The sequence below is a fragment of the Mobula birostris genome, chromosome 15 (genome assembly GCF_030028105.1).
Source record: "Mobula birostris isolate sMobBir1 chromosome 15, sMobBir1.hap1, whole genome shotgun sequence".
Lineage (NCBI taxonomy): Eukaryota > Metazoa > Chordata > Chondrichthyes > Myliobatiformes > Myliobatidae > Mobula > Mobula birostris.
Genome location: NC_092384.1, coordinates 36,705,959 through 36,778,047, shown reverse-complemented (window position 1 = coordinate 36,778,047; position 72,089 = coordinate 36,705,959). Strand labels below are relative to the sequence as shown.

The window sequence follows — 72,089 nt, the reverse complement described above, 5'->3', positions numbered from 1 at the left end:
GCACTCTGCAATCTAAATGAAAATCCAGAGCCCTGACAGGCTGTCACTGGCATGGTAGCCTAGTGGCTAGCACATCGCTTTACAGAACAGGCAACCGCCGCTGACTGTGATGAACTTGTACGTTCTCCCCATGACCGCGTGGGTTTTCTCCAGGAGCTTCCATTCCCTTCCACAGAGCAAAGACCTACCGGTCGGTAGGTTAATTGGTCATTGTAAATTGTCTTGTGATCAGTCTAGGATTAAATCAGATGGTTGCAACCATCTGATTTATTCTGTGCTATGTCTCATTAAGTAAATTAAAATGTCTGTAGGAGGCCATTTGTCCCCTTTAAAGTGCATACTGGCTCCTGCCAAAACAATCCCAAAAGTCATATCCCAATTTTATTTCCCTGTAGCCTTTTGTCCCTTACAAGCCCACTAACACCTTTTTGATTCTTTTGTTAATTATCTACATAAAGGGGTCTTTTACTGCCATTAATAAAGCCACTAGCATTTCTTTTGAATTTATATACACTGAGCACTGGGGTTCTTGGCTCTAGTCTGAGATCTTGATCATTCTGAGACTACTTACTACTGTAAAATGGACAGTATAAAAATAAAAGAGAAGAAGTATAACATAGCAAAGATGAGTGGGAAGCCGGAGGATTGGGAAACTTTTAAAGAGCAACAGAAGGTAACTAAAAAGGCAATACGCGGAGAAAAAATGAGGTACGAAGGTAAACTAGCCAAGAATATAAAGGAGGATAGTAAAAGCTTCTTTAGGTATGTGAAAAGGAAAAAAATAGTTAAGACCAAAACTGGGCCCTTGAAGACAGAAGCGGGTGAATTTATTATGGGGAACAAGGAAATGGCAGACGAGCTGAACAGGTACTTTGGATTTGTCTTCATTAGGGAAGACACAAATAATCTCCCAGATGTAATAGTGGCCAAGGGACCTAGGGTAATGGATGAATTGAAGGAAATTTATATTAGGCAGGAAGTGGTGTTGGATAGGCTGTTGGGTCTGAAGGCTGATAAGTCCCCGGGACCTGATGGCCTGAATCCCAGAGTACTTAAGGAGGTGGCTTTAGAAATCGTGGACACATTGGTAATCATTTTCCGATGTTCTATAGATTCAGGATCAGTTCCTGTGGATTGGAGAGTGGAAAAAGGAAGGAAGGGAGAAAACAGGGAATTATAGACCGGTTAGCCTGACGTCGGTGGTGGGAAAGATGCTGGAGTCAATTATGAAAGATGAAATTACGACACATCTGGATAGCAGTAACAGGATTGGTCCGAGTCAGCACGGATTTATGAGGGGGAAATCGTGCTTCACTAATCTTCTGGAATTTTTTGAGGATGTAACTATGAAAATGGACAAGGGAGAGCCAGTGGATGTAGTGTACCTGGACTTTCAGAAAGCCTTTGATAAGGTCCCACGTAGGAGATTAGTGGGCAAAATTAGGGCACATGGTATTGGGGGCAGAGTACTGACATGGATTGAAAATTGGCTGGCTGACAGAAAACAAAGAGTAGCGAGTGACGGGTCCCTTTCGGAATGGCAGGCGGTGACCAATGGGGTACCGCAGGGTTCAGTGCTGGGACCGCAGCTGTTTACAATATATATTAATGATTTAGATGAGGGAATTAGAAGTAACATTAGCAAATTTGTCGCTGACACAAAGCTGGGTGGCAGTGTGAAATGTGAGGAGGATGTTATGAGAATGCAGGGTAACTTGGACAGGCTGGATGAGTGGGCAGATGCATGGCAGATGCAGTTTAATGTGGATAAATGTGAGGTTATCCACTTTGGTGGCAAGAATGGGAAGGCAGATTATTATCTAAATGGAGTCAAGTTCGGAAAAGGGGAAGAACAGCGAGATCTAGGTGTTCTTGTACATCAGTCACTGAAAGCAAGCATGCAGGTACAGCAGGCAGTGAAGAAAGCTAATGGCATGCTGGCCTTCATAACAAGGGGAATTAAGTATAACAGCAAAGAGGTCCTTCTGCAGCTGTACAGGGCCCTGGTGAGACCACACCTGGAGTACTGTGTGCAGTTCTGGTCTCCAAATTTGAGGAAGGACATTCTTACTATTGAGGGAGTGCAGCGTAGGTTCACAAGGTTAACTCCCGGGATGGCAGGACTGTCATATGTCAAAAAATTGGAGCGACTGAGCTTGTATACTCTGGAATTTAGAAGGCTGAGAGGGGATCTTATTCAAACATATGCGATTATTAAGGGATTGGACACGCTGGAGGCAGGGAGCATGTTCCCGCTGATGGGTGAGTCCAGAACCAGAGGCTACAGTTTAAGAATAAGGGGTAGGCCATTTAGAACAGAGTTGAGGAAAAACTTTTTCACCCAGAGAGTGGTAGATATATGGAATGCTCTGCCCCAGAAGGCTGTGGAGGCCAAGTCTCTGGATGCTTTCAAGAAAGAGATGGATAGAGCTCTTAAAGATAGCGGTATCAAAGGTTATGGGAATAAGGCAGGAACTGGATACTGATTGTGGATGATCAGCCATGATCACAGTGAATGGTGGTGCTGGCTCGAAGGGCCGAATGGCCTACTCTTGCACCTATTGTCTATTGTCTAAAATAATTTAAAACATTAAAATAAATACCTCATCCTTTTCTGTCTGATTTCCTAGTAGGCAAAATGAGATTCCACAGCTGGGAGAAGCATAATCTTAGATCATATTTTCACTAACTCTCAGCATTCTGCATTGAACTCAGAATTCTGAGACTTACTAAGATTTAAACCTCTTCGTTCCATTTGAAGCTATTACCTTCATTCCGCGAGAGTGACCCTGTAGCTTCCAGCAAAAGTTGGATTCAGAATTTATCTCTTTGTAAGAAAAAAGTTGCAAAGTTTAGATTTAGACAATGTGCAGGATTCTGACAAGGCCTTACAAGATTGTTCATTGTCATTCTTCAGTATATGAGTATAAAGGAGAACAAAGTAATTGGTACTCTGGGTGCAATACAGCAGAGAAGAAGCAGAATTAGCATAGCAACACAATAAATAAAAGCAATCCAATAAATATACAGAATATTAACTTGTATACATAGACTGATTATATACATACAATTTGAGCAGTATCTCAACATAAGGTGACCCTGATGGGAAATAATAAAGTGACCAAGAGACCAATGGCAAGAGGAGCCCTTCTAGGTAGTGGCAAGGCATATCACTCAGGACACTGACTGCGTCAGTGTAGGTATGGGATGTGGAGTGTAGGATAAAATGGCAGTGCATTGGCGGGGGGGTATGAACGGAGCTGAGAGGCTGGGGAGAGCAGTAGCTGATGTGGATGTACTGATGGTGGGGGGTGGTTAATGGGTGGAGTTGTTGATCCGACCAATCTTGAAGTTTCTTGTGCAAAAGAGAAAAATACCACTAAGCCTTTAAGCACTTTTCTTTTTGCACGATGTGTGTGCACAATCCTGACACTAATGCAAACCAGAATGCAACCCCATGCAGCACCACAGTAGCACATTTTCACAGGTGACTGAATTTCTAAGCCTATTACTGAGCTGAATATAGCTTACCAGCTGTGCTCTTCAGTAGCCTGCAGCCAGAAAACCTGAGCCACTGTGTTCAAGATAACAATGTACCTGAAAAATACTAGGAGGTAGAATTTACACTGGAGGCAGACTTTACACTGGAGGCGTTCTGACATCTTTGGCAGACTCTAGAGTAACAAAGCAAGCCACCACTTCCATTGTTTTCTAGAGTTTGGGCGATTTTCTACTGAATTTAGTGTGAGGGTCAATGCCAGAATATTGGTTGCATAAACCCTATTTGAATCCAGCAATGGATCTAACAGAATGGGATTTCTGCTTCCCAGCCTATTGTCCTTACTGATTAAATAACAAATGTAACAGATTTCCAAGAACGTTGAAGGACACTTTTTAAAAAGTTTTTGCCTGTTCTTACTGAGTAATCCAGTTTCTGTTCAAATGTATACTTTGCAAACAGTTTTTCAAGCCTTAAGATGAAAATTATTTCTTAACCGAGGAAGTCTTTTTTTTGATGAAGCTGCCTCTCAGCAGGAAATGCGCTTACAATTAATGATTTCTTTGATAGCTAGATCAGGACTTGGTGCTCCCATCCCCCTCCACTCTACCCTTCTGGTTCATTTCCAGATCAATTGGTCTGGCTCTTTTCCCTCCCATTGGAAGCAGTTATTCTTTTGAAGATGTAGGTAATTAGTGATCATGACCAATTTTGCATGCCTGATTTATTGATAACTGCTTGATCACTATTTACTGATAAAACATCTGTCCCTCTATTTTTGATCTGCAGCTTGGTCAGCAGAGCTCGAAGAATGCTTAGAAACTAATCTATTCAACATGTTCATGCAGGCACACTAACACATCACAGATGATTACTGCATTATTTAATGCAAGAAATAATGTCACATAACGTTTTGTGGAAATGTATTCAAAATTAACCCAGAAGTACTCTCAGATTTGGAACTCCAGGAGGAGGAAACCGAAGGTCCATGAGTCAGTCCTCATTGGGGGATCAGGGATGTGATGTTGCAGGAGAGCAGCATCCATCATCGAGGACTCCCACCGCTCAGGGTATGCTCTCTTCTCACTGCTGCTATCATGAAGAAGGTACAAGAGCCTCAGGACCACATCACCAAGTTCTGGAACAGTTATTACCCCTCTACCATCAGGCTCTCGAACTAGTGGGGATAACTTCACTCAACTTCACTTGTCCCATCACTGAACTTTACCCACAACCTATAGATTCTCTTTCAAGGACTCATGATATTTTGTTCTCGATATTTATTTCTTCTTCTTCCTCTTCTTTTTCTTATTATTATCTTCTTTTGTCTTTGCACAGTTTGTTGTCTTTTGGACATTAGTTGTTTGTCCATCCTTTTGGCTGCATCTTTCATTGATTCTATTGTGTTTTTTGAATTTTCTGAGTATGCCTGAAAGAAAACAAATCTCAGGATTGCATATGGTGATTTATATTGTCACGTGATTGGCAACAATGAATTATGAATTGAGGCAGGTTTTATAAACAAGCATAAACATTTATTAAACTCTGCTCAACAAATAACGAAAAGTATTCAAGCGACTAACTTAACCAGAAGTTAACTGCTATACGGCAACTCTGGAACAGTTCTTAAAAGGGTAAATACGAAAACAATTCATAAAGTGGTAAATTCGAAAGTCCAAGCGATTCAGACAGTCAAGAAGGAGAGACTTCTCTGGAAACGAATTTCTTCAAAGATGTGACATTACTGCTGATTCTTCAAGAGGTTAGTTAATGGAAGAGAAATGTTAACAAAATTCTTACAAAATTTACAGTAATATCCTACCATTCCCAAGAATCTTCTGAGAATTTTTTTTACCAGTTGGAGTAGGTACCTCTAAAATTGCCTGAACAGGAGCCAATTTTCCTTGACCCACAACATAACCAAGGTAGGTCACTGTGGCATGACCAAATTCACTTTTAGCTAAGTTAATAGTTAAGTTAGCTTTTAAAAGTCTTTCAAATAGTTTCTCCACCACAGTAATATGTGCTTTCCAATTATCATTTCTTGTAACTAAATCATCAATATAGACATCTATATCTTTTAACCCATGAATCACAGTATTAATCATCTGCTGGAAAGTACCTGGTGCATTCTTCATCCTAACAGGAAGAACATTATATTCATACAACCCAGACAGGGTTACAAATGCAGAACTCTCCCTACCTCTATCCATCAATGGAACACACCAATAACCTTTTAACAAATCAACCTTTGTAAGGAACTTTGCTTGTCCAACTTTATCCACACAATCATCTACCCTAGGGATTGGATATACATCAGTTTTTGTCACAGCTTTCACCTTCCTGTAATCTGTACAAAACCGAATACTATTGTCTGGCTTAAGCACCATAACACGGTGAACTCCAATTCGAATTAGAAGGTCTAATAATATTATTCTCTAACATATACTTAATTTCTTGGTCAGCAAGTTCACATTTTTCCCTGTTCATCTGATATGGATGCTGTTTTATGGGTTTGGCATCTCCAACATCTACATAATGTGAAGCTATGGTAGTTCTTCTAGGAACGTCTGGAAATAAATCCCTATATTTAAAAATTAACTGTTTCATCTGTTCTCTCTGCTCTGGCTGTAAATGAGCTAATTTCTCATCAATATTTTCCAGAATTGTTGAGTTTGGTAATCTGGCGGAAATAATGTTGGGTTTAAAATGAGTTTTAGATGAATCATCCATTAAGTTTCCAGTGGGATCAGATTCATTATTATTGACCACAACAGTTATAGCAGCAGACTGTTTCTCATAATACAGTTTCATCATATTTATATGACACAGCTGTGTTGGCTTTCTTCGATCTGGGGTTTTTATCACATAATCCACATCATTAACTTTAGATTTAATCTCATAAGGACCATGAAATTTAGCTTGTAATAGGCTCGTCTGCACCGGAGAAAGAACCAAGACCTTATCTCCAGGCTTAAATGACCTCATTCTAGCTTCCATATCATACCAAGTTTTCATTTTCTCCTGAGCTGATTTTAAATTTTCCTTGGCTAAACTACAAGCTTTATGTAATCTTTCTTTAAATTTTAAAACATAATCCTACAAATTAGCATGTACCTCTTTATTAATCCACTGTTCTTTCGACAAGGCCAAAGGTCCTTGAACTCTATGCCCAAACACAAGTCCAAAAGGGCTATAACCTAATGATTCCTGCACTGCCTCCCATACTGCAAAAAGTAGCAAATGTACACTCTTATCCCAGTCATTTTCATTTTCTACACAATACATCCTAATCATAGTTTTGAGGGTAGAATGGAACCTCTCCAAGGCTCCTTGCAATTCTGGACGATATGTAGATGAGGTAATCTGTTTTGCTCCCAGTTTATAAACTATCTGCTGAAACAGTTCAGGCATAAAATTACTACCTTGATCAGATTGTATTTCCTTAGGTAAGCCAAAATAAGTAAAGAATTTTATAAGAGCCTTTATTACAGTTTTAGTCATTATATTCCTGAGTGGTATGGCCTCTGGAAACCTAGACGCTGTGCACATGATAGTCAGCAAATACTGATGTCCAGCTTTAGTTTTTGGCAATGGGTCTACACAATCTACAATAATTTTTGAAAACGGCTCACCAAATGCTGGAATAGGTTGCAGTGGAGCCACTGGGGTAACTTGATTAGGTTTACCTATAATTTGACAAGTATGACATGTTCTGCAAAATGTCACTACATCTTTTCTTAAACTAGGCCAGTAAAAATGTTTAAAAACCTTGTTCATAGTTTTCTTTACACCTTGATGGCCACCCAAAAGGCATACTATGAGCCATAGTTAAAATCTCATTTTGATAAACTTTAGGAACTACTACCTGGTGACTAACTTCCCATTCCTCACTTGCAGGAATTGTAGGTGATCGCCACTTCCTCATTAACACTCCTTTTTCAAAATAATATCCTACTGGCACCTTCTCAATTTCACTATCTAGAAGAGCTTGGTCCTTAAATTTGATATTCTCAGGATCTCTACCCTCCTCTGCTATCATCTCCTTCCGAGATAAAGACAAATCTTCATGGTCAGACTTACTACAATAATCTTGATCAAGTAATGTAGGTAAGAAAGTTTCTGACACATCCTCAAAGTTTGAATCTCGAGTTGAACAGTTATGGGTAACAGACCTATTTTTCCTTTTAAAAGTTCTACCTGGAGAAAATTTACTCTTATGAATTAAAGCATACTCATCAGCTAATTTAGCAGTCTCCTGCAATGTAGCAGTGCCCCTCTCATTTAAGTATGTTCTCACTTCAACAGGAATGCTCCTTTTAAATTCCTCCAGTAAAATCAACTCTTTTAATTTATTATACTCCCCATTCACATTTTTAGAGGAAACCCATCTCTCAAAACACACAGATTTCTCGTAGGCAAATTCCACGTAAGTTTTTTCCACGGATTTCTTCAAATTTCTGAACCTTTCTCTATAAGCTTCTGGAACCAGTTCATACGCTTTCAATATATGCTGCTTCACAATATCATAATCAAGTGCTTGCTCAGCAGTTAAAGCTGTATAAACTTGCTGTGCCTTACCTCTAATTACACTTTGTAACATCACTGGCCATTTATCTTTCGGCCACCCTGAACCCAAAGCAATAGTTTCAAAATGTTGGAAATATTTGTCTACTTCTGTTTCATTAAATGGAGGAGCCAAAATAACTTCTCCACTAGCAACAAAGTATTTCCTAGAACCAGAGGACTGATTTTCCATCCTTAATTTCTCCATCTTTAGCTCAAATTTCCTCTGGTTATCAGCTTCTCTTTCTCTAAATTCCCTTAGTTTATTTGCCTCTCTCTCTTCAAATCCCCTTATTTTATTTTTCTCTCTTTCAGCCATTTCCACTTTAAATTGCTCAAACTTTATCTGTTCAATATCTAACTGCATTTCCAGTTTACTCATTGGAAACCTCCCTAACACCTCATCATCAAACTTTCCCGAACTTGTATAATGCTCCGCAATTTTTCTCTGAATTATCGGCTTTGTTGTAACGTTCGTAATTCCTTTAAGATCCAACCTTCTAGCAATCTCGGATACATCACCCTTTCTCGCCTTCGTCAATACCTCCGGGTCTGGCGATTCCATAAAGTCGTCAACATTCATTGCTGCCGAATGCCACCCACAGTCCAATCAAACAAAAGAATCAGGTATTTCCCTTTTTCAAATCAGATCGATAAATAAACAAGCACTTAAGCTCAAAATTGGAACAATTCTGGATGAGCCCCCAATTTTATGTCACGTGATCGGCAACAATGAAATATGAATTGAGGCAGGTTTTATAAAGATACATAAACATTTATTAAACTCTGCTCAAGAAATAGCGAAAAGTATTCAAGCAACTAACTTAACCGGAAGTTAACTGCTATACGGCAACTCTGGAACAGTTCTAAAAAGGGTAAATGCGAAAACAGTTCTTAAAGTGGTAAATTCGAAAGTCCAAGCGATTCACACAGTCAATAAGGAGAAACTTCTCTGGAAACGAATCGCTTCAAAGATGTGATATTACTGCTGATTCTCCAAAGGATTCACAACGAAGGAAATAAAACGGCTTAAGGGAACTGACCTTTTCCTGGCGAGTAGACACTGCTCAAACTTCCCTGCTCTTGCAGGAGTTATCTCAGATACAGGTCACCATTTCTGAAACGAATCCTCAATAGGTCGATAAAGCCGCCGAACAACTCCAACTTTATTCTGATCCTTCAGGTTTCCGTTCTTTAATTAAGTCTTCACTCTCCGATACTACTGAAACGGGAAAACTATAGATGCAACACACATAAACCTGGCAGAAATTGACGAAACTGCCAGCACCAACCTTTGCACCTTAAAATAGACAGGAAAACTCCGCTTTAAAACGAAACTGTGTCGTGACAGAAACGCAGCATAACGAACAAACACAAAACTAAACTGAGTCACCAGTGTTTCCCTTTATATACCTGTTGAGAACAGGTCATCATGTGACCTCACACTGGCAGGAAAATTACATCATGTGACCTCCACAAGACCATTACATTATGCTCATAAGACAGTCACAGGATACTCACGGTGTATGTAACAATATGTACCTTGATAATAAATTTATGTTGAACTTTGATGTTAAAGAGGTGGGCCTTATGGAAGGTTGTGAAGGAGTAAAAAAATGAAAGAAAGATGGATAGTCTGCAGTAGGGAGTTTTCATTTGTTCAGTTAGGCACTCCCAAGGCACAGTTGTCAGTAGGGGGCCAAAGGGAGAAGAGATTTATCACAGGTTAGGGATGGAAGAAGAGAGTTCTGTATTGTAGGGCTGTATTAAGCTACTCAAATAGTGAAAGATGAGGTCATGAGCACATTAAATAGACAGTGCTGTGCAAAAAATCTAGGGCACACTAGATATTTTACATAAATTTTGTTATAGATGTTTGTTTTTTTGTCTTCTGCATTGGTTTATCAGCAGAAAAGAACACATTTTAGATTTCCAGACATCCATTTTCCAAAAAATTAAATGTTAAAGAGAATTTTTTGTATCTCATTAAAGAAAGTAACATATTAAGTAACAGAACACTTTACAACTAAAAACTTGTTTATTTTATTGGTATATATTGTAGCCCAGTGCATAATTAAACCCAGTTAATAAACAGGTGCTAATGATCAGTGACATAATGAATTAAGAGAACTAAACTGATTAAATGAAACAGAAATGACCGTGGAAGGAATCACACTCTGTAAAGGACGTCCAAACTGAAAGGTGAGGGTATGCCAGATGTGACAGTTTAACCTTCAAAATCATCAATTCTTACACCATGGCAAGAGTGAGCATAGCAACAAGACTCAAGGTGGTCATCCTGCATCTGCAAATTTTATCTGAAGCAGAAATTTCATGGCAGACAGAAGTTTCAAGATGTGCTGTCTAAGCTCTTCTGATGAAGTACAACTGAACAGGCAAGGTTGAGGGCCAGAAACATAGTGGTCAGACATGGAAACTGAGTGCAGCAGATGAGCGATACATCAAACTGATGTCCCTTCTAAATCAGAAGATGTACAGTACCACTGTCTTCTCTGAACTCACAGAAATTACTGGAACCCAAGTACACCCCTCTACAGTCTAGAGAAGTCTTATCACAAGTGACCTTTGTGGAAGAGTTGCTGCCAAAAAGCCATTCCTCCGAAGTGGAAGCAAAGCCAAAAGACTCACTTACCACAAAAACACAAGGACTGGGGTACTGAACAATGACAGCATGCTTTGAACTAATGAGTCAAAATTTGAAATTTTTGCCTCAAACAAGAAGAACTGGAGAATGCTACATGGATGAGTGTCTGCAGCCAACAGTGAAGCACAGCAGAGATTCCCGGCAGGTTTGGGCTGCATTTCTGCAAATGGAGTTGGTGATCTGGTAAACAGATTCTTATCCATCACACAATACCATCAGGGAGGTGTCTGATCTGTCCCTACTTCATTCCGTAGCAAGACAATGGCCCCAAACACATGGCCACGGTCATAAAGAACTACCTTCAACAAAAAGAAGAACAGGGAGTTCTGCAACTGATGGTATGGCCTCCACAGAGCCCTGATTTCAACATCATCAAAGCTGTCTAGGATTACCTGGAGAGGCAGAAGCAAGCGAGATAGCCAAAGTCTGCAGATGAATTGTGGCGAGTTCTCCTAGGTACTACCAGCCAATTGTCTTATAAAGAAGCAATCGAGACAGCCAAAACTAATGTCTCCAGAAGAACTGTGGCAAGTTCTCCAAGATGTTTGAAACAACCTATTAGCCAATTTTCTTATAAAACTGCACAATAGTGTACCTAGGAGAACTGACGCAGTTTTAAAGGCAAACAGCAGTCACACCAAATATCGATTTGATTCAGTTTTTTACTGTTTACTACACTTTTTAATACTTTTTGATATTTAGAAATTTCTCATTTCATTATTTTTGAAAGCAACTTCACTTTACAGATTTTTTTTATACGTGCCCAAAACTTCCACAGTTCATGTATATATTAAAATAGATATCAATGTCCTTACTCTATGATGTTTAAATGCAGGGGATAATGTTAAAGGGAAGGCCAGCTTATCCTTAATGGAATCCAGGTGAGATGGCATGGTCAGGAAGGAAGACTATGTTTGGAGGTGTGTCTGTATTGATCCAAGATAAATGCTGTGGAATTTAAATTATGAAGGATGTAGTGGAGAAAGATGGAATGGTTCCCTATTTCAAATGCTTCTGAGAAGTCACTGGGGGCAAAAAGAATTAATACAGGTTAATTACTGCCACAGAGGATATTGTGCTTGACTACAACTATCTTGGTTGCAAACAACGGAAGCCATAGGACGGATTTTAGTCGAGAGGTTATGTTGAATTATTAGGCACCAAGATCTCAGGACTAAACCTGCAATACTCTGACTTAAACCCAAACACTGCAATAAATTGTCAGGTTAGATTTGAATTGGAAAAGATATGAATAATTAAAATATACAATTGTCATGGCTTTCTGTTATTATTGTTGGAACATTTATGCCTTGTTTGCAAAATTTAATATAATTTTGGGTTCTGGCACTTTAACACTAAACTCAATGCACAGATGGTACTTAACAGATCTAAGTACCACAGAACCCAGAAAGGTATTTCCCTTTTGGATTTCAATGTTCAAAGAAAATATTCATATTGCTTAAATAGCTCGGACTTTTATGTCAGCTGTTTGTCCTGGTGCAATCTCAGGAACTTGGAGGCGAATGCCCTCAAAACCTCGGAGATGTATGTTGACTTCAGGTGAAATATGTCTCCTCTCCAATCACTCATCAATAACTCTACAGCTAGCACCGTTTCAACATTCAGGTTCCTGGGCGCCATTATTTCATAGGGCTTCATGTAGAAGAACCATATCTTCTACATCAGGGGTCCCCTATCTTTTTTGCATTGCGGACCGGTTTAATATTGACAATATTCTTGCGGACCGGCCGACCCGGGGGGTGGGGTTGCCAACGGACAAGAGTAGCAGTCAAATGCGTTATTTCCCCCAAAAGACTACAATGACCATGAAGCCTTGCGCGTGTACCAAGTGCGCATGCGCGTCGTGACCTGCCGATTTCCCCCCCCCCCCCACCAGCAAATCCGTTTTGGCGATTCTGTTCGGGGGGGGGTGTTAATCACTACTAGAATATAGGCGATAAGTGGGTAATACACTCAATGTTGTTTCTAAAAGGGTTTATCTAACGAATTTAATATTAAACACACAGCGTATATTTTCCTCGCATGAATATAGTGATGTCAATTATCAGGGGAGCTTGAAGTAAGTATTGAACAAACTTCCAGTAGAAGTGGTAGAGGCAGGTTTGATATTATCACTTAAAGAAAAATTGGATAGGTATATGGACAGGAAAGGAATGGAGGGTTGTGGGCTGAGTGCAGGTCGGCGGTACTAGGTGAGAGTAGCTTTCGGCACGGACTAGAAGGGCCGAGATCGCCTGTTTCCGTGCTTGCTTTACGGTCACTTATAAGTCAATAGCATCATCACATTTTTAGTAACATTTGGATATTAAACACACAGCACATGTTTTCCCCGTATAAATATATAAAATCATTGCAACACACCAATATCGCTGAATCAGTGGGAGCCCTGGGCTTGTTTCCCTGCAACAACACGGTGCCATCGAGGGGTGATGGGAGACAGCGATACTCGAAGGGGGTTCCTTATGTCCAGTCTATTCCGCAGTTTAGTTTTCGTTGCATTCATTACAGAAAACTCCGCTTCACAGAAAAATGTTGGAAATAAAAGCAATGTTTTCAGTGCTTTCATGGCTACCTCAGGATATTTAGCCTTGACTTTGATCCAGAATGCCGACAGAGATGTTATGTCAAACATACTTTTCAGCCCGTCGTCATTTGCAAGCTGGAGGAGTTGATCTCCTTCCCGCCCTGACACGGATGACGCGCGGGTCATGACCTCGCATGCGTAATGGCTGATCAGTGGCCGTGACAGGGAATGAGGAAAGGTGCAGCCGACTCCTATCGCCACATCATATTGTTTCCTTGCGGCCCGGTAGCGCATGCTCTGCGGCCCGGTGGTTGGGGACCGCTGTAAGGTTCAGCAGGGGATATACTTCTCAAGGCAGATTATAAAATTCCATCTTCCCCGAAACATATTGGTACAATTCTACACTATTATCATGGAGAGCATCGTCATATCAGCTAGTGCTGCTTGGTTTGGTGCAGCATCCTTGCACGATGTATGAAAACGACAGCAAACTGTTCGGTTGGCAGAAAAGGTAATTGGCTGCAGTCTACCATCACATAGTCCTTACACATCTGGAGAAGAGGAATGCTTTTGTGAGAATGCTGTTATTGGACTACAGTTCAGCATTAAACACCATAATTCTCTCTGTTCCCTTTGTGTTGGGCACGTGGCCAAGTGGTTAAGGCGGTCGTCTAGTTATCTCAAGTTCGCTAGTTCGAGCCTCAGCTGTGGCAGTGTGTTTGTGCCCTTGAGCAAGGCACTAAATCACACATTGCTCTAGTCTGTACGAGGAGTGGCGCCCCACACAGACTTCCAATCTGCGTCTTGTAAGGCATGAAAATGCCCGACGCAGGCCCCTCATGGTCTGAGTCAACATTCCCTCCCTCCCCTTCCCTCTAGGCTCCACAAGAAGCTCAGAGACCTTGGCCTTCACCCTGCCTTGTGCAGCTGGATCGCTGGCAGATGGTAAGAAGTTTGGTTTGGGCCCCCAAATCCTAAGAACTTTCTATAGAGGCACAATTGAGAGCATCCTGACTGGCTGCATCACTGCCTGATATGGGAACCGTACTTCCCTTAATCGCAGGACTCTGCAGAGAGTGGTGTAGACAGCCCAGTGCATCTGTAGTTGTGAACTTCCCACTGTTCAGGACATTTACAAAGACAGGTGTGTAAAAAGGGCCCAAAGGATCTTTGGGGACCCGAGTCACCCCAGCCACAAACTGTTCCAGCTGCTGCCATCCAGGAAGCGATACCACAGCATAAAAGCCAGGACCAACAGGCTCCGGGACAGCTTCTTCCACCAGGCCATCAAGCTGATTAACTCATGCTGACACAACTGTATTTCTGTTATATTAACTATTCTGTTGTACATACTATTTATTATAAATTACTATAAATCGCACATTGCACATTTAGACGGCAACGTAATGTAAAGATCTTTACTCCTCATGTATATGAAAGATATAAGTAATAAAGTCAGTACAATTCAATTCACTACAGGACTCATATGTGTTGAGGACAAAGACGAGGGCAGGAATATCATTGTGGACACGACCTACCCATCAAACTGCCTTTTCCAAGAGTTCCCTTCTAGAAAACCTTATAGGGCTATTAAAATTTTTAAAAATCACACCGACTTAAAAGCTTCTTCTCTCAGGCAGTTAATCTGATCAATAATTCTAGTTTGCCACCCCATCCCCTCTATTACCTCAGTCACTGCACTGCACTGTAAACACTTTAAACCACATTTTATAATGCTGTCTACTTTGTAAATACATTCTGGTATGTATGTATTTATGCATATTTTATTCCATATCCATACTTTAACTTCTAAGTTTATTTTATATATAATTCTTTATCCTTATAATTGTTGAACATTGCTGTTCATTGTTTCATGTCGCACCAGCACACCACAGCAAATTCCTAATATATGTGAATGTATATGGTGAATAAAGTTGATCTTTGATCCTTGATGCAATTGTTGGAGCAGGAAAGAAACAAAATATCTCCAGTGGAACTAGCAGCTGCAGATACACATTACTCTCTGAGCATTTAACATTCTCTGGAGAATTATTGGAATACTTTTGACATTTGAATTAATCCTCTAACTGGTTTAGCTGCTCAGATGTTAAAGGTTGCCCCGAATTGTTTTCTGAATTATACTTTGTCAGGGAATGCCATTTACATCTAATTGTAAATGCCCGTTTTCCTAGGAATGGTAGTTAATTTTCAATAACCATCACAGTCAATAATATGTTTTGCTAGTTTGGCATCATGCCAGCTTTGACAATTGAATTTTTAATATCATCACTATCCGTCAATTGTGCATTTTGATGTTGAATCTGTATTTGCACATTAATCTGTCCCCGAAACAATTTAAAACAAATCCATGTGGACCATCTCTCTTCCATAAAAGCATGCTCTGCCCAGGCTACACAAGCTGACTTTGAATGTGAGCAGCTTAAGAATGCACTGAAAAGGACACCTGATCTATCAACCACTGCTAATAGGAACCAGCAATGCCAGGCTATGAGGTGCACAGCACTTCCAGACCGGAAATAATGTTTGTATGAACTCACATGAGGATGGAGGTGGTCCTCTTAAATCTATTTAACCTCTTGAATGAGATTACATATTGAACTGAGTTATGGTACACCTAAGAGACTAATCTTAATATGACCATTGAATCAATCACCAGCAACATAAAGTATATGTAAATAACAATTACATTTAAATGAACTGGTTTGAAAAAAATTGTATTTGACTGAGTTTGAACATTGAAATATTTATTTTTTCTGGATTACTTAGAGCAATGTTTCCTTCATCAGACAGCCAAAACTTACTAGTAAGTGCTTTCCTAACTCCTTCTTAGAAACACGAGATGTAAATGAGAGCATAAATGGGCCATTCAGCACCTCAATTAATACTGTTTCTCAATCTCAATATAATTTCCATACCTTATAACCTCTTCCCGTGATTCTTCTAATATCCAAAAGTCCAGTAATTTAGTGTGCCCAAAGGCTTCAACTTCACCTTCTTCTGAATTGTCCTGTTTTTTTATAATCTAATCTTGATAAGCAATTAAGACATAAGAACAGAATTAAACCATTTGGCCCATTGAGTCTGCTCTGCCATTCCATCATGGCTGATTTATTATTCCGCTCCATCCCATTTTCTTACCGCCTTGTAACTTTTGATGTATTTACTAATCAAGAACCTATCAACTTCTGCTTTAAGTATATCAAATATCATGGTCTCCTCTGCCATCTATGGCAATGAATCCCACAGATTCCCCATCCTCTGGCTAAAGAAATTTCTCTTCATCTCTTTCTAAAGGGATATCCTTATATTCTGAGGCTGTGCACTCTGGTCCTAGACTCCTCCACCACAGAAAATATTTTCTCTGTCAAGGGCTTTCAATGTCATCCCCTCTCATTCTTCTAAGCTCCATTGACTACAGGCCCAAAGCCATCAAATGCTCCTCATGAGTTAACCCTTTAATTTCCATGATAATTCTTATGATCGTCCTGTGGATCATCTCCAATGCCAGCACATCTTTTCTTAGATAAGGGGCCCAAAACTGCTCACCATACTCTAAGTGCAGTCTGACCAGAAATAAAACTATTTTTATTTCATATCCGTTATAATTTAAAACTTCTAACCATGTCACTTAGTGCAAAGGTAATTTCTTTAGTGCCTCCATTCTTAAAGGTGTTATTAAGAATGCTATCAATTTGGCAAGCAGTCACTGGATCTGAAAGAGAGATGATTTGACCAACTGCATAGTTCGAAATTTTTCCAAGATTATAAATTAAACCCTGCCCTCGGGATTTCCAGGAAATAACCAACACTGGTGAAAGGAGTTGACATTAATGTGGAGACTAATAAAGGAGTAATATCTCACATTAAATGAGTAAAACATCTTTAAACCATTTTCCTTCTTGAACAGATAAGACTAGTAATACCCAAGGTTATGGAATTTTATCTTATTCTTATAAGTGTCATAAAAAATTAGAAACTATTAAATGATTCTCTGGCCTGATACATTAACTTGACAGATTCATCCTATTGTGTGCAATTACAGAAGATATGGACCAGACTTTATTGTTGATTAGACACCATTACTACATATCCAGTTCGTCAAACCTTCAACACATCTTATAATATATCAGTGCCATCTAATGGTGAATAAGACATATATCAGTCAAAAAAAAAACTGCTACCTGCAGTCAGTGATGGAATACCCAATCCTGCGGACAAAATGATGCCCTTGAGATAATATGCTTATTTTCTAGACTGAATTGATTAAAAATACATTATTAGTAATCCATGCAATAAATGTTCTTCATACTTCTGTATCTCAACTCCTTGCATTAACATCGTTTCTTCAGCATCTTTAGTCCGGCCCTGTAATCCATGCAATAAATGTTCTTCATACTTCTGTATCTCAACTCCTTGCATTAACATCGTTTCTTCAGCATCTTTAGTCTGGCCCTGTAGCTCAGAAGGGTAGGGCAAGGAAGAGGAGGGCAGTTGTGATAGGGGACTCGATAGTAAGGGGGTCAGATAGGCGATTCTGTGGACGCAGTCCAGAGACCCGGATGGTAGTTTGCCTCCCTGGTGCCAGGGTCCGGGATATTTCTGATCGTGTCCAAGATATCCTGAAGTGGAAGGGTGAGGAGCCAGAGGTCGTGGTACATATAGGTACCAATGACATAGGTAGGAAAAGGGATGAGGTCCTGAAAGGAGAATATAGGGAGCTAGGAAGGGAGTTGAGAAAAAGGACCGCAAAGGTAGTAATCTCGGGATTACTGCCTGTGCCACGCGACAGTGAGAGTAGGAATGCGATGAAGTGGAGGATAAATGCGTGGCTGAGGGTTTGGAGCAGGGGGCAGGGATTCAAGTTTTTGGATCATTGGGACCTCTTTTGGCGCAGGCGTGACCTGTACAAAAAGGACGGGTTGCACTTGAATCCTAGGGGGACCAATATCCTGGCAGGGAGATTAGCGGGGGCTACCAAGGTGACTTTAAACTAGAATGGTTGGGGGGTGGGAACCAAATTAAAGAGGCAAGGCGTGAGGAGGTTAGTTCACTACAGGGGGATGGGAACCAGTGCAGAGAGGCAGAGGGGTGCAAAGTGAGGGTAGAAACAAAAAGTACTATGGAGAAAAGTAAAAGTGGCAGGCCGACAAATCCAGGGCAAGCATTAAAAAGGGCCACTTTTCAGCATAATTGTATAAGGGCTAAGAGAGTTGTAAAAGAGCGCCTGAAGGCTTTGTGTGTCAATGCAAGGAGCATTTGTAATAAGGTGGATGAATTGAAAGTACAAATTGTTATTAATGATTATGATATAGTTGGGATCACAGAGACATGGCTCCAGGGTGACCACGGATGGGAGCTCAACGTTCAGGGATATTCAATATTCAGGAGGGATAGACATGAAGGAAGGGGAGGTGGGGTGGCGTTGCTGGTTAAAGAAGAGATTAATGCAATAGGAAGGAAGGACATAAGCCGGGAAGATGTGGAATCGATATGGGTAGAGCTGCGTAACACTAAGGGGCAGAAGACGCTGGTGGGAGTTGTGTACAGGCCACTTAACAGTAGTAGTGAGGTCGGAGATGGTATTAAACAGGAAATTAGAAATGTGTGCAATAAAGGAACAGCAGTTATAATGGGTGACTTCAATCTACATGTAGATTGGGTGAACCAAATTGGTAAAGGTGCTGAGGAAGAGGATTTCTTGGAATGTATGCGGGATGGTTTTTTTGAACCAACATGTCGAGGAACCGACTAGAGAGCAGGCTATTCTGGACTGGGTTTTGAGCAATGAGGAAGGGTTAATTAGCGATCTTGTCGTGAGAGGCCCCTTGGGTAAGAGTGACCATAATATGGTGGAATTCTTCATTAAGATGGAGAGTGACATAGTTAATTCAGAAACAAAGGTTCTGAACTTAAAGAGGGGTAACTTTGAAGGTATGAGACGTGAATTAGCTAAGATAGACTGGCAAATGACACTTAAAGGATCGACGGTGGATATGCAATGGCAAGCATTTAAAGGTTGCATGGATGAACTGCAACAAATGTTCATCCCAGTTTGGCAAAAGAATAAATCAAAGAAGGTAGTGCACCCATGGCTGACAAGAGAAATTAGGGATAGTATCAATTCCAAAGAAGAAGCATACAAATTAGCCAGAGAAAGTGGCTCACCTGAGGACTGGGAGAAATTCAGAGTTCAGCAGAGGAGGACAAAGGGCTTAATTAGGAAGGGGAAAAAAGATTATGAGAGAAAACTGGCAGGCAACATAAAAACGGACTGTAAAAGCTTTTATAGGTATGTAAAAAGGAAAAGACTGGTAAAGACAAATGTAGGTCCCCTGCAGACAGAAACAGGTGAATTGATTATGGGGAGCAAGGACATGGCAGACCAATTGAATAATTACTTTGGTTCTGTCTTCACTAAGGAGGACATAAATAATCTTCCAGAAATAGTAGGGGACAGAGGGTCCAGTGAGATGGAGGAACTGAGCGAAATACATGTTAGTAGGGAAGTGGTGTTAGGTAAATTGAAGGGATTGAAGGCAGATAAATCCCCAGGGCCAGATGGTCTGCATCCCAGGGTGCTTAAGGAAGTAGCCCAAGAAATAGTGGATGCATTAGTGATAATTTTTCAAAACTCGTTAGATTCTGGACTAGTTCCTGAGGATTGGAGGGTGGTTAATGTAACTCCACTTTTTAAAAAAGGAGGGAGAGAGAAACCGGGGAATTATAGACCGGTTAGCCTAACGTCGGTGGTGGGGAAACTGCTGGAGTCAGTTATCAAGGATGTGATAACAGCACATTTGGAAAGCGGTGAAATGATCGGACAAAGTCAGCATGGATTTGTGAAAGGAAAAATCATGTCTGACGAATCTCATAGAATTTTTTGAGGATGTAACTAGTAGAGTGGATAGGGGAGAACCAGTGGATGTGGTATATTTGGATTTTCAGAAGGCTTTTGACAAGGTCCCACACAGGAGATTAGTGTGCAAACTTAAAGCACGCGGTATTGGGGGTAAGGTATTGGTGTGGGTGGAGAGTTGATTAGCAGACAGGAAGCAAAGAGTGGGAATAAACGGGACCTTTTCAGAATGGCAGGCGGTGACTAGTGGGGTACTGCAAGGCTCAGTGCTGGGACCCCAGTTGTTTACAATATATATTAATGACTTGGATGAGAGAATTAAATGCAGCATCTCCAAGTTTGCGGATGACACGAAGCTGGGTGGCAGTGTTAGCTGTGAGGAGGATGCTAAGAGGATGCAGGGTGACTTGGATAGGTTGGGTGAGTGGGCAAATTAATGGCAGATGCAATTTAATGTGGATAAATGTGAAGTTATCCACTTTGGTGACAAAAATAGGAAAACAGATTATTATCTGAATGGTGGCCGATTAGGAAAAGGGGAGGTGCAACGAGACCTGGGTGTCATTATACACCAGTCATTGAAAGTGGGCATGCAGGTACAGCAGGCGGTGAAAAAGGCGAATGGTATGCTGGCATTTATAGTGAGAGGATTTGAGTACAGGAGCAGGGAGGTACTACTGCAGTTGTACAAGGCCTTGGTGAGACCACACCTGGAGTATTGTGTGCAGTTTTGGTCCCCTAATCTGAGGAAAGACATCCTTGCCATAGAGGGAGTACAGAGAAGGTTCACCAGATTGATTCCTGGGATGGCAGGACTTTCATATGAAGAAAGACTGGATGAACTGGGCTTGTACTCGTTGGAATTTGGAAGATTGAGGGGGGATCTGATTGAAACGTATAAGATCCTAAAGGGATTGGACAGGCTAGATGCAGGAAGATTGTTCACGATGTTGGGGAAGTCCAGAACAAGGGGTCACAGTTTGAGGATAGAGGGGAAGCCTTTTAGGACTGAGATTAGGAAAAACTTCTTCACGCAGAGGGTGGTGAATCTGTGGAATTCTCTGCCACAGGAAACAGTTGAGGCCAGTTCATTGGCTATATTTAAGAGGGAGTTAGATATGACCCTTGTGGCTATGGGGGTCAGGGGGTATGGAGGGAAGGCTGGGGCGGGGTTCTGAGTTGGATGATCAGCCATGATCATAATAAATGGCGGTGCAGGCTTGAAGGGCCGAATGGCCTACTCCTGCACCTATTTTCTATGTTTCTATGTTTTTAGCATGTTTAGAAAATAAATTGACTTTAGCTAACAGTCTGCAGTTTAGCCTAAGGATTTAATGGGAATCATTGTAAATCTTTGTCTTTTAAAGATTACTACATCTTAAGTCTGCATAGACATTTATTTGTTCAAAAATGACAAAATTATTACAGTTCACTGCCATTAGTGTATGCATTATAATAGAGATAAACTTCATATTTACTCTTGACAATTCTATTTTACCTTGTATGTATGTGAAGTTAATTGATCTATGATGCCTTGCCACTATATTTGTCTATTTCCTATCCAGAAAGATGTCTCCAGCATTCACTACTTCCTCCTAGTTACTTACAAAACGTTTTCATTGTGTCCTCCATTCCAGAGGACTGGAAAATTGCAAATGTCACTCCACGCTTTAAGAAAGGAGGGAGGCAGCAGAAAGGAAATTATAGACCAGTTAGCCTGAACTCCGTGGTTAGGAAGATGTTGGAGTCAATTGCTAAAGATGAAGCTATGGAATACTTGGTCACACAGGACAAGATAGGACAAAGTCAGCATAGTTTCCTTAAGGGAAAATCTTGCCTGACAAACCTATTGGAATTCATTGAGGAGATCACAAGTAGCATAGATAAAGGGGATGCAGTGGATGTTGTATATTTGAATTTTCAGAAGGCCTTTGACAAGGTGCCACACATGAGATTAAGAGCCCATGGTATTACAGGAAAGTTACTAATATGGTTAGGGCATTGCCTGATTGGTAGGAGGTAGCAAGTGGGAATAAAAGGATCCTTTTCTGGTTGGTCACCAGTGACTAGTGGTGTTCAGCAGGGGTTGGTGTTGGGGCCGTTTCTTTTTATGCTGCATATCAATTACTTAGATCATGGAATAGATTACTTTCTTGCCAAGTTTGCAGATGATATGAAGATTGGTGGGAGGCAGGTAGTGTTGAGAAAACAGGAAGGCTGCAGAAGGACTTAGATTAGGAGAATGTGAGCAGGAAAGTGGTAAGTGAAATACAATGTTGGAAAATGCATGGTCATGCACTTTGGTAGAAGAAATAAATGTGCAGGCCATTTTCTAAATGAGGAGAAAATCCAGAAAAATTATGTGCAAAGGGACTTGGGAGTCCTTGTGCAGAACACCCGAAAGGTTAACTTACAGGTTGAGTTAATGGTGAGGAAGGCAAATACAACGTTAACATTGATATCAAGAAGTCTAGAATATAAGAGCAGGGGTGTGATGCTGAGTCTTTATAAGGTACTGTTGAGGCCTCACCTTGAGTATTCTGACAAGATTTAGAAAGATAGAAAACATACAGCACAATACAGGCCCTTCAGCCCACAAAGCTGTGCCGAACATGTCCCTACCTTAGAATTACCTAGGCTTTACCCATAGCCCTCTATTTTTCAAAGCTCCATCTACCTATCCAGGAGTCTCTTAAAAGACCCTATCGAGCCCACCTCCACCACCGTTGCTGGCAGCCCATTCCACACATTCACCACTCTCTGAGTAAAAAACTTACCTCTGACATCTCCTCTGTAGCTACTTCCAAGCACCTTAAAATTATGCACTCTCCTGCTAGCCATTTCAGCCCTGGGGAAAAGCCTCTGACTATCCACAAGATCAATGCCTCATTATCTTGTACACCTCTATCAGGTCACCTCTCATCCTTTGTTGCTCCAAGGAGAAAAGGCCGAGTTCACTAAACCTACTCTCATAAGGCATGCTCCCCAATCCAGGCAACATCCTTGTAAATCTCCTCTGCACACTTTCTATGGTTTCCACATCCTTCCTGTAGTGAGGCGACCACAATTGAGCACAGTCCTCCAAGTGGGGTCTGACCAGGGTCCTATATAGCTGCAACATTACTTCTCGGCTCTTAAACTCAATCCCACGATTGATGAAGGTCAATGCACTGTATGCCTTCTTAACCACAGAGTCAACCTGCGTAGCAGCTTCGAGTGTCCTATGGGCTTAGATCCCAAGATCCCTCTGATCCTCAACACTGCCAAGATTTTTACCATTAATGCTATATTCTGCCATCATATTTGACCTACCAAAATGAACCACTTCACACTTATCTGGTTTGAACTCCATCTGCCACTTCTCAGCCCAGTTTTGCATCCTATCAATGTCCCGTTGTAACCTCTGACAGCCCTCCACACTATCCACAACATTCCCAACCTTTGTGTCATCAGCAAATTTACTAACTCATCCCTCCACTTCCTCATCTAAGTCATTTATAAAAATCACAAAGAGTAGGGGTCCCAGAACAGATCCCTGAGGCACACCACTGGTCACCAGCCTCCATGCAGAATATGACCCATCTACAACCACTTTTTGCCTTATGTGGGCAAGCCAGTTCTGGATCCACAAAGCAATGTCACCTTGGATCCCATGTCTCTTTACTTTCTCAATAAGCCTTACATGGGGTACCTTATCAAATGCCTTGCTAAAATCCACATACACTACATCTATGGTTCTACCTTCATCAAGGTGTTTAGTCACATCCTCAAAAAAATTCAATCAGGCTCTTAAGGCATGACATGCCTTTGACAAAGCCATGCTGACTATTCCTAATCATATTATGCCTATCCAAATAAATGTTCATAAATCCTGCATTTCAGGATCTTCTCCATGAACTTACCAACCACTGAAGTAAAACTCACTGGCCTATAATTTCCTGGGCTATCCCTGCTCCCTTTCTTGAATAAGGGAACAACATCCGCAACCCTCCAATCCTCTGGAACCTCTCCCATCCTCATTGATGATACAAATATCATTGCCAGAGGCAGAGCAATCTCCTCCCTCGCTTCCCACAGTAGCCTGGGGTACATCCCGTCCGGTCCCAGTGACTTATCCAACTTGATGCTTTCCAAAAGCTCCAGCACATCCTTTTCCTTAATATGTACATACTCAAGCTTTTTAGTCCACTGCGTCATCCCTACAATCGCCAAGATCCTTTTCTGTAGTGAATACTGAAGCAAAGTATTCGTTAAGTACCACCGCTATTTCCTCCGGTTCCGTAAACACTTTTCCACTGTCACACTTGATTGGTCCTATTCTCTCACATCTTATCCTCTTGCTTTTCACATACTTGTAGAACGTCTTGGGATTTTCCTTAATCTTGTCCACCAAGGCCTTCTTATGCCCCTTCCGGCTCTAGTAATTTCATTCTTTAACTCCTTCCTGCTAGCCTTATAATCTTCTAGATTCCTATCATAACCTAGTTTTTTTAAACCTTTCATAAGCTCTTCTTTTCTTCTTGACTAGATTTACAACAGCCTTTGTACACCATGGATCTTGTACCCTACTATCCTTTCTGTCTCATTGGAACATACCTACTCAGAACCCCCCCCCAAATATCCCCTGAACATTTGCCACATTTCTTCTGTATGTTTCCCTGAGAACTGTTTCTGAGGTGTTCCTTATCTCAGAAAAGATATGCTGGCATTGAAGAAGGTTTTGAAGAGGTTCACAAGGATGATTTCGGGAATAAAAGGGTTATCATAAGAGGAATGTTTGATGGCTCTAGGCCTGTACTCGCTGGAATTTAGAAGGATGAAGGGGGATCTCATTGAAACCTTTGGAATGTTGAAAGGCCTAGACAGAGTAGATGTGGAAAGGATGCTTCCCATGGTGGGGGAGTCTAGAACAAGAGGGCACAGCCTCAGGATGGGTGGGTGTCCATTTAAAACAGAGATGTAGAGAAATTTCATTAGCCAAAGGGTGGTGAATTTGTGGAATTTGATACCACAGGCAGCCGTGGAGGCCAGTTCATTGGGTATAAATAAGGTGTAGATAGAGAGGTTCTTGATTGACCACAGCATCATTGGGAGAAGGCCGGATGTGAAGCTGAAAAGGGGAGAGAAGAATCATCCATGATTGAATGATGGAGCAGACTCAAATAGGCAAATGGTCTATTTCGGCTCAATGACTTATGGTCTGATGGTTCAATCCCCATCTATTTCTGTGATGTATTTGGTTTTAGCCTGTTCTAGTCCATGTCTCCAAACTCTCTCAAATGTGTGATGCAATGCTCATGTTTCCAAAACCAAAGAACCCAAAAAATTCCTACCAGTCTGAGACCGTCTGGATCTTCCCAAGTTCTCATCTTGCTTTGTGTCATTGGCAGTAGGGTGACTTAAAATTTAATAATATGTGTGTCTTTATAGAAATATTTGTTCTAAGTTTTGAAAAATTCTGGTATTGTACTTACAGATAGTTGGGAGGAGTCCAGTTCAGGCCACTTTGGGTCGAGAGAGATCATCCATGGAACTTGCACCTACACACACTTGAACAAACATGAAGTCAAGCATTCAAAAAGACAATAATGAAAAGATCACTCAGTGTCTTTCATTACCTTCACATGGAGAATGGTAGGGAAGAACAGTGGGAAGGCCTTCATTATGAGAGAAATGTTTGCCCATGGTGGTGGAAACTATGTTGTGGCTCAAAGGCAGAGAAGACACTGTACCCCCAGTACAACTCAAGAGCAAATAGGTTCAACAACAAAGTTTCATTGTGATCACCCCATTCCCTTTGCTTTGATCCTTCCATTCCCTCCTGTGTTGTTGTATCACTTCACAGATGTTTTGCCACAACCTGCAAATGCAACTGTTTTCTGGTTTATCTTTCCATGTAATTGGGATAAATCCTCCCTTTCCTCCCTCACTTAAAAAAAACAAAGAAACAGAGCTGAGGGGCAAAATAAGTGCGATGGGAGAGGAGGAGGACAGTGATGACAATGATGAAGAGTTTGGTATGTCATTGTGACTGGCGCCTGACAGAACAGTATCAAAAACTGATACCTTGAAGAATGGGCAGATAAGAATACAGAGATAAGTCAAAGGATACCTATGGAAACTAGCAAGCTGAAGTCTGCCACAATAGCAAATAATGTAGTATGGGATCTCACCATAAGGGTGGTACATTTTGCCTCAGCATACTCAGATGAGGACCACAATTGGATGCTTCAATATGGATGCAAAGAGAGGTGGTGAGCACTTTGTCCTGCCTGTCCTGCTGAATATAGGAGATGGCAAGGAGCACGAGGAGCTCCATATCAAAGTGTTCACAAGAGGGTTATGTGGAGCCAGGCTATCATGATGTCCTCTCTAGCGACCAAGTGCATTCTTTGATCACCAAACACCTTTGCTTCAGATGATGATACACGTGGAGGCAAAGATAGAGAGGGTACAAAATCTGAATTAAAATCAGAATTTTTAGAAATACTCAGCATGTTAGGCAGCTGTGGGGAGAAAAGGAGAGTTGAATATCCTCCAGTAGATGAGGAAAAAGTGGGAAAACAAGTGTGTTTTAACTTGTCAAGAGGATGAATATGCAAGAGTTCATGGGGAAAATCAAGGGTTTATTATCTCTTTCAATATTTTTATTAGTTTCTACATATAAGAATACAGAGTACAAGAAGATATATACAGGTGTCCCCTGCTTTTCGAACATTTGCTTTACGAAACCTTACTGTTACGAAAGACCTACATTAGTTCCCTGTTTTCGCTAACAGAGGTGTTTTCATTGTTACGAAGGAAGGCTGCATGCGGAAAAAGCAGTGCGCGAGAAAAAGCAGTGTGCGATAAAAAAGGCAGCACGCTCCCTGAGCAGCCGCTCTCCCCCAGATTCGGAACGGTATTGCTTAAACACGTGCCTGTGAGCAGCCATTTGCAAGATGAGTTCTAAGGTATCGGAAAAGCCTGAAAGAGCTCGTAAGGGTGTTACACTTAGCGTAAAACTAGACATAATTAAGCGTTTCGATCGTGGTGAACGAAGTAAGGACAAAGTGAGTTTGGCTTGTGGAAGCTGACGAAGATGATGTTGAAGAGGTTTTGGCATCCCATGACCGAGAACTGATAGATGAAGAGCTGACGCAATTGGAAGAGGAAAGGATAACAATCGAAACCGAATGAGTAATGATAAAGTAGGACTTTAATTTTGAAAGGGTACGTCGGTTTAAGGCATATTTGCAGGATGGTTTGAGTGCTTACAAAGAACTGTATGATAGAAAAATGCGCAAGGCTAAGCAGTCAAGCAAGCTTTCCACATCAGCCACAAGCAGACGACGAGCCTCGACCTTTGACTTCGAGGCGGGCAGTCATAAGAGAAGATGAGCTGCCTGCCTTAATGGAAACAGACGACACCCCAGTGTCCCACCACCCCAACCTCCAGGCCGTGGACAGATACCGATTCGCGGAGAATGAAGCGGTAGCCAGGAGGCATCCAGCACATCTTCAAGAAAAAAGCCAAAATAAACATGCTAATTAATTAGGTGCCGCTCGGCACGTAATTATCGGCCCAGATCAGAGACGATTGCCGATTACGTCGCCTCTGATCTGGGCCGACACTTATGTACTGGGCAGCACCTAATTAATTAGCTTGTTTATTTCAGCTTTTTTCTTAAAGATGTGCTGTGTGCCTCCCGGCTACCGCTGTACCCCTGCACACTTCGCGGATCGGTATCAGTTCGCTTCCCGGAGGGTGGTGGCCACTGCACCACCCAAACTCTGACAACTCAGCCTAACACATCATCATCATGTGCTCTGCACTGTCCCAATTCAGGTAAATGAAACTACACTGTACATACATTATTTCTACTTTATATCCGTTGTGTATTTTTATGTGTTATTTGGTATGATTTGGAAGCTTCGTAGCTTAAAGGTTACTAGAAAGAGTGTCCTTGCCAACAGTGCTTGCGTGAGATTTTCGGTACAGAGACCAGTGCAGCAATGATTGTGGAAAAGTACTTCTACTTTATATAGGCTGTGTGTTTATCATATCATTCCTGCTTTTACTGTATGTTACTGTTATTTCAGGTTTTAAGTGTTATTTGGCATGATTTGGTAGGTTATTTTTGAGTCTGTGAACGTTCACAAAATTTTCCATTATAAATAAATGGTAATTGCTTCTTCGCTTTATGACATTCTGGCTTATGAACCGTTTCATAGGAACGCTCTACCTTCGGATGGCGGGGGAAACGTATTATAAATCAAAAAAAAGATAAAATAATACCAAATACATTATATTAGAATCACACTTGCAATCACATTACCCTATATTCATGTAAATTAAATTAAATCGTAATATTGAAATGTAATAATTTTATTATACAGAAAAAAAATCTAAACCCACTACCAAGATCAAAGCTGTTTGGTAAAGAAAGAAAAAAGGAAAAAAATCCTTATCATAAAGTGAAATATGTTATTAGCCACCATCTGTACTTTAACAGCAAGTCAAAGGTTTTGAAAATAGTTCAAAAATGGCCCCCATAATGTTTGAAAGTCTTGGCTAGATTCAGAAATTGAACAACGGATCTTCTCTAAATTTAAGCATGACATAACATCACATATCTATTGAGCGTGAGTAGGCAGTACGACATCTTTCTATTTAAACAAGATCACCCTCCTAGCTATAAGAGAAGTAAATGCCAAAATGTGCAAGTCAGACGTCTCCAAAATAATATCTTTTCCTCCAACAATATCGAATAGGGCGGTCAAAGGGTTATGCTTAAAAATTACCTTAAAAAGTACCAAGAAAGTTTGGAATACTTCCTTCCAATATCTTTCAAGACTCGGACATGCCCAAAACATATGAATTAATGAAGCTTCTCCATTGTTACATCTATCACAAAAGGGAGATATAATTGCTTTCATTTGAGCAATTGTTTGCTAAATATAGTTTATCAAAAATCAACTTTTTCTGTTATCTACATGTAGTCCCCTGGCCAGCCTCAAGGTTGCTCAGCTCGCTGTTGTCTAGGGAAACAGCCCTCGGCGCCGCCAGACTGGGTAATTAGTTTGTGTGGATGCTGTGTGATGTACCCCACCCCGTCCAAATAACAGACAATACACCAGATACGATTATTTACAGTTTATAGATATTACTGGAACTATATAATTAATAGAGAATAAAATATTAAATGAAAATAAAAGGCGCCACACTTATCAAAATTCAATCTTTTTGTACACAAACAGTTGGAGCTCAGGACCCTTTTTCTTCACCCTGCGACCCCTCGGACCATCTCGACTGGCCGCCTGGGACCAACAAAGGTGGTCGACCAGACGCTCCACACAAGTCCGTCTCCGTCTCCTCTCCTCGCCGAACGCCCTGCTTGGGGTCCGACCCCGTTAGCGGACTCACAGCACCTGGTCCATCCTCTGTCTCTCTCTCCCCAAAACCTTCTGCCTTCTGCCCCAAAACCCCGCGCATACAATATCTTACAGATACACCAAAAACATAACAACTATCGCAATTGGTTCATAACATCTTCTTATCAGTAACGTGATTCAAACAAACTGCTAGTGGGAAGGACTTTCTCAGCAGTTAACATAACAAAGAAGCCCTTTCAGTTATAACATAACAAAGAAGCCATTTTAATTAGACTACGCAGTGACATAAAAATAAAGAAACCCCTTACATACAAATTAGAGACTTTCTGTGTTCTCAATTATGTACATTTCTAATAGTCCCGATAAGGACCTATTAGATGTAATTTCTAATTTGAAACCCTTTCTTAATGGTTCAATATCCAATATTTACGATATGTTGCTGGGAATGAGAAATGCTCCTTTAGATAAAATGAAAAATCTCTGGGAACAAGATTTACAGACTTCAATTTCTGAGGAAACTTGGAATGAAATTTTTAAATTGGTTAACACTTCTTCGTTATGTTCCTGCCACTCCCTCCTATAATTTAAAGTGGTCCATAGGGCTCATATGACTAAGGATAAGCTATCTCGTTTTTATTTGGAGGGTTTATTATCTAAATCTATATGCCTGTAATGCTGCTGCAAGCAAGTTCTTCATCAAATCTGCATATGGCAATAAACTCAACTTTATTTGACTTGACTATGCACATACATGGTCCCTGAAAGTGGCATTACAGGTAGAGAGGTTGGTGAAGAAAGCCTTTGGCATGCTGGCCTTCGACAGTGAAGGCAATGAATATAGAAGCTGGGATGCAATGATGAAGTTGTACAAAACGTTAGTGAGGAATATCATGTACAGTTTTGATCACTCTGCTATAAGAAAGATGTCATTAAATTAGAAAGAGTGCTGAGAAGATTTATGAGGATGTTACCAGGTATTGAGGGACTGAGTTATGGAGAGAGGTTAAACAGGCTTGGACTTTTCTTATTGAAGCATAGGTGATCTTATTGAGGTGTATAAAATCATAAGGGGAATAGATTGTGTAAATGCACAACTAGAGCGCATAGGTTTAGGGTGAGGGGAGATACTTTATAGGAACCTGAGGGGCAGCTGGTTCACTCAGAGGGTGGTCAATATATGGAATGGGCTGCCAGAGGAAGTGCTTGAGCAGGTACATTCACATTTAAAAGCTAATTGGACAGGTACATGGATTGGAAAGGTTTAGAAGGATATGGGTAACTGGGACTAACTTGGATGGAAATGTGGTTGTCTTGGATCGGTTGAGTCAAAAAGCCCATTTCTGTGCTGTATGACCCTATGACTATGATCCAGCTGAAGATCTGTCACTCACCAGCAACTTGAAGCTCCAAAAGACAGTGCTCTGCCACTAGGGAACAGCTTATTGACATTGGTGCAAAAGAAAGCCACTCATTAGCAGACTGATGCTCCCATTGAATAGCAACATACCATATTGCTCTTGGTGTACATGGAGGAGTGGCCAACGCCCATGCCGTAGTTCTCTGGAGGTTAAACAACGTCCTACAAGGTCAGCTGGCTGCTCTCCACCAACAGCAAGGTACTACATATCAGTGAATTTCTCGGCTGCATAAGCAGAGAGATGCATGTGAGTAGATTGTTCTTCTACATGGTCAGTGACATGGACTGTGGGAACCACTTCACTTCCGCAGAAACTGCTAGTTTGTTCTGAAAAAAATTGGGTTCTAATTGATACAATTCCCAAGTTCAGAAAATGAAAATGAAGACCAAAATGTAAAGTTTCAATATTAGTTTGCGATAAATATTCTGAAAGCATTTGCTCTGATCAAGTTAATTATTTATGGCAAAGCAGATGCTTTGGGTCTCACAGGCTGGCAAGATCACTAGCAAAAGAAAACTATCAAACCCATGCCACTGAACAAAACGTGTGTTAACCTGTGGTGCATTACACCCCAGCAGCTGTTATTCATTTTCCAGACAAACGTTTTTAACCACGATTAGGGCAGTCAGAGCAACTTCTGATGATTGCGGAACTGCTTCCATGTGCACCTGGAAAGCGGAACTTCCTGGTGGCCAAATATTTTAATTCCAATTCCCATTCCCATTCTGACATATCAGTTCATGGCCTCCTCTTCTGCCTAGATGAGGCCACCCTCAGGATGAGGACCAGCACGTTATATTTGGTCTGGGTAGCTTCCAACCTAATCGCATGAATATCAATGTCTCCTCCCGGTTAAAAAAAATCCCTACCCCTCTCCTCTTCTTCTATTCCCCACCCTGGCCTCTTACCTCTTTTCACTCATCTATCACCTTCCCCTAGGTCTTCTCCTCCTTTCCTTTCTCCTATGGTTCATTCTTCTCCCCTGTCAGATTCCTTCCTCTCCAGCCCTTTATCATTCCTACCCACCTAGCTTTACCTGTCATCTTCTAGATATCCTCCTGCCCTTCCTCCCACCTTTTTATTCTGGTGTCTTCCTTTCCAGTCCTAAAGAAGGATCTCATCCTGAAATATCAATTGTGTAATCATTTCCATAGATGCTGCCTGACCTGCTGAGTTCCTCCAGCATTTTGTGTGTTTTGCTTTGGATTTCCAACATCTGCAGACTTTATCATGTTTTGAACTTCTGATGATCTTGGGCTACTTTGGAGGTATTGATCCTGAATAGTAAGAGTGACAGTCCTTTTTTAAAATAGGAAGTGTTTGGCATTTGTTGTCACACTAACTGTCCTGGTAAGCAATATCACGTCCACCTCATCTTTTCCATTGATGCCGCCTGGCCTGCTGAATTCCTCCAGCATTTTTTTATATTGCTTTGGATTTCCAGAATCTGCAGATTTTCCCATGTTTGGGACTTAAAAAAGCATGCTTTGCAACAAATTAGAGCTATACTGAAACTTTGAGAGGATAGAATTGCAAATTGGGATTTGTCTATGCATTGAGATAACTTATTTGACTATTGTAACACGCTGTAAGGTTTCACTGCTAATGAAATGGCCTCTCTGTAATGTTTCACTGCTAAAGCTAAGGTAATGGTTTCTCTGTGGCAGCAATGTTTGGATTATGACTAGAGATAACGGGGCATGTTAGCCAATGAGCTGGATGTTGTTCTTTCTTGTGTGCCTGGGAGAGGGATTTCGCGGTCTTTTGTCGGGGAGCAATGAGGAGAGAGGACACGTATGGAGAGAGTTGGTAGACAGCCGGATGGAGTGGACTGAGGAGCGAGGGTCTGAGGGTCGGCTACGCTCGGAAGAGGACGACGGGAACAAATGGACGACACTGTGAGCTCCAACATTTGCGCATTAGACTGTTTCAAGTGTGACAGTGGAAAAATATGTATGGATCCAGAGGAGATGGCAGAAGTACTTAATGAATACTTTGCTTCAGTATTCACTACGGAAAAGGATCTTGGCGATTGTTGGGATGACTTGCAGCGGACTGAAAAGCTTGAGCATGCAGATATTAAGGAAGAGGATGTGCTGGAGCTTTTGGAAAGCATCAAGTTGGATAAGTCACCAGGACTGGACGGGATGTATCCCAGGCTACTGTGGGAAGCGAGGGAGGAGATTGCTGAGCAACACTCACAACATGCTGGAGGAACTCAGCAGGTTGGGCAGCATCCGTGGAAAAAATCAGTCAACATTTTGGGCCGGAACCCTTCGTCGGGACTGTAGGGGGAAGGGGCAGAGGCCCTATAAAGAAGGTGGGGGGAGGGTGGGAAGGAGAAGGCTGGTAGGTTCCAGGAGAAAAACCAGTAAGGGGAAAGATAAAGGGGTGGGGGAGGGGAGGCAGAGAGGTGATAGGCAGGAAAGGTGAAAAAAGAATAGGGGAAAACACAATGGGTAGTAGAAGGAGGAGGAACCAAGAGGGAGGTGGTAGGCAGCTGGGGGAGGGGGCAGAGTGACACAGGAATAGGGGAAGGGAGGGTGAGGGAATTACCGGAAGTTGGAGAATTCTATGTTCATACCAAGGAGCTGAAGACTACCTAGACGGTATATGAGGTGTTGCTCCTCCAACCTGAGTTTAGCCTCATCATGGCAGTAGAGGAGGCCATGTATGGACATATCTGATTGAGAGTGGGAAGCAGAGTTGAAGTGGGTGGCTACTGGGAGATCCTGTCTGTTTTGGCGGACGGAGCGGAGGTGCTCGACGAAGCGGTCCCCCAATCCGTGTCGGGTTTCACCGATGTAGAGGAGGCCGCACTGGGAGCACTGGATGCAATAGATGACCCCAACAGACTGCTGATTGCTGAGCCTCTGGCGATGATCTTTGCATCATCAATGAGGAGGGGAGAGATTCTGGAGGATTGGAGAGTTGCGGATGTTGTTCCCTTATTCAAGAAAGGGCATAGAGAAAGCCCAGAAAATTATAGACCAGTGGGTCTTACTTCAGTGGTTTGTAAGTTGATGGAGAAGATCCTGAGCGGCAGGATTTATGAACATTTAGGGAGGCATAAAATGATTAGGAATAGTCAACATGGCTTTGTTAAAGGCAGGTCATTCCTTACGAGCCTGATTGAATTTTTTGGGTATGTGACTAAACACGTTGATGAAGGTAGAGCCATAGATGTGGTGTATATGGATTTCAGCAAGGCATTTGATAAGGTACCCCATGCACAGCTTATTAAGAAAGTAAGGAGGCATGGGATCCAAGGAGACATTGCTTTGTGGATCCAGAAATGGCTGGCCCACAGAAGGCAAAGAGTGGTAGTAGATGGGTCATATTCTGCATGGAGGCCGGTGACCAGTGGTGTGCCTCAGGGATCTGTTCTGGGACCCCTACTCTTTGTGATTTTTATAAATGACCAGGATGAGGAAGTGGAGGGATGGGTTAGTAAATTTGCTGATGACACAAAGGTTGAGGGCGTTGTGGATAGTGTGGAGGGCTGTCAGAGGTTACAGCGGAACATTGATAGGATGCAAAACTGGGCTGAGAAGTGGCAGATGGAGTTCAACCCAGATAAGTGTGAGGTGGTTCAATTTGGTAGGTAAAATATGATGGCAGAATATAGCATTAATGGTAAGACTTTTGGTCATGTGGAGGATTGGAAGGATCTTGGGGTGCGAATCCATAGGACACTGAAAGCTGCCACGCAGGTTGACGGTGGTTAAGAAGGCACACGGTGTATTGGCCTTCATCAATCATGGGATTGACTTTAAGAGCCAAGAAGTAATGTTGCAGCTATATAGGACCTTGGTCAGACCCCACTTGGAGTACTGTGCTCAGTTTTGTTCACCTCACTACAAGAAGGATGTGGAAGTCATAGAAAGGGTGCATAGGTGATTTACAAGGATGTTGCTTGGATTGGGGAGCATGCCTTATGAGAATAGGTTGAGTGAACTTGGCCTTTTCTCCTTGGAGTGACGGAGGATGAGAGGTGACCTGATAGAGGTGTACAAGATAATGAGAGGCATTGATCCTGTGGATAGTCAGAGGCTTTTTCCCAGGGCTGAAATGGCTAGCACGAGAGGGCATATGTTTAAGGTGCTTGGAAGAAAGTACAGAGGAGATGTCAGGGGTAAGTTTTTTACGCAGAGAGTGGTGAGTGCGTAGAATGGGCTGCCAGCGGCATAAACAATAGGATCGTTCGAGAGAATCTTAGATGGATTCATGGAGCGTAGAAAAATAGAGGGCTATGGGTAAGCCTAGGTAGTTTGTGGGCCAAAGGGCCTGTATTGTGCTGTAGGTTTTCTATGTTCCTATTTTTCTATGTTTCTAATGGGCCCTTTTCTTTTTGTTTGTTTCTTTACTAACCATTTAGTCAAATTAAGAATTATAAAGCTCAATTGTTTAATCACATATTGTGTACTCTCCGTTATTTCATGGTACTGATTTGTAACAGGGGACACATCGCACAGCATCCACCCGAGTGAGATTTCTTAAGTTTGGCCGGGCCAGGGGCTATCATCCCCTAGATTAAACTGCTGGCCGAACTGAAGGTCACACTATTATCGATTTTGGGTGTAACAGTTGGCACTTCATGGTGTTTTAGATCACTGGATTCACACAGTATGGCCCTATCTTATACTCAGAGGCAATAAGCATCACCAAAAGGACAGTTAGAGAGGTCAGGGCATAGAGAGACTTAGTTACCCCCAAGGTATGTAACACAGGAAACAGGGTGACAGTCAGGAGGGTGAAAAGGGTTAAGGAGTCAGTGCAGTGTACCTCTCTGGCCAACCCCCTCCACAACAGGTAGACCACTTTAGTTACTGTTGGGGGCAATAACCTAGCAGGCGAAAATTTCAGTGGTCGGGTCTCTGGCACCAGGTCTAGCTCTGTGGCTCACAAGGGAAGAGGGGAGAAGAGGCGAGCTGTGTGATAGGGGATTTATTAGTTAGGGAAACAGGAAGAAGGATCTGTGGGTGAGAACAAGATTCCTAGATGGTATGTTGCCTCCTGGGTGCCAGGGAGGCTCTTGTGTCTTCATCATTCTAAAGTGGGAAAGTGAGCAGCTAGAGGTCATGGTCCATTTAGGTACCAATGACATAAGTAGGAAGAAGGATGAAGTTCTGTAAAGTGTATTCAGGGAGTTGGGTGCTACGTTAAAGGACAGGACCTCCAGGGTTGTGATCTCAAGATTGTTATCCATGCCACATGGTAGTCAGACCAGGTATAGGAAGATTATTCGGTCTAACACGTGGCTAAGGAGTTGGTGTGGGAGGGAGGGCTTCAGATTTTTGGATCATTGGGATCTCTTCCAGGGAAGTTGGGACCTGTAGAGGAGACGGTTTGCTCTTGAACTGGAGGGGGACTAATATCCTAGTGGGAATATTTGCAAGTACTGCACGGGATGGTGGGTGGGGGGGGGAGTTAAACTAGAGTTGCAAGAGGATGGGAATCAGAGTGAGAGAACAGATGGTGGAGTGATTGTAGAGACAGATGTTGTTAAAATCTCAGCCAAAGTCAGGAATCAATAGGTTAAACATGGTGGGACTAATGTTCTCAATTGCATACATTTCAATGCAAGAAGTATTGTAGGAAAGGCAGATGATTTCAGGGCATGGATCCGCACATGGAATTATAATATTGTAGCTGTTAGTGGCACTTGGTTGCAGGAGTGCTAGGGCTGGCAACTCAATATTCCTGGGTCCTCAGACTTGATAGAGCAGGAAGGATTACAGGGGGAGGGGTAATATTACTAGTTAGAGAAAATGTCACTGCAGGGCTCAGTCAGTATTGACTGGAGGGCTGGTCTAGAGAGGCTCTATGTGTAGAATTGAGGAATAAAAAAGGTATGTCCATGTTAATGGGTCTATATTATAGAGACCCAACAGTCATGGGATTTATAGGAACAAATTTGTAGAGATCAGACTGTTGCAAGAAACATAGGATTTAATAGTAGGTGATTTGAACTTTCCACATATTGACTGGGGTTCCCTTACTGAAAAAGGACTAGATGAAATAGTTTCTCAAATGTGTTCAGGAAAGTTTCCTTAATCAGTACATAGAATCCGAATGAGGGTGTGCAATACTTGAACTCCTATTAAGGAATGAGACAGGGCAGGTGACAGAAGTTTGTGTAGGAGAACACATAACAACTAGTGATCATAATGCCATCAGTTTCAAGGTAATTATAAAAAAGGACAGGTCAGGCTGACATTCTAAATGGGAGAAAGGCCAATTTTGATGGTGTCAGAAAGGATCTAACATGTGTGGATCAGGTCAGACTGTTTTCTGGCAAAGGTGTGCTTGGTAAGTAGGTGGCCTTCAAAAATGAAATTTTGAGAGTACAAAGCTTGTATGTATTTATTAAAATAAAGGGCAAGGGTAACAGGTTTAGGGAACCTTGGTTTTCAAGAGATATTGAGACTTTAGGTTTTAAAAATGGAGGTGCATAGCAGGGCACACAAAACACTGGAGGAACTCAGCAAGCCAGGCAGCACCTATGGAATAAAGGACAGTTGATGTTTCAGACAGAAACCCTTTGGCAGGACTGAAATGTCGACTGTGTTTTTTTTCCCATAGATGCTGCCTAGCCTGCAGAATTCCTCCAGGATTTTGTGTGTGTGTGTTGCTTGGATTTCCAGCATCTGCAGATTTTCTCTTGTAGCTGCATAACAGGTATAGGCAGGTAGAGACAAATGAGGTACTTATGGAGTATAAGAAATGCAAGAAAACACTTAAGAAAGAAGTCAGGAGGGCTAAAAGAAGGCATGAGATTGCTCCAGCAGACAAGATGAAGATGAATCCTAAGGGTTTTGAGAGAATTGCAATGGACAAAATTGGTCCTCTGGGAGATCAGAATGGTAATCCATGTACGGAGACAAAAGAGATGGGGGACATCTTAAATGAATTTTTTGCATCATTTACTTGGGAGACAGACACAGAATCTATACATTGAGGCAAAGCAGCATTGAGATCATGGGCTCTATACAGATTAAAGAGGAGATGGTGCTTACTACCTTGAGGCAAATCAGGGTGGACAAATCCCCAGGGCCTGACAAGGTGTTCCTTCCGACCCTGTGGGAGGCAAGTGCAGAAATTGCAGGAGCCCTACCAGAGATATTTATATCGTCCTTAGCGACAGGTGAGGTACTGGAGGATTGGAAAATAGCCAATGTTGTTCCGCTATTTATGAAAGGTTCTAAGAATAAACCAGGAAACTATAGGCCAGTAAACCTGACATCAATTGTAAGAAAGTTATTGGAAGGCATTCTAAGAGACTGGGTGTATGAGTATTTGGATAGACAGGGATTGATAGGGAGAGGGGGCATGGCTTTGTGTGGAGTTGGTCATATCTAACCAATCTTACAGAGTTTTTCAAGGATTTTACCAGAAAAGTTGATGAAGGCAAGGCAGTGGATGTTGGCTACATGGACTTCAGCAAGGCATTTGACAAGGTCCTGCATGGGAGATTGGTCAATAAGGTTCAATTGCTTGGCATTCAATATGAGGTAGTAAATTGGATGAGACATTGTCTTTGTGAGGGAAGCCAGAGAGTGGTAGAAGATGGGTGCTTCTCTGACTGGAGGTCTGTGACTAGTGGTGTACCGCAGGGACTGGTGCTAGGTCTGTTGTTGCTTGCCATCTATATCAATAACCTGGATGATAATGTAGTTAACTGGATCAGCAAATTTGTGGATGACACATAGATTGGGGGTGCAGTGGAGAGCAAGGAGGACTATCAAAGCTTGCAGCGGGATCTGGACTAAATGGAAAAATGGGCTGAAAAAATGACAGATGGAATTTAATGCCGACAAGTGTGAGGTGTTGCACTTTGGGAGGACCAACCAGGGTAGGTCTTACACAATGAGCAATAGGGCACCAAGGAGTACAGTAGAACAAAGGGATCTGGAATTACAAGTCCATAATTCATTGAAAGCAGCGTAGATAGGGTTGTAAAGAAAGCATTTGTCATATTAGACAATAGACAATAGACAATAGGTGCAGGAGTAGGCCATTCGGCCCTTCGAGCCAGCACCACCATTCACTGTGATCATGGCTGATCATCCACAATCAGTATCCAGTTCCTGCCTTATCCACATAACCTTTGATTCCGCTATCTTTAAGAGCTCTATCTATCTCTTTCTTGAAAGCATCCAGAGACTTTGCCTCCACAGCCTTCTGGGGCAGAGCATTCCACATATCCACCACTCTCTGGGTGAAAAAGTTTTTCCTCAACTCTGTTCTAAATAGCCTACCCCTTATTCTTAAACTGTGGTCTCTGGTTCTGGACTCACCCATCGGCGGGAACATGCTTTCTGCCTCCAGCGTGTCCAATCCCTTAATAATCTCACATGTTTCAATCAGATCACCTCTCATCCTTCTAAATTCCAGTGTATACAAGCCCAGTTGCTCCAATCTTTCAACATATGACAGTCCCACCATCCTGGGAATTAACCTTGAGAACCTATGCTGCACTCCCTCAATAGCAAGAATGTCCTTCCTCAAATTTGGAGACCAAAACTGCACACAATACTCCAGGTGTGGTCTCACCAGGGCCCTGTACAGCTGCAGAAGGACCTCTTTGCTCCTATACTCAATTCCCCTTGTTATGAAGGCCAGCATGCCATTAGCTTTCTTTACTGCCTGCTGTACTTGCATGCTTGCTTTCAGTGACTGATGTACATGAACACCTAGATCTTGTTGTACTTCCCCTTTTCCTAACTTGACTCCATTTAGACAATATTCTGCCTTCCTGTTCTTACCACCAAAGTGGATAACCTCACATTTATCCACATTAAACTGCATCTGCTATGCATCCGCCCACTCATCCAGCCTGTCCAAGTGACCCTGCATTCTCATAACACCCTCCTCACATTTCACACTGCCACCCAGCTTTGTGTCATCTGCAAATTAGCTAATGTTACTTTTAATCCCTTCATCTAAATCATTAATGTATATTGTAAACAGCTGCGGTCCCATCACTGAATCCTGCGGTACCCCACTGGTCACCGCCTGCCATTCCGAAAGGGACCCGTTAATCGCTATTCTTTGTTTCCTGTCAGCCAGCCAATTTTCAATCCATGTCAGTGTTCTGCCCCCAATAACATGTGCCCTAATCTCGCCCACTAATCTCCTATGTGGGACTTTATTAAAGTCTTTCTGAAAGGCTAGGTACACTACATCCACTGGCTCTCCCTTGTCCATTTTCATAGTTACATCCTCAAAAAATTCCAGAAGATTAGTCAAGCAGGATTTCCCCTTCGTAAATCCATGCTGACTTGGACCTACCCTGTTGCACTTCATAAATCAAAGTACTGAGCACTGGAGACGGAAAGTTATGTTGAAGTTGTATAAGCTGTTAGTGAGGCCTAATTTGAAGTATTGAGTGCAGTTTTAGTCACCTACCTACCTACAGGAAAGATGTAAGTAATATTGAAAGAGTACAGAGAAAATTGACAAGGATTTTGCTGGGACTGGTGGACCTGAGTTATAAGGAAAGATTTAATAGATTAGAACTTTATTCCCTAGAATGTAGAAGAGTGAGGGGAGATTTGATAGAGGTATACACAATTATGAGGGGTATAGATAAGGTAAATGCAAGCAGGTTTTTTCCACTGAGGTCAGGTGCAGCTAGCAGTCATGGGTTAAGGGTGAAAGGTGAAACGTTTTAAGGGGAACATGAGGGGAAACTTCTTCACTCAGAAGTGAGAGTGCGGAATCAACTTCCAGTGCAAGTGGTGCATGCAATTTTGGTTTCAACATTTAAGAGAAGTTTGGATAGGTACATGGATGGGAGGGGTATGGAGGGCTGTGGTCTATGCATGTTGATGGGGCTAGGAAGTTAAAATGGTTCAGCATGGACTAGATGAGTCAAAGGGCCTATTTCTGTGCCATAGTTTTCTATGACTTTATGACTCTAAAAGGAAGACATAAAAGACAGCAGATACTGAAATCTGGAGCAACCAAAATGATAAAGAAACTCAGAAGGTCAGGCAACATCTGTGGAGGGAAATAGACAGTTGATGTTTTGGGTTGAAACCCTTCATCTGAATCCGAAAAGTCGACCGGCCCACTGAGTTCATCCAGTATTTTGTTTGTTGTATCACCAAAAGGGAATTTACTTAATGCAAATTATTTCAAGCTTGTGTTTTAGAAAACGTTCACAGTGTAAACTTACTTCCCCTACAGAGACCACATAAGAGTACAACCTAAAATTCAGCACAATGAAGAATGTTTCCTTTATTTGGCCACAAATGAGATGGGGAAATTCCACTGTGAATTATATGGTAACAGTTAATTTCCTTTATATTGGGATAAGCAAGTGTTAGCAGAGCATACTAAACAGCAAACTAAATATGACATAAAGAGTAAACTCATTTATTTTGTGCCCAGGCATGGAAAAGTATTCTGAAATTTGCATAATTATTATAGTCTGTCGCGGATTTTTTTATACTGTTTCTTTGCTCTGAGCACATGGTGTAGGTTCATTTTTAATGCCCAATGGTTGATAAGAATTAAGTCTTTTAAGTCAAATTGCGTTCCCCTGTCTCCTGATGAGAAGAGTGGGATAAAAGCGTACCCATGTCTATCATTTTAGTCACTTAGTTCAGTAGTTCAGTATGCCTAAAGACTATTTTTTCCAGATGACCATCTATCATTGGATAAAACTGCCTGTTCTCCAGTATTCCTCCCAACGTTGTGCTCACATTTCCAATGCTGTTCTCAGACATGTGTTATTGTTTAAGCATTATCTTTGCCGAGGCTATGCTTTGAGGTTTTATAGTTATCTCTTTACTGGAAGAAGCATTTAATTTCTCTGACACTTTCTCAAGCATCATAAAAGGATCATAAAGAAATATGTTATGCTGCCAAATCAAAAGCTTGTGATTTAAATGATCTTCTTGACTATTGGACAACCGTTTCTAGATTTAATCTTTAACTTCTAATTACATAATCTATTGTTTAACATACTGAATGGCTAAATTGATTAGTAGTACAATGTATAAATATTGAGGTGGCCAGTCCACGATAAGGAAGCTACGTTCAACTGGATGGTACAACCATTCGGTGCCTTCCACCTGCTTGCAAAACATAAATTGATATTATCTCTTTTCTCCATCGATGAGAAGTCAAATGAGTTTTTAAAAAACTATTTCACATAGAATTTAGAATGTAAATCATCTTAAAAGTAAGGGGACACACCAGAAAGGCCAGCAATAACTTTTTTATCAATTGAATTAACTGATCATAAAGACTTTGCAGGGAGATGGTCCATCAGGCTTATTGTATGAATTCCTGTACCACCAGTTCTTTCAGCGAAGGCAGGTTATTTTGGCTCCCATGTAGTTCCTCTAGTATAATCAGGCTCTGTTGTAAGTGTTGCATATTCTTACCTAATTCGTTTCCTAACGTAATCTGAACCTTTATCAAAGGGAAGTAGTACTTGTGGCCATAGTTTTTATGTAAAATAAGCCCCGCTTTCTCACAGAATTCATAGGCACCATCTATATCATTCAGATCTCTGCAACACACACCAATAGCACTGAGTGTAAGGACAAGTCGATCAATTTGATGCATGCATAGTTTTTCCTGCAAACTAAGTACATTCATAAGACTATTCAAAGCTCTGGTGTACTGTCCACTTCTAAGGAACCCATAGCCTTCCTGTACCTCATGTAGGAAGAAGAACTCAATAAATTCATCAGAAAACCGAACGTCTTTGATTGCATATAACTGGGCTAAATAGTCCCTGAATGCCAATTTTCGTTCAGTGATTTTCTCAGGCTGGAAATTTCCAGACATAATTTTCTTTGGAAAAGTAATTTCTTCGACCTCTTCTTTAAAATTCTTCAAAATATTTTTATGCAATTTTTCAAAGTCTGAGTATCGTCGTTCGATATATGATTGGCTGCCATCGTAAGTGCCAGACTTTATCACCACCACTTTGTACACCTGATAAGAAGAAAATATACATCAGAATAGTTGTGGATGATTTCAACAATTGATAAATAACTGATAATAAAATTAAAAAGTTGCAATGAATATCCTTATAACACTGTAAAATTAATTTAAAAATTTCAGCCCAGTTGGTATAATTGAAGTTTTCTTAATTTGGTTGCACTAACAAAAACAAAGCAAGGTTGTGATTGTATTCCAATCATTTTTACATGAATGAAACTTACTGCCTCTACAGCACATATAAGCATTGCATTGTTTATTAATTTCTCCTTCATCAAATGTAACATAAAAATGAATATGAAAATATATCAGAAAACAAAATTACTAAGAAAAAGGAAATGCTTCCTTGAAGCCCCATTTCACTCTACGATCTGATGTTCAATAGGCGATACCTCAAGAAGGCAGCATCTGTCAGTAAGAACCATCACTGTTCAGGATATGCCCTCTTCTCATTGCAACCATCAGGGAAGAGGTCAGGAGCCTAAAGACACACACTCAGTGTTTAAGGAACAGCTTCTTCCCCTCCATCATCAGATTTCTAAAGGACCATGAACCCATGAACACTACCTTCCTTTTTGCTCGATTTTTGCACTACTTATTTATTTTTAATACATTTCTTATTGGATCTTATAGTATTTTTATGTATTGCACTATACTGTTGCAACAATACAACAAACTTAATGATATTTGAGTTTGAGTACGGAGAGGAAATTAAGAACCTGGTGGCATGGTGTGAAGACAATAACCTGTCCCTCAACATCAGCAAGACGAAGGAATTGGTTGTTGACTTCAGAAGGAATAGCGGACTGCACGACCCAATTTACATCGGTGGTGCGCAAGTGGAACAGGTCAAAAGCTTTAAGTCCCTCAGGGTCAGTATCACAAATAACCTGACTTGGTCCAACCAAGCAGAAGTTCACTGCCAAGAAGGCCCACCAGCGCCTTTACTTCCTGAGAAAACTAAAGAAATTTGGCCTGTCCCCTAAAACCCTCACTAATTTTTAAAGATGCACCGTAGAAAGCATTCTTCAAGGGTGCATCACAACCTTGTCCTGTTCAAGACCGAAAGAAGCTGCAGAAGATCATGAACACAGCGCAGCGCAGCACATCACACAAACCAATCTTCCGTCCTTGGACTCACTTTACACAACACGCTGTTGGAGCAGTGCTGCCAGGATAATCAAGGACACGACCCACCCAGCTAACACACTTTTTGTCCCTCTTCCCTCTGGGAGAAGGCTCAGGAGCTTGAAGGCTCATGCAGCCAGATTTGGGAACAGCCTCTTTCCAACTGTAATAAGACTGCTGAATGGATCCTGACCCGGATCTGGGCCATACCCTCCAAATATCCAGACCTGTCTCTCAGTTTTTTTGCACTACCTTACTTTCCATTTTTCTATTTTCTATTTATGATTTATAATTTAAATTTTTAAAATTTACTAATTTTTACTATTTTTAATATTTAATATTTGTAATCCAGGGAGCGGGAAGCACAGAATCAGATATCGCTGTGATGATTGTACGTTCTAGTATCAATTGTTTGGCGACAATAAAGTACAAAGTATAAAGTATTTGTCTGTAATAATAAACCTGATTATGATCAAAGATAATCCTTTAAAGCATATTTCTTACACTTTCACCTGGACAATAATGAATTGTTGAAAATGTTGTATTTCCAATTTTGGAATTAACATAAATATAGCAATCAAGTTAGAAATACTTAGAATGGAAAATGTAAAATTCAAACTTGATTCCTGGAAATTGTCAATATATGATATTGGTTTGGACTTTCAGTTATCAAGGAAGGGATGGATACTATCAGGGCATTGTATGGTAAAGTTGAAAGGGACTCAGTTTTAAATATGAAAATATTTTATTTATTGTTTGATCAGACTGAAGAATAGGCAATGCTATAGAAAGCAAGTATCTTCAGCTTTTCAACCTTCCTTCCCTCATAAGATCAGAAATGGGGAAGTCCAAAAAAAATTGCACAGCATTCAATTCCATTCACTGGAACTTGACAGGTGAAATTGCATATGACTGAATCCAATGAGATCTAGATAATATTTAGGGATGATCAGATTGGTGGCACATAAAATTTGCATTGTGAAACTGCTAGGCAATGAATCCCCAACAAGAGAGAATCTAATGACTTACTCTTGACATTCTGTGATATTGCCTTTATTGTGTTCCTCCCAATAATATCCTGAAGAATGCAGGGGTAGAATATCCTGCAGCAAGTGACTTACCTCCAAAAAACCCAAGTCCCTTCCACTACTTACAGGAGTATGATGGAATATTGGCCTTTAGTGTAGTGCCAATGACTTTCAAGAAGCTGGACATTTTTCAAGACAAAGCACCTGTCTGATTGGCACTTCCATCTACTACACTTGCATTCATTCACTCTCATAGTGACTACAGTGTGTAATATCTACAAAATACACTGCACGTGCTTACTTGTGTAACCCTGATAGCAATTCTCAAACCTATGAAGTAGAATAAGAGCAATAGACCACAAAACCATAAGACATAGGAGCAGAATTAAGCTATGTGGCCCATTGAGCCTGCCCCACTATTCCGTCATGACTGATTTATTACCCCTCACAACTCTATTCTCCTGCATTTTCCCCATGACCTTTGACACACTCACTAAATCAAGAACCTATCAACCTCTGCCTTAAATATACCCAGTGACTCAGCAGCCTCCACTGCCATCTGTGTCGATGAATTTCCTCAGATTCACCACTCACTGGCTGAAGAATTTTCTCCTCATCTCTGTTCCAAAGGGACATCCTTGTATTCTGAGGCTGTGCCCTCAGGTCCTATACTCAGTTGTTATTGGAAACATCTTCTCAATATATATTCTATCTAGGCATTCGGGAACTCCACCATTTCAGGTCCTCCTCCAATCTGCATGCTGCCCTGATTTGGAAATATATTGCCATTCCTTCATTGTCACTGGATCTAACTCTTTGAGCTCCCGGATCATAGCACGATAGAAGTACTTTCACCAGAAGGACCACTGTAGGTTATAATCAAGGGCAATGGAAATATATGTTGGCTAGTGATGCCCAGCTTTCAAAAATAAATAATAAAAACATTCTCTGAAGAGGGACACGGCAAAAAATATTGAGAGGCTCGGATATTTATAAAAGCAGTTAAATTCTAAAGCAAAATGGTGGCCAATGAATTCTAACGAAGTATCTGCAAAGTAAAATGTTAACTGTTTATCTTTCCACAGATGCTGCCTGATCTGCTGAAGTGTTTTTTTAAGCATTTTATGTTTTTATTTCAGACAAGTGGGAAGATGTTGCTAATGTAATCATGGACACTCAAAAGTAAGCTACCATTAGTGGGGTTTAAACTGCTGCTCAAGATTTATACACAAAATTACAAGTTTCTGTTATCACAGTCCTCAGAGTTGAGAGCTATAGTATTTGTCAATTTCTCTTTTGCGAGCATTATTTTTCAACAGCAAAGGAGACAGCTCCTTTTCCCATGAATCTGTGAGTAAACACAAAGTGGACATGATATACAAAAAATAAAACTAAGTTTTCTATATCTTGATAATTTTGGGAGCCTTTAGTAGGTTGTCAGTGAGAAGAACATTGTCATCCTATCATCAGATAGGTTATATGACCTACACATTCAATATTGACATGTGAAAAGTCTGTAAATGTACAGTATATACCTTCTGAAACAGTAGTATCAAACAAACCTGTAGCAAGTTTAAAATGGAATATGGAGTAATATTGACACTGACATTGGAGAGAAAAGTTAGTTTCATTTGAACTGTAGCATATTGCAGTATCAGAGAGGAGGATAAATTTCCTGTTTGTCACAGGTAACCCTCAACTAATAATATCTGTCAGTAACCAGTCTTGTGTGACAAAATGTGGGTATGAGTCATAGAAACACCTATTAAAGTCACACATGCATTTCCCTTTGAATCCTCCTGCAGCAATATTTCAAATGTGAGGGCTTTAATGCAGCTGGCTCACCAAACAACCTGGGATTAATCAGTCACACATAGGAGGCCCTCCAAGTACCTTCTTGAATAAACCAGTTTCTTGAAATTCAAAGCAGCTGGGTTTTAAGCCTGAGGTTGTTACACATGGTGGTTGGAGTAAAGTTAAGTTTCCAGCTGCCAAATTTCCATGGTAGGAATACAATATAAATTTGATGGGTGAACGACTTGCAACTGGAATACATTTGGTGGCCGAGGCTATGCCATAGCTGCCTGATGGGTCCCAGCAAGAGACAATTTTCACAGTAAGACCTCTTCTACCAGAGCTGTTGTATATTCAAATACATTTTTGAACAGGTTCACTTTTAAGTGTGCTATTAATATCCAAACTTTCCAAGGTTATTGTTCACAGAAATGCAGCTCTGGACCAATGAGGAGAAAAGATTAGACAAAAGAATGGTAGAAAGAAATTAAAGGAAAATAACATGGCAAAAATTCTGGATGACTTGGTAAGGTTTGAAGTTCTTGTTTTGCCGAAGTAGTACAAGAGAATGCATTGAAAACAGAAGGTAAAAATTAAAGAGAAAGAATCCAGTTGGTAGGCATGATATGCTTCAATATGAGATTCTAACTTCTTGCAAGGTGGTTGCTAAGATGCATTGTAGTTGCAATGTATATATATAATAAATGTAATCCTTTTTGAAACTTCACAGCATTATGTCTGCACCTTGCAGTGTAACAGATTAAGAGAAGATAGACGGTACCCCTAAACAGTAGGGAAATTGTCTCTGTAAAACAGCTGAAGCAATGAAAACTGCCCCATGAATTGGATGGATTGGAGTTTGGGGTGGATAACATGTCAAACACTCTAACAGGCTCAGAGAGATAGCACAGGATCTCATTCATAGTTTTCATAGAAATCAAAGGTTCAAAGTTTCATTTTTTTGTCAAATTATGCATGTACAATACAACCCTACTAATTATCTTCTCCAGATAGTCATGAAATACAGAAAAAACCATGAGAGTTGTTGAAAGAAAAGACATCAATTCCCACAACCCCCCCCCCACCACCGCACCTGCAAGAAAAAGAAAAAAAAACTTGCAAACCCAAAAATCACCCAGTACTTCCAGTACTGAAAAGAACTGGAGAGAAAACAAAAGTCATGCTCACCAGTGGAGCTATATAACTATTTGTGCTCTTTCTATAAAGCATTCTGCAATTGCATTTTAAATCTCAGATTATGAATGCAATTAAATTACAGGATATGTTGCCAGAAAAATGGAGTACTGAATTCTTGGACATCTTGTTAGAAGTCTCATTAGCCATTGGAAATTGCTAGTGATCAATGTTTCAGTATGAAATCTGTGAGTTCATAATTTTGCATTTCCAGTAATTGGGTCTAAAAATTGCTGACGAAAACTGGCTTCGTACACCAATTTCTTGTTTTCAGTCTGCTATCAAAGTCAATGCAATATTTTCACTTCAGCAAAAAACTACAACTGTCACCAGCAAAGCTTCCATGGTATTCCCGGGATAAATATTTGATACAGAAGTGAAAATCTGAAGTGAGACATCATATGTTGGATCAGATGATTCTACAAAAAATATTGCACAATCTGTTTGAATAAAAGTCCCATTTGCTCACACTTAGTTAAATGCCCAAATCCCCTTAACCCCTAATGATGTTGTGTGTTGCCAATTTTAGGAAGATGGACTGTCTTGGGGGTTTCCAGACACATCAGGGATGCCCACAGCCAACCTTCTTGCATGTTAATGCCTTATTTATTTACTTACTTTTTATAATAAACTTTCTAACTAAATTACCTCATTCTTAAAGTCACATGGACCTCCTGTAATATTTGACACTGTTTTCAGTCTGGGAGCAATTGTTTTTGTCAATGTGGGATCTGCACCAAACTCATTAATATTTCAGAGCAATTTCTGCGTGTTTTCTTTCTATTCTTCTCCTCAAGGATGTTCCCATCAGTTGACCTTACTTCAATTTACATGTTCATTGGAGTATGCATATTGGCCAACCTTTTTTCACAGGGTAGTCCCAAGGCCAAAGTCTTGAGAATTTTTCTGTTGAGGTTAACATCCAAAATAAACATAAATCAGATAAGTTTGTGAAACTCACCAATTATTTTGAGAATCCTTTGAAATTGACCCATTCCCTCCCAAACATCTCTATTTGCTTTTGGATTTCAGAAATGTAAATACACAACATTCTGCATAGCCGTCGCTGTTAGAATTCTCCTTTAATTGACATCTCTGACTGATTTATTGAACTTCGAATGAACAAGACTTTCAGTAATTCATGCAGTACCACATCTCCTGAAATGATCACATTCCTCTTTTTACTGCTAAGTTTATATTGCAGAAAGCTCATTTCCCTTATTAGTTGGGGAAGTGATTGTAAAGTGGTACCATACCAGCTGAAACTTATTTTTAGTTGAAAATTATTCTGAACTAGATCCAAAGAGAGTGATTCTTGGAGATAAAAGTGAGGCACTTTATGCTTTTGTAGGTCATTTTCAGTGGCATAAGCAGGAGCTAAGCATCAGAATAACAAGGTTGATCTATTTGAATTACAATTAGCTTTTTCCTCTTTAGTTTTAAAACATGGCCTAGGGTTTGTTTTAGGGAAAACACATTTCAAGCAGTGATATGATTAATAAACATTATGCATTGGGAAATGGTATGTTTTTATAACTCCAAACCTAATCAAAAGAAAAACATGAAGAGCCTGGGGATAAACATGTGTACCACATTTTTACTTTATCAATGTGTCTGCATTGACATGGTGGCATAATGAAGTATACCATTCATATACATTTACATATAACCCATAATGAATTATGCAAACAAAGAATGTTTAATCAAGCAATATATTTACAACATCCCTCAAATACTACTGAAATATTAAACGAAATAAATTGATTTTGAAAAGACAGTGAAGGTAACTAGCTTCTATTCTTTCTCAAGAACGCTACAAATAGAAAAGAACATTAACTATTTCAAAAATTCACAGGCATGGATATTGAACGGAAGAAATCATAAGATTTGCAGTTTACTACTCGGTACTCAGTAGGTTCCAGAATTTTCTCCTTCTGGTCTGTATAGAACAGGGGCAGGAGTGAAAAGATCAGATGTGTCTGATGCAGATCCGCAGAGCAAAAACCATGTCACTTCCCCTGTACTTCACTTTTTTTAACCCTCACAATTGAAGTTCTGCAGAATTATGTAGTTCTCCATGGCAGAAACTTCCCTGTATTCCTAACTTATTTAATAGTTGCTGGTTGTTTCGGCTCACAGTAACACTTCCCTCTTGAAGATGATTACCTGAAGGATTTAAGCCCTATACCTTTGCCACCTATCAGCTCCCAGCTTCTCACGTCAGCTCCCTTCCCCCACCCACCTACCTTCCCCTTCAACTGGTTTCACCTTTCACTTCCTAGCTTGTACTCCTTCCTCTCCCCCACTGACCTTCTTATTCTGGCTTCTTCTCTCTTCCTTTACAATCCCGATGAAGGGTCTCGGCCTGAAATGTCGGCTCTTTATTCCTCGCCATAGGTGCTGCTGAATTCCTTCAGTATTTTGTATGCGTTACATTGATAAGCATGGTATTTTCAGCTTTATGCCATTTTTACACAGCCCTTGAAAATCAGTTTGTCTTTTAATCATACATGCATAACTTCAGATATACTGGCTGGCACAGGGTGGCATAGTGGTGCAGCTGGAAGAGACACGGCTTCACGGCACCAGAGACCCGGGTTCAACCCTGACCTCAGACTGTACAGTCTGAACACTTCTCCTGTGACTGCAAAGGTTTTCTGTTGTTCCTTGGGTTTTCTCTAGGACCTCGGTTTTCCTCCTGGCAAAGATCCAAAGATGTGTAGTTTGGTAGGTTAATTGCCTCTAGTGTTCGTTTGAGAATCTGGGTGGATTGGTGAGAATGTGGAGAGAATAAAATGAGATGTTTGTAGGATTGGCCTACATTGGTGGTTGATGATAGGCCAAAGGCTGCTTCCATACTCCAACTATCTATGACTATGATTATTTATTTATTTAGTGACACAGCATGGACTAGGCCCCTCAAGTTACACCACCCCATCAGCCTCACAATCCCGATTAACCCTAACATACTCATGGGACAATTTACAATATCCAATAATCCTACCCAGTGGGAGGAAATTGTAACACACAGGGAAAACTTGTGCATTCCACGGGTAGGATGTTCAGACTCCTTACAGGACCAGTGCCGGAATTGAACTCCAAACTCCAGGATGCCCTGAGCTGTAATAACGTCACATAAACCGCTACACTACAATTGCACCTGATTTGGAAACTATGGGCACTGTTAAAGCACACACAGTTGTATGTAAACTCTAAAGAAAGTACAAAATTTTAATTTGTATTTATATTCCCAAAGGGGAACCAACTGCATCCCCAGGGTCAACAGAGATTTTAGTGTGTTGTGGTCACAACTAGTGAGACCAGAAGCCGGGAGATAGAACAAAGCTGGAAATCAAAATAAACCTTTATTCAGTAAAACCGTGCCAATACAGGAATCTCAAATCTCAACAGTACATTACAAAGCATGACTGTTTAAAAGGTTTACCCAAGAACATTTGAGACGCTGATAGAAACATCAACCTGGCATTGGCTGTCAGCTGATCAGTAGGCATTGGTTGTTTTGGCTCACTGTAACACCTCCCTCTTGAAGATGACTACCAATAGGATTTAAGCTGAGGGTTGATTTGGATTGGAGCAACTGGCTTATGCTGGCGATCGTTTCTCTTAGTGGTTGCCGGCTCTCACTTTCATGTTGTGATGTTGCTTGTGATGGTGGTTGGTTTGTTTGGGGTAAATTGAACTCTTCCTGGAGGAGATGGAGGTCCAGCTCTGGGTTTGAAGATCTGCCAGACAAACATGTGGTGTCTTCGGGAGCACGTAGCTGCAACTGGTTGATGTGGTGATGCCAGCGATCTCCATCTACAATAACTTTGTCAAATGAATGGGGCAAGTCCTCTACAATCTGAGCTAGTACCCAGTGGTCTTGCCTTTTTGTGATATTTTCTGGCCCACACTGCAGTTCCAGGGTTGAATGATTTCACCCATTGACCAAAGTCTCTGTGGCTGCCTTTGTGCACCTGACATCTGCTGTCTCGAATGTTGAACGCTGTGGCAGCATTGCATCCAACTTTGTGTGCAGTTTTCTTCCCAATAGTGCTCCAGCTAGAGACTTCCCCTTGAGGCCTGGATGCGGTATAATTTGATGTCAGCAGAAATGTATTGAGAACTTTGGCTGATTCTCCTTTCCCTCTTGAATTCGAAAGCAACTGTTTGAAAGTTTCCACAAACCTCTCTGGTTTGCTATTGGACCCCGGATGATATGGAGGTGAGTGGATGTGGATAATTCTACTGTTCTTGCAGAATGCAGCAAACTGCTGTGAATTGAATTGAATGCAATTGTCACAAAAAAAGCACTTCTGGCATCCCAAAGTAGCTAAGGATCTGTAGCAGTTGTTGAATGGAAGGCTCTGTCGTTGACTTCATCGATAATACCTCTGGCCATTTGGAGTAGGGGTCAACCAGGACAAGGTAGGTACACCCATTGACTGGGCCAGCGAAGTCTATATATACTCAACTCCAAGGTCTGTTAGCCTAGGCTAGTACACAAAGCTTCTTGTCAGGGTTTTCATTTGATTGATGCCTGCGTGACAACAGTAGAACTGTTTCAGTACTTCTGGTCGAAATGTTCATGGAATCACTGCTCTGCCTCCAAAAATTAGGCAGGAGTCTAGAGTTGAGACCAATGAATTATGTCAGTAGAAGGGTGCAACATCTTCCTGAACCTTGACTGGCCATCTGTCAACAAAGTATCCAGAGATATGCTGAACATGAGGATCTGCAGATGGTTCTTAACTGATATTTGTTGACAGTGACTGGAACAGTTTCAGCAGCTGCCGAACAACCCAATAGACTTTGCAATCGATTGACACCACAGCCACAAACTGCATCTTCATTTTCAGCAACCCAGTCTTAAGTCTGGAGAGGGCATCTGCCTGACCAAGCTCCTGGGTTGATGTGTACTTGATTTCAGATTCGTAGGCTAATATCTTTGTTGCCCACCTTTCTAGACTGTTATCTGTATAGACTGGGATTCCTTGCTTAGACCCAAAGGTAGACAACTGGCTTGTGATCAGTAAGGGGAGTGAAGCATCTGCCACATTGAAAACAACTTTAATTTTTATCTCAAACACAAGAAAATCTGCAGATGCTGGACATCCAAAGCAACACATACAAAATGCTGGAGAAACTCAGCAGGCCTGGCAGCACCCATGAAAAGTAGTAAACAGCCAATGTTTCAGCCAGGGATCCTTCATCAGGACTGGAAAATAAGAGGAGAAGTCATAGTAAGAAGGTAGGAGTGGGGAGGACGGCTTACCCGTCTGGGTAGCCTCCAATCTGATGGCCTAAAGATCAGTTTCTCAAACTTTCTGTAATTGCTCCCCCTTCACTATTCCTCATTCCTGTTTCTGTCTCTCAGCTGATCTCCCTTACCTGCCTCACTGACGCTTCTGCCCCTTCCCCTTCCCCCATGGTCTTCTGTCCTCTCCGGTCAGATTCCCCCTTCTCCTGCCCTTTATCTCCTTTACTAATCAACTTCCCAGCTCTTTCCTTCACCCCTCTCCCAGTTTCACCTATCACCTGCCACCTTGTACTTATTCATCCCCTCCCCCAACCTTCTTACTCTGACTTCTCCTCTTTCTTTCCAGTCCTGATGAAGGGTCTCAGGCTGTTACATTGACTGTTTACTCTTTTCCATAGATGCTGCCTGGTCTGCTGAGTTCCTCCAGCATTTTCTGTGTGTTGAGTTTTCAATCTACTGCCTCTTTGACCATTACAGTCTGTATAAACTTGTGACATACACCTGTTAGGGTGCACTCTCCAGTTATCTTATAAGGTAACCGTAGCCTTCAGCCAGGAGCAGATGTCATCAGGTGGTTTCCAACCTTCACCGAGTGTTTCGACCCTTAACCACGACACTCTCCAGTTGGTGGGCCGGCAGTGGTGGCCAAAACACTGCCCATCTGCTTCTGGCTTCCAGCTTCCCTCCTCTCGCCTACTCCAAATCCAACAAGAGGCTCGTTCTGCCTCTTCCCCCATCCTACGAGCTGCTTGTTTTTGACTCCTTTCGTCCAGGCCCAGATCTGACAACAACCACCATGCTGATTTGACTGGGAAACCTCTGCAGCCAAACAATAGCTATGTAGTCTTTTGAATCAAACTCACCACGTGTTTGGACCATTGATCTTTCACTGTTCTGGTTTCTGGTATATCGAAGAGTAGACGAATTGGTTTCACCTTTTTATTCACAGCATTCCAGTACTGAAATAGCTGCTTTGTGGTCAGCATAGCTTCTGGCACTGCAGTGGTGAAGAAGAGAAGAGAAAACCAGATTGATTTCAGCTTAAGTACCCATCAAAAAAGATACTTATATCACTTTTCTTAGAAACAATTCAGGAATAACATCTCAATTCTTCATAGTGGTGGATTTTGATGGAACATTTATTATAAAGATTACATTTTCCAATTACTATCACTCCTTTTCATTATAGAAATTTCAGCACAGAAATGCATTTGGCCTTCTAGGTCAAAACCAGTACTTCCTCTTCAAATGATCACGTAGATTATAATCCTATTCCATTGATTTATCTTAAATTACTTATGAAATAATTATCAAAGTATCCTTTAAATGTTGTAGATAGTCCCTCAACAGATTAACATATTGGTTTGAAAACAATTGTTCAATAAATGTCTGACTTTATCATTGTGTTGCTAAACTAGAATCCAGGCCCCATGTGACTAAATTGCCACAATGTAATATTTCAGAACTTACTACTTATTAGTTTGCTCTCTTGAACTTCCCTGTCCCAGTTAAAAAATATTTCACTTTCGTTTCTTTGTCATGAGTAACAAATGAACATTTCATGATTTTACTATCATTTAGATTCAGATTTTGTTATCACATGCATATCGAAACATGTTTGCATTAACAACCAACACACTTAGCCAAGTACTGGAGCAACCTGTGGTATCACCACACGTTCTGATGCCAAATATCATTTATGCAATAAAGCTGTCAAAGGTACACATAATATAGAATCTGTCAGCGAATGTACAGGAGGCTTGATCCAAATGCAGATGCAGAGATAATTCGGCAGTGTACAATGACTTCAATAATCAACTGCAAAATAATAACCCACGAGGGGCCACAAAACAGGAGAGAACAAACAATAAAGTCAAAGGCAACAAAATAATTGAAGACTAGGAGCAACTTGTTGAGGCTGGCTCATATGAGTGAACAAGGACTGTGGATGTGAGCTGGATTTAAATGGGCTGCAGGTGATGAGCTGGAAAGAGTGGCAGGTGACTCTTGTTAGCTGGGTGGAGACTGGGAGGAGCTGGACTGTGCAGGCCTGACAGATGCAGGCCTTGGGAATGTCTGAACTGTTGGAAAGCCCAAAAGACATCAAGCATAGTGGCCATACTTCAGAGTGGCTAGTGGTTGTTATGAACGCCATCTTCTACTCATCCCTCTGGTGGATGAAGATCAAGTTGTATGTGCTCCATTGGTCCAGTTTGGTGAAGTTCTGGGCTCTATGGAGTGTTTTAAATGCACTATCCATCAAGGGTGGAGGGTAGAGGTTCTTAATAGCAACTTTGTTGAGTCCATGGTAGTCAGTGCAGGGACCAAGCCACCCATCTTTCTTCTGGACAAAGAAGAATCTTGCAATGGATGGTGACTGGGAGAGGTGAATGAAGTTGTTCTGTAGCACTACAGTAACACAACTATTCATGACTGGCTCTCAAGAGGGGAGAGGGAGAAGAAATGAACTCAAGGGGAAAGGTGCCTGGAAGGAGGTTGATCACGCAGTTGTGTGGTCTGTGAGGCAGCAGGGTGCTGGCCTCACTTTCACAGAAAGCAATGGCTAAGTCATGGTATTCCAGTGGGAGTTTGGTGAGGTCAAGTGTTTCCCCTGTCTCGACAAATTTTCGGGGTGAAGTCAAACGAGGTTGCTGGCAGGTGGTTACCCAATTCAGCAGTGAACCAGATGACCAGGCAAGATGAGGGTCATGGGGGGGGGGAACCCAAGATGAGAGGAACGTTGGGCAAGGAACTGGATGGACTTGCGGTGCTGTCCAATGCTCATATGCACACTCTGACCATCCCAGACCCCAAGGGATGTCTGCTAATGGCCATGGTGCAGAAGGGGTGAAAGGTAAGCTGGGTAGGGAGTCCAAGCTGTACTACACACAGAGACCAGTCCAGAAAGCCACCTGCTGTGCTGAACCTCCTGTGCATATAGAGCCATCGGGGTGTGGAGGAGGATAGAGAGAGTGAGTTGGGCTATGGTGTTGGATAGAGGGGTCAGGGGAGGGGAGGGGTGGGGAAGCTGACCAGATAGAAGGCCCCTCATCTCTACCTGGTAATGCCATTTTTCAGAATGCAGTGAGCATTTGATGCGTGCGTGATCTGTAGCTTCACAATAAGTGCACAAGTTGTTCTCCACCGACACACACACTCTTGGGGGGTTAAAGAAGCTCTCCTTACTGCACAGTTTATGGAGGTGTTGCTGGTGAGGGTTCTGCAGCCTGAAGCGGTTCTGGGAATGGAACTGGGGTTTTGGTCGGTGATTCAGAGTGCCATTCAATAAGATGCTTCTCAACATGAAAGGCCAGAGTGATGAGGCTTCCAAGGTTGGTGGGCATCTTCCAGGTAGACAACTCAACTTCCAAGTGCTCTGAGAGGCTGTGTTGGCAATGGGCCAGCAGCACTTCAGCATTCCAGCTGCTCTCCACCACAAGGTTCCTGAATTCCATGAACCCAGCACCAAGCACGAGACCTGGCACAGGTGAAGTATCCAATCCGCTTCCGCCCTTCCACTTCCTGGCAGTGAACTCCTCATATTTATTGTAGATGGTGGTTTTATTGCCCCGGTAAGTGGCGGCCCACATCTGGGCTCTCGCAGTCAATGGAAATTTTGGCTCAGTCTGTAGAATGCAGAGATGGCTGCTACTCGAAGTAAAAAACTCACTGCGACATCGTGGCATTGGGTTTGGGATCCGTCAACGTGTCCGGGCACCAGAACCCGCAGCCCCGAGGGAGGGGGTTGACTGGCGCAGGGTTGCTGTAATGAGACGCGGAGTTGGCTGAGAGTGGTGAGCAGATGTTCAGTGGTTCCTGCTGCTTCTGGATCGTGTGCTCATGTCAGCGGGTGACTTCCTGTAGGCCAGTAAACTCTGCTGAGTCAATCGCTAGGTCACCTCTTCTGTCTGTGTATGAAGAGGAGGCTTGACCCAAGCACAGAGCAGCAGAGGCAATTCAGTGGGGAACAGTGACTCTGATGATGATCTGTAAAATTACCAGCCATGAGGGCCCGCAAAACAAGAGGACAAATACTACAACTCCAAGGTAACTGAAAGCTAGGAACAAATGGTTGAGGTGGGCTTGTTCACTATGATTGTGGATGAGAGCTGGGTTTAAATAGGCTGCATGTGATGAGCTGAAAAGGAGTGGCGGGTGACTCCTATTATCTGAGTGGTGACTGGGATGAGTCTGCCTGTGCAACTCTGACAAAATCTACAATTTGACAACTATGTTCCTTACTTCTACAATGCCTATGAATGATTCCTGGAATAACATTTATATTTTAATAGCCATTTTTACTTTTGCTCTAACCTGAAGTTATTTTATTGAAGTGTTTCCCTTATCTGTTAGGATTTCTTACTCCTGGCGATCAGGGGTCCATGATTTTCCATCTACTAAAATAAATGGATGGGAACCAGATACTCTTCAATCCAAAGACAGAAATATCAGGCTAGTTAATTGCACTTATAGAGTCTGCCAAGGTGATATTCAACCTAAGTCAAGTTTAGGCCCCATAGATGACATATGTATAAAGTAGGGATGCTCTCAAATTGTTCAGTAGTTTTATATTGAACAACTTGATCTTAACTTTAGCAGTGAAAATATCTTCTGATCTGACATCATATTTTTTACCTGCTTTGTTGTGTGGTGAGACTCTGTCCATTGGATTGCGTCTTTGTGCTTGTGTATCTATGCCTCCAGCAACAGTAACACCCTCATCCTTGTTACCACAAGTTGTTGCTGAATGTTCATTGCTCAATGACAATTTCTCTAGTTTGCTGATGTGATCAATGTTGTTATGTTCCATTCTTGTAATAACCTGCAACATGTAAAAACACAAGATTATATTGTTTAATTTAACTCAGATTTTATAATCAATAATTCATTGAAATTAATATTCCACATCTGATAATTGGGTAAATTTAAAACTATGTGAAAACATTTTTACTCTCAGATATTTACTTGGAGCATAGAAGAAGGTTATTTGGTTCACTGAGTCTCTGCCAAGCTCTCAGAACAATTCCTTCAATACCAATGAACTTAGACTCTCCTTTTACCCATCTGCACTGGAGGAAATTAACATCAACACGTATCTGAAATGTGGGAGGAAAACAGAGAATGCAGAGGAAACCTCTGTAGTCACAGAGCCGACACATGGGAGGTCAGAATGGAATTCAGAATACTTAACATACTGCAGAGAATTCCATAGCATTGAGCTGTGGCAAATTAGGCAGATGCTTTGCAATCTTCTGGAATATAGTTAAAATTCAGAAGCTCCAGAGCAGCAAGCAGCGCATTAATGTTCACAGCTTGCCACTGTTGCAATAGTGAGGCTTAAAGGCAGTATTAAGAAACTCCAAGCCTTGCTCTTCTGGTGGGGTCTGCCTGCATTACAACTGGCTTAGCGTGCAAATGATATTGGTATCTTCAAATATTCTTTGAGTGCAGAGGGCCCTAAATATATATGGAAAAAAAGTCATTTGATTTCTCTCAATAATAATTCCAGTGGTTTGATACTATATTCACATTGCCTTTGCACAACAACAGTGATTTTGTAAATCATTCTGTTTAATCTCCTGAGTTCACGGGCCGTTCAGGAATCTGATGGCTGAGGGGAAGAAGCTGTTTCTAAAACATTGAGAGTCTGTCTTCAGCCTCCTGTACCTCCTCCCTGGTGGTAGCAGTGAGAAGAGGGCGTGGCCACTTTCCTTTTATTCCTATTACATGCTCTTATTAAATGCCAAGGCAGGCACAGTGAGCCAAGTGGTCTACTCAGGTTTCTGTTCTTGGGAGAGGAGATAATTTTAACTGAATGAAAACTCCAATTCAACAAGTTAATGTGAGGATGATATATATATGTACATTATGAAACATTTTATCAAGTGCAATCAGAAATATAAATTTGGTTCCAAAATTTAATCATAACTCAGCAGAATGCCTCATACAACTTATTAGGTTATAATGTGCTATTCTATTCGCATAACAGATACATACCAGTGGTATTCAAAATAGGTAGCTGCCAATATCAGTCAGTGTTTTTTGTTGATTTGATATATTTCTGCCAAGTTGTACAGTGTTAAACCAGCAGATAAAAACAAGGAACTATGCCTGAACAATGGTAAAACACATGTCATGATGTGTGATGGCAATCTCAGAATCCCAGTGCAGAGGAAAGACAGACTCCAATGTAAATACAGCAAACAGATATTATTCATAAGAATTCCAACAGATCATCAGTAACTCAGCTGAATGACACCACGAGATGTAACATTCTCAAAATTAGGACCCCGCGATTAGTGCTAATCAGGCGTCCACTTAAATAATACTAGTAACATGGAGTCCCTGAGTCTAGCAAAATAAACTTAACAAGTTTAACAAGAATGCACAAAGAGACATTACAAAGAGTGAGTCACATGAGAAAAATCACAGGGAATTCTAAATGATTAACAACTCTCATTAAACAACAATTAAGCATTTGAGGTTCTCTTAAAAACCTTGGAACTCAACACTCTCTGGCTCCCAAAACAAGCCCAAAGAGCTCATTATAACACACAACTATCCTTCAGAATTACCTTTGTGTCTTAGGTATATATAGTCTTAATTCCTTGCAGATTGTTGTTTGGAATAATTCTCCCCAGGATTAAAAGTCTGACATAAAAGCAAAAACTATCACTAAAAACATTTTCTCAAGCAGTACATTGTCATTCTTCATCTGCCAAGTTGAATTAAGGGTTGTCACTGGGGCACTGAATCCCAGACTCTTCACTTCAGCTAGTGGGTCTAGTGAACACTACTGACCAGTTTTGTACTGAAATCCACAGCCAAAAAGGGGCATGGTGAAAGCATCCAGTGTAAACCTTAAATACTGTTGCACTATGTGTCATAGGTGTATTTCTGGATGGATGAATTATGAATGTGCAGTACATGTGCCATTTTCAGATACATCTTGCAGCAGGTCCAACTGATGCGTGCGTGTGCGTGACATGTGATTGTGACTCCATGGAATTTTTCTCATGCCACAGAACTTCTGAGCCCATCCTGCTATGTCATACTGATCACTGCCCTTATATTTTACTAGCCTTCACACCCTATCCCCAACCCATCCTCCCTCTCAAGAGATCTTACACACGGATTGTGTAAGCATTGTTATATCCTTAATGACAGTCTTAGCAAATATGCTCAACATAGATTTGTAGAGAAACATTGATATCTATCAAAATAATGACGTAAATACTGTCTATACTGGGAACATCTTTTAAAAGTATATTATATTAAGTCTTATATTAAGCGTTGATTATGAAGCCAAAAGGAAGTGAGGGTCTTGATCTGTGACACTGACTCACACTTCTCCTCTTTATATCATCATCCATTGATTTAATAAGCTAGTAATCATTTCATTCGCAGTTCCTCCACATCAATCCTATTCCGAAATATTTTATTGCAAATACTCAGCAGCCTTGAATTTTCCAAAATGGCCAGCCATTGTGTTGCAGAGTCACTAGAGGGTCGGCAGTACATACCTGGTGATAGTTCTGATCTTCTACTGTAGATGCAATTATCTGATCAATCACCTAGAGGAGTCTGTCAAACCCTGTTGTCCTGAATTGCTGAAAAGATTTCTCCTCTCTAATGTCAACATTCCTCTTCAATCCTCATTTAACTTTAAAATTAAGGAGAAAATCTTTTAGTTACATTCTCCTAACCTTGTCTCTCTGTTGGCTATAATTTTCAAATAATAATTTTCTTTGGTTGTAAGAAACCCATAATAACCAACTCTCCAGCCAACCAGGAGGTCTACGCCTTCTGATAAGCATGGTAATTACAATGACTTGAACGCATCAATCAAACATATATAAAAATAGATTGTAAAAATGGGAAGTGATTCTGCCAAAAGAGAACTTTTGTCAACAGTTCCAGATTTCTGATAGTGCAAACTTATTTGTGCATTAGGTGAAAGGGACATACATATCCAGATGTCTGAGTTTTGCATGCACTCATACACTTCCTGGATGTCCACACAAAAGCACATTTATTAATCTTTAAGCATTTTATGTAAATACTGCTAATAATCTTGTGAAGGTTCTATAAAAGTGGATTTAAAAAGTACTAATGCTACCTTTTATGATCAGTTGAGTAGGCATAGAATCTTTCCACATCATCAGGCTGAGGGAAACAGAAATATTGTGAGTCTTATATTAAGCATATCCAAGCTTACCCACTATCACAAAACCAAGTTAGATCTGTGAGTACTTATTATCTAGCCCACAACAACACACACAAAATACTGGAGGAACTCACAAGGTCAGGCAGCATCTATGGAGGGGAATGAACAGTCAACGATTCGGACTGAACCCCTTGGACTTGGCCAGAATGTCATCTGTTTATTCTTCTCTGTAGATGTGGCCTAACCTGCTAAGTTCCTCCAACATTATGTCTGTGTGCTCTGGATTTCCAGTATCTGCAGAATTTCTTGCGCTTATGATCCAGCCTACAAAGTACTTTTTGCTAAATCAATTAGCAATAAGTAATAGATTGTTAAGAAGGCAGTTTGACCTAAATAAAAATATAAGAAGCTGCAGACGGTGGAAACTAGAGCAAAAAATGAGCCACTGAAGGAACTTGACCTGAAATGTTGGATATTCATTGAAGGGGCTTGACTTGGAAAGCCAACTATTTATTTCTCATGACAGATGCTGCCTGACCTTCCTCCAGCAGCTTGTATTTTGACCTGGATGAAAATGGATGTTTCTAATGAACCATCATCGATGAGCTGCTTTAAGGGTGGATGAATCAATTCGCTGAGTACAAGTAACATACCACAACTTGAAATCCGTACACATGAAGAGAAGGTTCATTAAACTTCATTCAAAGGTCACAAATCTCTTTGATGTGCACCGTCATCAAACCCCCAATATCCAGGCCATGCCCTCTTCTCACTACTACCATCGGGCAGAAGATACAGAAGCCTTAGGTCCCACGCCACCAGATTCTGATGCAGATTCCAAGTACACCGAAGTGTCAGAACATACAGTGAAATGCATTATTTTGCATCAATAAGCAATGCATTTAGGGATGTGCTGGGGGAAGCTGCAACTGTTGCCATGCATTTCAGTGCCAGCATAGCATGTTTGGGAACAGTTATTACCCTCCCATCAGACTCCTGAACCGGTGTGGATAACTTCCATCACCAATTATTTCAATGACATATAGACTCACTTCCAAGGACTCCTTGCAACTCATGTCCTCAGTATTATTTTTTATTTGCACAGTATGTCTTCTTTTGCACATTGGTTGTTTATCAGTCTTTGTCTGCTTCTGTGTGGTTTTTCATAAATTCTACTGTATTTCTTTTTTTCCCTGTAAATACTTTCAAGAAAATGAATATCAAAGTTGTATATGGTAATGTATATGTACAAACGTTACTTCATTATAAATTTACTTTGAATGTTGAAGTTGGAATTTTGAGCTAATGTGTTACAGGAGGGTAAAAATATTTGATCACATATGTATCAAAACTTGATGCAAGTAAGTAAGCTCACATCATCAGAGGTGACTGTATTATTACGTGGAATGCCATGACATGGTCCATTTGACTATACTGGTGCAAGCTAGTGTTTATGTTCCAAACATCCATCTTCACACCTTACTACAATGCACCCTATCAACATGCTCTTCCATCCCTTTCTCTCCCACGTTCTCATCTAGATTTCTCATAAAAGCATCTATGCTATTCACCTTACCTATACTGTACAGCAGTTTATTTCACATTCCAACCACTCACTGACTGAAGAGTCTCTGCTGAATGCAGACATCCCACCTCTCCCGGAAGTTCCGGGAGTCTCCCGCATATTAATAGTGGCTCCCTGATGCCCGCAAATTATATGCAATATCACGGAAATCAATTTTTTTGAGAGCGAGCGAGAGAAAGCAAGAGAGAGCGCGAGAGCGACCACCACAGAGAGCGCATGAGAGAGAGAGTGAGGGCAAGCAAGTGAGCGAGAGAGCGAGAGAGCGCGACCAAGAGAGAGCAAGAGCAAGCAAGCAAGAGCGCTCAAGCGAGGGCGCTCGAGCGACCACGAGAGAGAGCGCGCGAGCGAGAGCGCGCCATGGCAGAGTGTTCCAAAAAATATATAAAACGTACGTCACCCCAGACTACACTGAAGTGTACCCCTGCCTAATAGGGGTCAAAAATAATGACAGTGGTGCTCGCTGCACTGTTTGCAACAGTGACTTTTCTATTGCCCATGGTGGGTTAAGACAGTAAAAGACGTGATGAGGTGCGTTTTAACAGGTGCCATTCGTTCATTAGCATAACTAACGTTATTTAAACTAGTTGGCTAGCTGCTAAGGAGCTACTCTATTGCAGACATCCCACCTCTCCTGGGAGTCTCCTGCAAATTGATGGTGCTACCTCCCAGAAATGAGTTTTTGCAGGGTGGGATGTCTGTGAATGTCTCATTGGATTTAAGTTATACTTATGGTACCCAGCTTTGAAATCACTATGTGCACCTACCCTCTCAAATTCCTTTAACATTTCACAGCCCTCTATCAGCCAATCTTTCAGTTTTCTACAGGAAAGACCACTGTCCAATGGTAGAATCTAATAGTGAAGTGTAGGGAAAGACCACCATCCAATGGTAGAAGCTATTAGTGAAGTGCAGTGACTTTTCATATTCAGAGTTAATGAATTGAATCATGACTGTTAAAGATTTGAACCCCTGGTTTCATTTTAGGAATAAAACTGATTCCACCGCACAATCAGTCATTATAAATTAATTTCAAGATTTTTGCCTCTACTATCCAGAAGCTTATTTCATGTGTTATCCAGCCGTTATTCAAACAAATAATTCATGAACTTTAACTGCACCTGCTGTAGTTTAAACCTGTACCTTTTGATATGGTTTGGATTAACATTTTTCCTCAAATAATCATATGTATCTGTCTAAGATGATGTCTTCTCTGGGATAAAGGTCAGGTTTTCTTGTCACTTCTATGGTCTTGACAGAGAAATCAATCCCATCAGCTTTTTTTTTGCACAGTACCCGTCACAGTACTTCCTGACACTGTTTCAACAACGGAAACAAAACTTGTTCTTATCTTTCAGTATACACATTCCAAAGTGGCTCAGAAATGTGTGGCATATTGCCAGTGTCACACGAGTCCCCTTTTACTTCTGATGTACTGAACCATTTTGATTAAACACCTGCCTGTGCTATATTCTATGAGGCAGAGAGTCATAATAGTATTCAATTAATTGATCTAATAAAAGAAAACAGCTACCACAAATCCCACTAATGATATTTTTGTTATTCAGACTTGGAGGTAAACATGCTTGTGTGGCCATCTGCTAATGGTGGGTGTGAGAGATGACATTCAAAAAGCTCTTTGAAACTTGCATTAAAAGTGGCTATTTGGCATCAGCACTCACAAAAGCACACAGTTCTGAGGCTGTGCTGCCAAAAGCAAGCTCGAAAAGGGGAAACAATAAGCTTTCAGGTGCAAACGGATCCATTTAAAGGGAAGATGCTTTTAGAAAAAAAGTAGTCAGGATGCATGCAAAAAGTCAATACTTCTGCCAGAATTTCTCTTTCACCTAAGCATGTGCCACTTTCACCTGATTGACATTGGCTTCTGGAACAATTTTAAAATGCACACTGTTACAGATTTCACTTTGCAACCACGGTGATTTTAGCTATAAACAAGTGAATTGTGCTTCAAGGCTTCAAAGGTATTCAGACATCATTCCATAAAATGTCATATGAAAGGTTACTGGAGAAGGGCAAGAATTTGTGGCGTTGTTCCTAATAAATTAACATGACTGGAGTATTGGCTAAATAATACAAAACAGAAAATCCAGATATAAAAGGTCATTTTCAGATTGACAAGCTATAACTAGTTTCATGTTACAAGGATTATTCCAGGGGTAAATACTAATTACAATCTTAATTAATGACAGATATGAAGGGATTGAGTATACTGAACCAAATTTACTGGTTGTGCAAAACTGGGTGGGAAAGCAAGTTGTGGGAAGGAGAATAAAGATTCTAAACAGAGATGTGGACATATTAAGGGAATTGCGATAGAATTTGGCTGATGGAATATAATGTGATAAAATACTGCATGTTGTTCCTTTTGATATAAAAATGAGTAGTTATAATTTATTTAAATGGAGGGAAAACAGAATAAAGACAACAGAATTAACAGGGCAGAAAGCTCAGGAAGGGATCGGAGAGTATGGCCAAGTGCTATAGGAATCGATGTGAAAGGTGAGGGGAGTATTGGATTAAAAGTATTATATATGAATGCACGAAGTATAAGAAATAAAGTGGATGACCATGAGGCTCAGTTGGAAATTGGCAAAGTATGATGTTGTAGGAATAACAGAGACATGGCTGCAAAAGGACCGGGGCTAGGAAATGAATATTCAAGGGTATATGTCCTATCGAAAGGACAGACAGGTGGGCAGAGGGGGTGGGGTGACTCTGTTGGTGAGGAATGAAATTCAGTCCCTTGCGAGGGGTGACATAGAATCAGGAGATGTAGAGTCAGTATGGATAGAACTGAGAAATTGTAAGGGCGAAAAGATCCTAATGGGAGTTATCTACAGGTCCCCAAACAGTAGCCTGGATATAGGGTGCAAGTTGAATCAAGAGTTAAAATTGGCATGTCGCGAAGGTAATGCTACCGTTGTTATGGGGGATTTTAACATGCAGGTAGACTAGGAAAATCAGATTGGTACTGGACCCCAAGAAAGGGAGCTTGTGGAGTGCCTCCGAGATGGATTCTTAGAGCAGCTTGTACTGGAGCCTACCAGGGAGAAGGCAATTCTGGATTTAGTGTTGTGTAATGAACCAGATTTGATAAGGGAACTCGAGGTAAAGGTGCCATTAGGAGGTAGTGACCATAATATGATAAGTTTTAATCTACAATTTGAGAGGAAGAAGGGAAAATTGGAAGTGTCAGTATTGCAGTTGAACAAAGGGGACTATGGAGCCATGAGGGAGGAGCTGACCAAAGTTTACTGTAAAGATACCCTAGCAGGGTGACAGTGGAACAAAATTGGCAGGTATTTCTGGGAATAATACAGAGGTGCAGGATCAGTTCATTCCAAAGAGGAAGAAGATTCTAAGGGGAGTAAGGGGCAACCATGGCTGACAAGGGAAGTCAAGGACAGTATAAAAATAAAAGAGAAGAAGTATAACATAGCAAAGATGAGCAGGAAGCCAGAGGATTGGGAAACTTTTAAGGAGCAACAGAGGATAACTAAAAAGGCAATACGGGGAGAAAAGATGAGATACAAAGGCAAGCTAGCCAAGAATATAAAGGAGGATAGTAAAAGCTTCTTTAGGTATGTGAAGAGGAAAAAATTAGTTAAGACCAAAGTTCGGCCCTTGAGGACAGAAACAGGTGAATTTATTCTGGGGAACAAGGAAATGGCAGATGAGTTGAACAGGTACTTTGGATCTGTCTTCACTAGGCAGACACAAACAATCTCCCAGATGTAATAGTGGCTGGAGGACCTAGGGTAACGGAGGAACTGAAGGAAATTCACATTAGGCAGAAAATGGTGTTGGATAGACTGATGGAATTGAAGGCTGATAAATCCCCAGGGCCTGATGGTCTGCACCCCAGGGTACTTAAGGAGGTGACTCTAGAAATCGTAGACGCATTGGTAATTATTTTCCAATGTTCTATAAATTCAGGATCAGTTCCTGAGGACTGGAGGTAGCTAATGTTATCCCACTTTTTAAGAAAAGAGGGAGAGAGAAAACAGGCAATTATAGACCAGTTAGCCTGACATCAGTGGTGGGGAAGATGCTGGAGTCAATTATAAAGGATGAAATAGCGGCACATTTGGATAGCAGTAACAGGATCGGTCCAAGTCAGCATGGATTTACGAAGGGGAAGTCATGCTTGACTAATCTTCTGAAATTTTTTGAGGATGTAACGATGAAAATGAACAAGGTTGAGCCAGTGGATGTAGTGTAACTGGACTTTCAGAAAGCCTTTGATAAGGTCCCACAAAGGAGGTTAGTGGGCAAAATTAGAGCAAATGATATTGGGGATCGGGTACTGACATGGATAGAAAATTGGTTGGCAGACAGGAAACAAAGAGTAGGGATTAACGGGTCCCTTTCAGAATGGCAGACGGTGACTAGTGGGGTACCGCAAGGCTCGGTTCTGGGACCGCAGCTATTTACAATATACATTAATGATTTAGATGAAGGGATTAAAAGTAATATTAGCAAATTTGCAGATGACACTAAGCTGGGTGGCAGTGTGAAATGTGTGGAGGATGTTGAGATCATGCAAGATGACTTGGACAGGTTGGGTGAGTGGGCAGATGCATAGCAGACGCAACTTAATGTGGATAAATGTGAGGTTATCCACTTTGGTGGCAAGAACAGGAAGGCAGATTACTATTTGAATAGTGTCAAGTTAGGAAAAGGGAAGTACAATGAGATCTCGGTGTCCTTGTTCATCAGTCACTGAAAGTAAGCATGCAGGTACAGCAGGCAGTGAAGAAAGCTAATGGCATGTTAGCCTTCATAACAAGGGGAGTTGAGTATAGGAGCAAAGAGGTCCTTCTGCAGTTGTACAGGGCCCTGGTGAGACCACACCTGGAGTATTGTCTCCAAACTTGAGAAAGGACATTTTTGTTATTGAGAGAGTGCAGCACAGGTTCACAAGGTTAATTCCCGGGATGGCGGGACTGTCATATGTTGAAAGATTGGAGCGATTGGGCTTGTAAACACTGGAATTTAGAAGGCTGAGAGGGGATCTGATTGAAACATATAAGATTATTAAGGGATTAGACACGCTAGAGGCAGGAAACATGTTCCCGATGTTGGGGGAGTCCAGAACCAGAGGCCACAGTTTAAGAATAAGGGGTAGGCCATTTAGAATGGAGTTGAGGAAAAACTTTTTCACCCAGAGAGTTGTGGATCTGTGGAATGCTCTGCCTCAGAGGGCAGTGGAGGCCAATTCTCTGGATGCTTTCAAGAAAGAGTTAGTTAGAGCTCTTAATGATAGTGGAGTCAAGGAATATGGAGAGAAGGCAGGAACGGGGTACTGATTGTGGATGATCAGCCATGATCACAGTGAATGGCAGTGCTGGCTCGAAGGGCCGAATGGCCTACCCCTGCACCTATCGTCTATTGTCTATAAAATAAGTATGACAATCACAAAGATTAGAATGATTGTACAGCAAAAGTTGCGGAAAGGCAAATGGAATGTAGGTCTTTAAAGTAAAGAAAATATAAAAATGGAGAAGTTTTGCTCCAACTAAGGTTTAGATAAAACTGCACCTGAAGCATTGTGTACAGTTTTGGTCTATCTATTTAGGGAATAATAAATGCGCATTGGAAGTAGTTTAGGGAAGATTAGCCAGTTTGATTCCTGGACGAAGAGATTTTCTACTAAATATTTTGGGTCTGTACCATTGGAGTTTAGAAGAAAAAGAGCTGATCATGTTGAAGTGTATAATAAATCAGTGGCCACTTTATTAGCGACACCTGTAAACCTGCTTATTAATGCAAATTTCTAATCAGCCCATCATATAGCAGCAACTCAATGCAAAAAAGTGTGCAGACATGATCAAGGGGTTCAGTTGTTGTTCAGACCAAACATCAGAATGGGGAAGAAATGTGATCTAAGTGATTTTGACTGTGGATGATTGTTGGTGCCAGACGGGTTGGTTTGAGTATCTCTGAAAATGCTGATGTCCCGGGATTTTCATGAACAACAGTCTCTAGTGTCTGAGAGTGAGAATTGTGTGAAAAACAACAAAAAAAAATCCAGTGAGTGGCAGTTCAGTGTTTGAAAATACCTTGTTGACAAGAGAGGTCAGAGGAGAATAGCCGGACTGGTTCGAGCTGACTGGAAGGTGACGGTAGCTCAAATAACCACACATTATAACAATAGTGTGCAGAAGAGCATCTCTGAACACAGAGCACTTTGAACCCTGAAATGAATGAGTTAAAGCAGCCGAAGACCGCAAACAGGAGGTGCCTAATATAATGGCCACAGAATGTGTTATGAGGGGGCCTTACAACATAGATGCTTCGTGTGTTTTTCCCCAAGTACAGCTATTTGGAACAAGGGGGCATGGATTCCTAAGTAAGTGGTTGCCAATCTAAGAAGCACAGGAGGAGTAATTTCTTCTCCTGGAGGTTCACAAGTCTTTGGAAATCTCTGCATGAGGGAGTTGTGGAGTGTGAGTCATCCAACTTAAGCTCATACAGATTTTTTAAATGTACAGATTTACAAGGAAGTCAATGTTATAAAAAAAAAGGAGGAAAGTAGAGCGGAGACCAAGATCAGATCAATCAAAATCTTAGTAAATGATGGAACAGGTTTAAAGACCACATGACATACCGCCAGTACTATTTCTTCCCTTCATATTTATGTGGATGCAATTATGATAAAAAGACTACAGTTTTGGAAGAAATAAAAAAAGTCTTGGGCCTTTTAATTGTAGTAATTCTTATCATACCTTGCAAGGAAACAGGAGCTTATGTAAAGTATAAATGTAATTTGTTTTTCCTTAGTTTCTGAAAAATAGTTATACTAATTTTAATATATATAAAATTATTACATGCACAAAAATGATTGTTTGAAATTCTATTTAAGTGTTATTTAGAGATAAGAAACATGTAACTTAAGCTAAGATCTCTACTGTAACTGTGAGTTCCAGCTACCTTGTCACGGCCATAACTGAGTCATCACTGTATTGTTCAAAACTATGGGTGCCTCTCACTCATGATAAAACTATGTAACTCAATTGTTCAGTAAAATTTCCTTAAAATATGCAGTAATGAGGAACCCAAAATGTGTTAAATCAAGGCAAGTAGGATCAAAAAAGTATTTGTTAAATACTAAGGAAGTTAAGAAAAATTTTAGCCTTTAACTATATTGTTGCAATATATTTTCTTTATTGTAATCTCCAAAATAGGAAGCACTGAATTCAAAGCTTAAACTAACCTTTAATGTCTTCCTGGAAGTTCAGAACAGACCCGTACCTGGAAATTGTTGCGATATTAGATGTAAACAAATAAAGTACAATCCCAGCTTTATATAACCGAAACACATTTCTGTAGATGCTGGCAGTTTTGATAACGACAAGGCATTTACGTGTTTGCAGGAAATACAAAAATAGTGTCCAGTTCCTCTGACCTCCTGTAAAGGAGGAGCTTATGCAAAGTAAAAGTGTTCTTTGTCAGTTATTTTAAAGAGATATTGAACCCATTCAGAACATTTACAACCTGATTTAGATTTATGTTGGCAGTGATAAACCTGGAGCAATTATACCATTTTTATGTGATTGCTATCATAGACAAGTGGTATAACAATGTCATAGGAAGCTTTATGCTTTTATATGCTTCCTTAGGATGTTGTAATCTCATTTAAATGTATCTTCATGCTTTGAAATACTACTTAGAGCAAAACTATTGAAGCATTACTTAGAGCAAAATTATTAGTAGTACTTCCAATTAATTTTCAGCCAGCAAGTGTCCATTTCGTGCTCTCACTAATTTATAAATAGTGTATTTAAAATCTTAAGAGAAAGCTGCCCCTTGCCCAACAGCAAGTTTCAATGACTTGCTGATAACAATTGGCATCAAATCATGTTGAGCGATGGTTATAAAATCCGTAACATTCTGAAAAGCCTAGCAAGATTTTTCAGTTAAGGACAAATATAAAGCTCAAATTTAGACTTAGTCATGCAAAATACTTCAAATGTAAGATGGAAAAGCTCAATACTTTGTTTCCCATCATCCATTCATGGGATATCATTTAAAAGCAGCTCAATGTTAGAGTGTTCACAATGAGACAATAATAATTGTCAACCAATAATCATCTAAACCAGGGGTTCCCAACCTTTATTATGCCATGGACCAATACCATTTAGCAAAGGGTCGGTGGACCCCAGGTTGGAAGCCCTCGATCTAAACCAAAGCAGAAAGTGCACATTCATTTTGTTAAGGGCTTATGGACGTGCCCCTCCAAAAGATGACAAACCTGAGTTCATTTCGTAAGTTTAGAGAGGCAAATAGGACTATGCAATTAGGCAACTTAGCATGGGAAAGTTATGCCAAAGGGTCTGTTTTCTCAGCTGTACAAATGAGTGAGGAAAGCTGGAGGCAGAAGAGGAGGAACAAATGCAGAGAGAAGGAGCAACACTAACAACTCCTCCCTTGGAGGGTCAGACACCCTGAGCCAATAGGCTGGTCCTGGACTTATTTCCTGGCATAATTTGCATATTACTATTTAATTATTTATGGTTTTATGACTATTTAATTATTTATGGTGCAACTGTAACGAAAACCAATTTCCCCCAGGATCAATAAAGTATGACTTTGACTGTGTGTCATAGTCCGGTCCGTGAAGTCCATATTCCGGTTCACGGTCCGGTCCATCGACACTTGCTCCAGGTTTTCCTATCTACCCTGTTTCTGTCCTTGTTGAGCTAATTGAGGCAGCTGATGCTAGTTGGGGTTGGCTGCATAAATACCTCCAGAGACCAGGGTGTGGCTGCTGGATTGTTCTTGTCCTTACTCCTTGTATCCCTTCCCCTGCCTTCTGTTTCCTCGCCTGAAGCCCTGCCTTGTATTGCCGGCAACTCTCGCCTCGCCTGAAGTTCTGTCTCGCCTTGCCTTGCCTGAAGCCCTGTCCTGCCTTGTCTTACTGGTAACTCTCGCCTTGCATGAAGTTCTGTCTCGCCTTGCTTTGCCAGTAGCCTTGCCTTGTCTTGCTGTCTGGTCCTGGAGCCA

General features: G+C 41.1%; 1 protein-coding gene across 5 annotated transcripts; it reads right to left on the bottom strand.

Annotated features, from left to right (window-relative positions):
* Positions 1-41,175: 41,175 nt before the first annotated feature.
* On the bottom strand, positions 41,176-70,447 carry snx20 (sorting nexin 20). Of its 5 annotated transcripts, none has more exons than XM_072279159.1 (6): positions 70,300-70,447; positions 61,433-61,479; positions 60,837-60,976; positions 57,949-58,135; positions 54,177-54,310; positions 41,176-42,903 (listed from the first exon to the last, which is right to left on the bottom strand). In XM_072279159.1, the coding sequence occupies exons 4-6, from the start codon at positions 58,121-58,123 to the stop codon at positions 42,232-42,234; spliced, it is 981 nt and encodes a 326-aa protein (XP_072135260.1). In that variant the 5' UTR covers positions 58,124-58,135; positions 60,837-60,976; positions 61,433-61,479; positions 70,300-70,447; the 3' UTR covers positions 41,176-42,231. The 5 variants fall into 5 exon arrangements, with proteins under 5 accessions (XP_072135260.1, XP_072135261.1, XP_072135258.1 ...); XM_072279160.1 differs by having other exon boundaries at positions 70,338-70,447; XM_072279157.1 differs by lacking the exon at positions 61,433-61,479.
* Between the last annotated feature and the right edge of the window lie 1,642 nt (positions 70,448-72,089).

Bases quoted from the DNA above. Each gene is read 5' to 3' on its own strand.
- snx20 (XM_072279159.1), bottom strand. From the start codon at position 58,123: ATGGAACATAACAACATTGATCACATCAGCAAACTAGAGAAATTGTCA. The intron at 54,311-57,948 runs GTAAAAAATATG...TCACCACTGCAG, and splicing joins CTCACCACACAACAAAGCAG to TGCCAGAAGCTATGCTGACC. The intron at 42,904-54,176 runs GTGAGTTTGATT...TCTTCTTATCAG, and splicing joins ATCAATGGTCCAAACACGTG to GTGTACAAAGTGGTGGTGAT.